General features: G+C 39.1%; 1 protein-coding gene across 2 annotated transcripts; it reads right to left on the bottom strand.

Moving 5' to 3' along the window:
- Nucleotides 1-749: 749 nt before the first annotated feature.
- Nucleotides 750-51,944, bottom strand: LOC104608175 (protein FRIGIDA-ESSENTIAL 1). 2 transcript variants are annotated; one of them, XM_010274075.3, is made up of 7 exons: nucleotides 51,531-51,944; nucleotides 15,372-15,482; nucleotides 14,944-15,247; nucleotides 3,056-3,282; nucleotides 2,313-2,972; nucleotides 1,204-2,228; nucleotides 750-1,108 (listed from the first exon to the last, which is right to left on the bottom strand). In XM_010274075.3, exons 1-7 carry the CDS (start codon nucleotides 51,796-51,798, stop codon nucleotides 1,079-1,081), a joined length of 2,625 nt encoding a protein of 874 aa, XP_010272377.1. In that variant the 5' UTR covers nucleotides 51,799-51,944; the 3' UTR covers nucleotides 750-1,078. The 2 variants fall into 2 exon arrangements, with proteins under 2 accessions (XP_010272377.1, XP_010272379.1); XM_010274077.3 differs by having other exon boundaries at nucleotides 2,313-2,969.
- Between the last annotated feature and the right edge of the window lie 9,004 nt (nucleotides 51,945-60,948).

Here is a 60,948-nt window from a genome sequence, read left to right as displayed (position 1 = left end):
ACCAAAAAAGTGAAGTTTCAAAAGAAGATTGAAGGTGCAGTTTCTCAAATCCACAGATGAAACGGATGATACAAGAACCTTATAATATGGACTAGATTATTTCTATCTGATAAATCCTCTGAATCTTCCAATATGATTTTTCTTTCTTATTTTAATTGTCTGTAATAGACTCTTAGTCAACTTGGATCATCTGCAATAGAATCTTTCATTCAGGGGATCACCAATGAAAATTACAGGAAACAGCATCTAAAAACATGGATTTTATGCAGGACACCGCACATCAAATTATCACTACTTATCAGCTGCATGCATAGAATTATAGTGCATCAAGCACACTCTGCAAAAGCTATGTCTACCCTTCAATACCTGATTTCTGTAAGTTGTATGATGAAAGAAGGGAGAAATGCACATGGTCTCTACAAAGTCTATTTAAAGTCTATTCACATGTAAGAACAATTAACATTATGAGCAGAAGAAAATAACTAAAGAATACAGCACAGTGCATGAGATATCGCATATCTATGAACATGCGGAGAACAAAACAGCAATTATTTTGGTGCATGCATGTCGCTGCAATCCAGAAAATCAACAGGCTTGCATCGTCAGATAATGCAGCAGAAGTTTTATATACAAATTATATACACTCACAAATCTTAAAACTAAAATCACAACAAATCAATATATAGTCCACAGGACCAACTGGAAATAAAAGAATAATAATAACTCATAACAGTACTTGCACATAAGCCTAAAATAAAACATCTTCAAGTCTCCACTGCCTTAACAATAAAATTTTATCTCATGAACATTTAAAAAGGTGGCATTTTTCTGTGCCTCATAAGTCAATGTTTCAACAATAAACAAACATGAAAAATCCTACAATTTTACCTGAAGTGTAATGTGAGAATTTAACAATTTTTTGAGGAGCAATAAACTTCACAAGCAAATCCACAACATAATGTCAGTTTTAGATATGAAATATTGATGGCTAAAAACAGCCTCAAAGAAATTTTAAATGACATCAAGTTAGTGTTAAATGTAGTAACTGTACAAGACTAATCCTTCAGCCACTGGAAGCTCAAGTTTTTCCATACTTTTCCACATAAGCCTGCAAACAAAAGAGAGAATGTCAATGCAGAACACAGGTTGAATATACACAGGGTGAAAGCATTCTCCAACATCATCTCCAATCTAGATGCTCACCTCAACAAGCTTTGTGATTTTAGGACGGGATGATGACAGATATTGGTTAATTGATTCTGTGGTGTTTGGAATTTGATGTGGCTGTAATGTGCTAAGGACCTTATCAACGGCTTTCTTAACAATAGTTTTGTGTGCATCCTTGCTCAGATGACCTCCTCGCCAGGATGGCTTTACCAATTCCTTCACAAAATCCACAAGATCAGTACGGAAAAGCTTAAGTGCTTTTGACTCCTTGTGTGGTCTAGCCTCATCTACTTGGTGTTTGGAATTACGATGGAGATCCACTTCAATTTTCTGTCCCCCATCTGTTCGGAGTTCCTTTTTAAGTTTACTTCCATCTGATTGATGTGTAAAACCACCATCATGAGACATTTTATCAAGATTTGCAACATCTACAGAATGACCAGAGCCAAAGGGCTTCTCTTCTTTGGGCATGGTACTTCTATTATGCTCGTCAGCAACAGCTCCTACATTTTCTTTTGCGGCTATGTGTAAACCTGTTCCATAATTGTATGAATCCTTTTCCAATACACCATGAGTATTATATTCTGGAATATTGGTCCTAATCAAACTGGGATCTCCATTGGTGAGCTGATTTTCCGAACTCTGGGTAGCACTGCCTCGACCAAAATAAGCTGCCTGAAAGGACCTATTTGCTCCACTAGGTGGTTCAATGCTATCAAGGAGGGGATCATATTGGCTTCCAGGGGACGATATACTTGTTTGAGAAAAGTGAAAAGATGGTCGAAAAGGAACGGATGGCTCCCAATCATTTGAACTGAACTGTGATTTATATCCTGAAATAGGTGGATCCCTGGGAACACTATGGAGAAGATTTTCTGCTTCCAATTTCGAGTTGAATGGTGAAGAAGAGCTTCGAGGTAAGGAAGCAGATCTAGAAGGATGATATCCTTTATCACTGTCCAAATGCTTCTGTCCAGCAAGAGGATCAATGCCAAATGTTGAAGAAACATGAGACGATGAGGCTCCCGACCAAGAAAAGGTATGGGATGACGGTGAGATACCTGTAGACAAAGGTGAAGGGATATCAGAATTTGAATACAAAGAACGGAAAATTGATCAAGTATGATCATGCAGCATATACTGACTCTGTTGTTTTAGACCGGCTGCTTCCTCCATATTTCTGTCATAAGCAAAGGGATAACTACTGCTTCTGTAAATGCTTCCACTCGAGAAATATCTATACTCGGGAACTAAGCTACTCCTGGCTAAGGGAGATCCCCTTGCAAGCTCTTCAGTAACCGATGTTTTACCATCTCTGAGGCCACTAAGTGATTTCTGGTTAAATTCTTCTAGGACAGAGGATGTCTGCTGAGTCTCACAATGATTAGGGGCCCAACTCCTACCAGAAGTACCAAATTTAGGAACATCACCTTGAATGAGAATTGAGGTATGCCTGTTATGGTCATCCAGTAAGTAATTCTGTCTTAAATTCCCTCTGCCTTCGTCCTGAAAAGATGGAACGAACTTGGAATCATCTCTAACTAAAGGAAACCGTTGGAGGTCACGTCTAACTACTGATGTTGACCCACTCTCATTGTATGTAAGTCCTGATGATAAATCCCCTCTAGGAAGTGAAGACAACCTATGCTCATCATGAAATTGATGCCCTTGGCCTTCTCCATGCTTCCAATGTAGAACTGTTTCTGAAGGGAAGGTTGATTTCAGAGGATTACTTCCAACTGATGAAGCTGATGGATCAGCAAAAGTGGACAATCTTGATTTACCAAAGCTTTGTCCCAAAGCTGCTACAGCAGAAGTTGCTTATTAGAGACCTGAGACAGAGCTAAACCAATGTAGACAAGCATACTAACAAAAGATCCTAAAATACCTGCATCCACCTGGAGTTCACTTTTCCAATTTGATGTTTGCGGGTCTACCTTGGCCCCCTCACTGGTATTTCCCACACCATCTTTCTTATGGAGAAACCTACATGCACTTCCCTTGATGCACCAGCCTCTAGCAAAAAAATCGCATACAATGGCTGGTCGTTTATTTTGCTCCTCTACTTCAACACCGGGTGATAAACTCCTAGGCCTTGTTAGTGCAATGGGCAAGCTGGAAAACTTGGCAATCGTTAGTAGGCATAGTTGTGAAAACTAAACAGAGATAAAATCCCCAGAGACGGGAGGTCAACTGAATCAGGAATCACCATCATCCTCCAAGCCTTGTCCCAATCAAATCATGGATTTAGGATTATTGTATTTGTTCAATTAAATATAGAAGAATAAAATAACAATAAAAAACTCTGAAAAAATAGATGATTGATTATACAACAAGGATCATAAATATCCATTATCTAATGTTCAGATAATAAAAACTCCACTCTGCAGACCATGAAACAAGTTTGCTTTTCAATCTTTTATCATATCAAATTACAAATAATTGATTCATAAGTCATAGCCCTTAATTTGAAATTTTACATCACTAAATAAAGGAAAACAACCAGACCAGATACAACCATAACCACACTGGGACTATACAAGAACTGTTACCATTAAAATGAAAACAAAAAGTCCTACTAAAAATTCCATTATAATCAATGCTCCTGAAATCCTTATGAACTGACAACCAGCAGCATTGTTTCCCTCTGATATGTCCCAGAGTTTCTTGATCCGTGTGCTTGTTTGGGCTTGCCTCGAGGGGTATGGCACAAAGGCGGCTCATAGAATCAGGAATGTAATATGTTTTACATCACATTAGCTACTTAAGTAATGCAATTGAGGATAAAAAGAGATTGTGGGTTTTACATGCTTGAAAATGTTTTAAATGTTTGATTTTATTTTTAAATTTTCATTTGAATACGCTTTATATGTTATGTTTATGTGTTTTAATTTTAGATAATAGGTTTTTTAAAACATTTATTTTAAATTTTAAGTTTATATTTTTATTAATATTATGTTTAATATTTTTTTTTGCATTTTTTTTTTGGCATTTTTCAAATTTTCCGACAATTTTTATTTATTAGCATTTTTTTTGTATTTTTGCGCCTTACTTCAAGAAGGCACTCACCTTGGGCGCAAATTGGCCCCTGCGCCTCTTTTGTGTCTTGCATTTTTAAAACACTGCCCTCCCCCTAGAAAAAACAAAAAACAGTCAAGGGAAGAAGGCCCCACACCACCCTGTCTGTTTTGCTCAAGCCTCCCAACTGCCAGCCATGCAAGAAAATTCACATAAGAAAGCACCCAGCCATCCAAAATTATCCAACACTGTCCCCTATGCTTGAAATGAGAAAGGACAATGCAGAAATAGATGATTAGAAGACCCCAACTCTGCAGAACATAAAACACACTATTCTTGGGCCAAAGGAAAGCCACTGGAAAGTAACTTGTCATGGGTCAGGCATTTATCCAATGCTGCTGTCCGTACAAATAACTTGATTTTGTCCAATCTCCAATGTCTGAAATCAGATTGTCCCCACCTCCAATTATTCACATTAATTCTTCAAGCTGGAATCCAAATGACCTTGCCACTCGAGATGGAGTAGCAACCTTGACTAGGGCTATTCTGTGCAATCATAAATAAAGATATGTATCTCTACATCAAAATTTGCTGCCCACACAAAGTATCCATCTAGAATTTGGCTCTGCTCCCATCTCCAACCTGGTAACTTACACCTTGGTAAGAGTCAAGAAACACCTCAATGCCTTTCCAAGTCGAGGAACCATAAGAAGTAATGTTACCCCAACTTTCCACCCCATCGATCTCACCCCAAATTTGGCTTTGATCACTCTTTTCAATGATCTGACAAACTCCTCATTAAATCTCCAACATCACTTCCTAGGCAGTGCTTTATTAAACTTTATTAAATTTCTAATACACACTAACCCAGACCTCCAGTCTTCTTGGGTCTGTAGACCTCCCATTCCACTAGAGGGAACTTGAAAACCTATTTCCAACCCCACCAGAGAAAATCCAACATTTTCCTCTCCTACTATCTGACCACATCAGGAGGGATATGAGAATAGAGAAATAAAGTAGGTAGGTAGAGCTACAAGAACCATTTTAATGAGAACCACTCCCTTTTCATAAATACCTTGCTTTCCACAAGGCCAATTTCCTGTGAATACTTTCAAATCATTGGATCTGACATGCTGCTGAAGTTTATACACCTAGCACGAAGAGGAAGCCCCAGGTAAATAGCAGGCAAATGGCCCACACCACAGCCTAGAATTTCTACAAAGACCTCCTCCATATTCTACTCTTGCCCAATCACAATTTGTAGGTTTACCTTCAATCCGAAAACAGCCATAAACTACCATAAAATGCATCCCAAAGCTTCTAGGGTCTCCTTGGAAACTTCACAAAAGCAATATCCTCAACATCATTACCCACTCTAAAGCACCTCAAGTCACCCCCAAGCACAGCTATTTCATCCATCTTAGTCAAAGCTTCAGCAACACAAACAAATGAAAAGGGGGATAAAGGGTCTCCGTACCAAAGAGCCATTGAAACTACTTAAATAAATCGCAACCTCTTGGGAAAAAAAGGATGAGGAATTCTGCTTGGGTTGTCTCTGCTTGCTAGTCACCACTTTCCGTCCAAGAACCAAGTTCATCAAGGGTTTGGAACTGTGAAAATGGCAGAGAAAGGAAGGTTCGTGAGAGTGACTAAGTGGAGGCGAGAAACAGTAGATTTAATTTTTAGAGTTGTTGCATTAAAGATTGCCTTTATGTACCTTTACTTGGAAGAAATCTGATATCAGTTTCTAAGTTGTATAAGGATGGTTATTCTATTTTGATTAGTAATAAGATTACAATTAAATTGAATAACAAATTCCTTACTCACGGAGAAATTAAGAATGGTCTTTATGTTCTCCATCTTTCTCTAGAAACAAATGTGACCAAAACTATATCGAAACACATCCCCAAGAAAAGAACACGAGATACAATTAATCCCACGTGTCTGTGGCATTACCGACCTGATCATATTAATATAGAACGTATCACAAGATTCGTAAAGGGTGGTCCAGATTTTCTCACTGTGAAAGATCTACCAACTTGTGAGCCTTGTCTCTAAGGCAAGATGGCAATAAGGCCATTTATAGGCAAGCCTGAAAGAACTACAGGCACACTTGACCTTATACATACTGATGTATGTGATCCCATGAATGTTAAGACACGGAACCAACACTGTTATTTCATAACTTTTACCGGTGATTATTCTCAGTATGGTTACATGTACCCAATGAGACATAAGTCTGAATCCTTTGAAGAGTTCAAAGAGACTACAATTACCCATATCCTTTTTGGGGCATGCATTGGAGACTATAATTTACGTGTTGAGCCGGGTTCCAACCAAGTCGGTTCCTAAGATTCCTTTCGAGTTATGGATCGACAAAAAACCAAGTGTAAGACAATTGAAAACATGGGATTGTCCAACAAACGTCAAAAAGACAATTGCGGAAAAAATGGAACCCAAAACTAGTTGTTGCCTATTCGTAGGCTACCCTAAGAACTCCCTAAGGTATCTCTTCTATGACTCACGAGAACAAAAAGTGTTTGTTAGTCGAAATGCCTACTTGGAGGAAGACTACATCCTGAACAATCATCATCAGGAACTTGTTCTTGATGAAGAGAACTTAGTAGTAGTGAGAGATAACCCACATATTTCAGATAATAATATCCAGCTTAGAAGATCTACCCAGGTTTCTAGACCTCCAGTACATTACGGCTATGATCAAGAAAGTTACTTGAGGGAAGCTACGAGCAGTGAGGAAGATCTCGTGACTTATACGAAAGTTATGTTGGACATAGACTCGCTGAAGTGGGTAGATACCATGAAAGTCAAGATGGACTCAATGAAATCCAACGAAGTCTGGACTCTCGTAGACCCACCCCTTGAGGTGAAAGCAACCGGTTGCAAATGGATCTACAAGAGGAAGAAGTGCCACGATGGAAAGGTTGAGACCTATAAAGCTCAGTTTGTAGTGAAAGGGTACACTCAGAAAGGAGTTGATTATGAAGAGACCTTCTCGTCTGGCCAGCTGGAACATCTGATTTGACTCAACAGTCAAACAATTTCATTTTAAACAAATGAACCCTGTGTTTATAGAAAGACAGTGGGAGATAAGATTACATTTATAATTTTGTATGTAGACAACATTCTACTCATTGGGAATGATGTAGGAATGTTGACTACAGTGAAGGTATGGCTTTCGCAACAATTCACCATAAAAGATCTTGGAGAAGCCTCTTATATCTTGGGACTTCGACTCTATAGAGATAAATCGAAGAAGATAATTGGATTATCCTAGTCTACTTACATTGACAAGATCGCCAACAGATACAATATGCAAAACTCCAGGAAGGGATTCGTTCCTTTTAGGAATGGAGTCACTCTCTCCAAAGGAATGTCACCAAAGACTCTTGAGGAGATTGAGGACATGAGAGATGTTCCCTATGCCTCAGTTGTAGGGAGCATCATGTATGCTATGTTGTGTACTCAGCTAGACATTGCTCAGGTCGTTAGTGTTGTAAGTAGATATCAATCATACGTAGGACAACAACATTAGACTGTTGTGAAAAACATATTAAATTACCTACAAAGGACTAAAGACTATTGTCTTATCTTTGATGATAGTTCACTACAAATGGTCGGTAATACTGATGCCGACTTCCAACCTGACCCAGATGATAAAGTCTATATCTAGATACTTTGGGACCCTGTGTAGTAAGAAAAATAGTCCACGACCAAGGCCAATCCCATTGTCGTGAGGCTACCTAATAAGTGGTATAGATGAATAAATTCGTCCTGGAATTTGGAATCCTACCATATCATCCATTCCATTGTTGTGTGACAACACTAGATCTATGGGGGATTGTTAATAAAGGGGACATTGAGATTCAAAAGGTAGCATCATCAGAGAATGTTGCAGACCCATTGACTAAGCCACTGACACAAAAAGTATTTGAGAAACGTCGACAGTATGGGACTGAGGCTTGTACCCGATTGGACCTAAGTGCAAGTGGGAGTTGTTAGATTGCCAAGGCTGACACTGATGTGCTACCAAAGAAGTTGGGACAGCTTGTCTCAGTTGCTAGGGTTAGACTCGAAGCACATGTAGTTTGTGTTTGCATGAAGAATTGAATACGAACCATTTTCCAATTATGCCCTAGACTTTGGAGATTGATGTGCAAAACTAAAAAATTACACATAACCCCTAAGCTTGATTATGGTACTACACTAGGTGTTGGATTGGGTTGTCTTTGGTAATGCCAATTAGTGAGATCAGTCAAGAGTCAAAACCTGGGTATATTGGGGCAGTCTGAGAATTCATCTGAGTGGATGATCATAGTGATAGGATCGGCCCCTTTGTCGGACAAAGTGAATGATAGGGCTTACACTCTCTGATGTAAACCTAAACTGGCGTCAGTGGATTTCAACTACGTTTGAAATTTAGCTTCGTAAAATATATTTATATGATATATATTATGTTTTATGAAAAATGTTTGCAAAAGGTTTTAATTCTCATAATCCATCTGAGCAGAGAGTGTGACATTGTACCTTGCAGCCAGGGGAGAGGTCATTCCCTGTCAAGCAGTGTTTGATCATTATGGGCCAAGAAGTTAAGTGTAAGAGACCATTACATGCCTGATTACCTGATGGGCTTTATCTTACTTAAGTCCACTATCCTTAAATCTTCATAGGATGGCTGAATTCAATGATCATTTAAGTGTAAATGTTGAGTCCATAGTGATGTGCTCAGAGGTTCACTGCGTTTAACAGTAAATTCGTCTAAGTCTTTTCATAGAGGCTAGCTTGAACCCATGTGGACTTATGTGAGGTCATTGTGGGGTCCCATGCCATACAAATCAGGCCTAAGTTGGCCATACAACACCTTGGGTCATGAGCCTCTAAAAGAAATGGGCCCATAATTAATAAGATTAAGTAATTTGTCACATAACAACTTAGGGTCAAATATGGGTTTGGAAATGGATATGGAGCACCCATCCTCTTAAGAGGATAAAGCTTATCTCTTATAGAGTCCAGATCCAAATTAGATTTGGATCATCTCCTAATTTGATTAGAAGAGTGCTCCATAAGGAGATAAAAGAAGAAGAGGGTGAACCAAACTAGAAGACCACTCTCTCTTGTTCTCTCTTCTTCTCTTTTGTCTTCCAAGAAACCCTATCACAACCTAGGCTTAGAGGTCAGTTTTCTTCTGATTTTTGCAAGAAAAATTCAGAGGAATTTCAGGCTTACCTTCCCTAGTTCGATCCAAGCAGTTGGGTTGCAGCTTTGCTGAAAACTGTTACTGAATCAGCTTCACCTATACACTGTGCCATCTTCATTGGAGACTGGTTTTAGGACTGATTTGGGTGTGAACTTCCACCTTGGGATCTGCATTTGTGGCATCCTTATCAGGTATAAATCTCCCTCTTTGTTTGGTTTCAAATCTGGTCCAGTTCAATGCAAGACCAATCCTGAAAAATGCAGTTTTTCAAAACATAGGGAATTCAATTCCCAATAGGATTAGGAAATTTTTGAAATTTCGCCTTGCCATTGAGCATGGTTCGGCCATCCATATGATGGACCCTAACCCTTCCAACACTCATTTTGTTTTGCTCCCGTTCTTCATTTCCTTCTTGAATCCAAGAGGTAATCAATAATATTGAGCTACTGGACAATAAAGAGAATGATGAAATCTTTGGAAAAAGAGAGAAGCAGGAGAGAAGGAGACTAAGAAAGGAATTGGAGGATATCTTAATCAAAGAATAGATAAGTTGGAGACAGAAATCTAGGAAAACTTGGATAAAGGAAGGGGGGATAAAAATACAAAATTCTTCCATGTTTTAGCTAATGACAGAAGAAGAAAAATCACATCTCTAAATTAGAGGTTCAAGGTGAGATTGTTTGATCAACAGAATGAAATTGCTAGAGCCCTTGTTAATCATTTCAAGTCGCTCTTTAGAAAACCTCTAGTTGGAAGGCTTTGTGTGGAAGGGTTGGAGTGGCCAAGAGTGGTGGGAGAGCAAAAGAATTGGCTAGATAGAAGGTTTGATTTGGAAGAAATAAAGGAAGCGGTTTTTTCGATGGATAGGCCTAAAGCACCAGGCCCAGATGAATTTACTATGGCCTTCTACCATGACTGCTGGGACATTTTGAAGGAGGACATCCAAAAGGTGTTTGATAAATTTTTTAATAAAGGGGTAACAAATCCAAGTTTAAATTCTACATTCATTGCTTTGATTCTGAAAAAAGCTAGGACAATCCAATTGGAGGAGTTCAGGCCCATTTAGACTGGTCTCACCTAGGGTTGGAGCCCTTTTATGGGAAATAGCTCTGGGAAGAATTAATACTTGTTGGGAAATAGCCCTTTGGTACTTATCCCCGCACTGGTGTACCCTTTGTAAAGCCAATGGTGAGTCCTACTTTCACTTACTAATATCATACCCCTTTGTTTCTTCTATTTAGGAGTGGTTTCTTTCTTTATTTGGTTGTAGGTGGACTCCCCCTTCAAGCACTCAAAGCCTCTTTGTCTATTCTATTGGTAGCTGGATTTGGATCAAAAGGAGGGGAAGAATCCTATGGAGGTGCACTAGGGAAGCGGTTTGTTGGACAATATGGGAGAAAAGGAACCAAAGAATCTTTGTTGAAAAAGAAAGAAGCAGTGAGACTTATAGAGGCGATTATTATGAGGGTGGCCCAGTGGGTAAAAAAGTTAACATATTTGATGACGTTCCCCTAGAGACCATTGTTCATAACTATCATCCAGCCTTCATGGCATCTCCGACGGAAGGCTTTATCAAGCTCAATTTTGACGGGAGCAATACAAGAAACCCGGGGTCATCAGGGATTGGACCGATTTGTTGTGTCTTCAGATCGGAGGAAAGATCGGTAGTAGCTCTTTATTCAGGACCAATTGGATTTGAGGACTCACACAGAGCAGAAATTCTGGCATAGAGGGGGTTGAAAAGGGCTACGGAATTAAATATAAACAGTTTGATCATTGACAGAGATTCACAAGTGGTAATTGGATGGATAGAGAAGACAAATGATGGGCTATGAACATACATTAACGAGCGAAGACAATTCAAGTGGTTAACTCATGGAATGGAAATGCGCATACAGTGGGTTAAAAGGTGTGCCAATTCTTTTGGAGATGCATTGGCCAAATAAAGGGTGGGAAGAAGGCAACTGTTTTGGGCAACATTGTAATTTTCTCTTTGGGGGGAGATATAAGAGAGTTTACCTCCCCCCACTTTTGTATTTAAATCTTTTTTATTAATAAAAATTTTTCTGGTAATGGTAAAAAAAAATCAATCGGACAATCGCAAGATAACACACTGACAAGAAAAGAAAATGAGGGGGAGGTCAAACAAACTTTAATCCAATTCCTTCACCTACCCCCAAAATTCATTTGGTTCAAGATGTAATTTAGGAAATTCCAATTAACACTGTTGTAGGCCTTCCGTATGTCCACCATGCACACCAACCCCCTTGCCCTACTCCTCACTTGAGAATCAATTAGCTCATTAGCTACCAACACCCCATCTAAAATCTGCCTGTCTTCCACTACATGCCCCATTCATCTCACCAGCACTAAAGCAATAATCTCAAACACACTGTCAATAGGACTGTTAGCCTACTAAATTGCATACCATCTAGCTGTTAGTTTAGGCCATGTCAGCTGTTACCCTACTAAACTGCACACCATCTAGCTTCAGTCCACATGATGCCACCTTTCCTTATATAACTCATTGAACTTACCTATAGCTCCTAGAATTTTATTTTTCTCATGAAGCATCTGCCCATCCACCTCCAGCTTCAAAATGGCATTCTCCCTTATCCTTGAGACTTGAGTAGACTATTTTGTGGAAATAAGTAGTGTTCTAATGTCCTTCCTTCAGCCATAGGGCTCTCAATCTCTGTCTCCATTTGATCTCTTATCAATAGCCTAGTATGTCATATAAATTTTTAGCAAGTTCCCTTTCTTACCTCTCCTCTACATTTAGGACACCCCGTCCTCCTTCCTATCCAATAACCTAAATTTGCTGAGACACCATCTTCAAGATTTAAACTCATTTAAATGATCCCTTCTTCCATTCTTTTATTTTTTTTTTCTTCAGCCCTTTCATATTCATTCTCAATACATAGCTAACCAACCCTTTGAAATGTAGAGGGCACCACCACCTCTCTAACAGTCCAAACCTCCATCCACATGTGCTCAAACCTGACAGAGGTGGTTCTAAGGATCTTCCAACATGATGGTCATGTGATCAGACACAGGTCTAGGGAGAGCTTCTTGCCATGTGTCTGAAACTTCCCATCCCACTGGGTGGAGGCAGGAAACCTGTCCAATCTCCCACAGCCCACAAGTTGAGCAAATTGTCTTACTCCCACTGTCCATACTAGAACCCTTGTTTCTCTCATCAATGAAATGAACTGTATTGAAATCTCCCCCATCACCCATGGCCGACCACACCAACTTCTCACTTCATTTAACCACACCCCCCCACCCCCACTATCACCACCACTCACATATCTTCTCTACGCTCATTCTCCTATAGCCCATGCACAGTTGACAGCAGCCATTCAAATCTATCAAAATTACAAAAATGAATACACAGAAGAATTACCCCACGTCTCAACTAACAACAACCACCTACCATGCCAACTGCTGGTAATATAGACCCAATCAAAAGGCCTTGATTCCCAATGCTTCTTGTCCTACCTCCTACCCTCTCCATCTATTTTTTTATCATCAACTACCCTCTCCATCTTTGAATTTTTGAAGACAAGTACAACACAGTAGATTCAGTAATGAAAAGATTTTCTGGGTAGAATATACTCTTGGGTAGCATCACATAGTCACATAGACTTTTCGATCAAAGAAAATACCCTTAATCATCATATTTTGAACAATATATCAAACAGCTCTCTTTTTTATATCAGTAATCCTTTTGTATCTAGTTGATTGAAATGCTTTTTTTGGAATGTACAGAGAATATATGTTCCCTACCCAGTGTCTTATTGTGCAGGGATTTGTATTCAATTGCTTTTCTTATTAATGAAATACTTTACCATTTCTCGAAAAACAAATATCAGTGCTCTGTTGCTCAAGAAAAACCACAATTACTGCCTTCCTACAACCTGAATTTAGACCTTTTAACTTTCCAAGATATCACACTAAAATTGTTAATCCCAATGGACGCAAAGAAGAAGAAAAAACCTACCTCCTAGTCTCCCCCCCCCCCTCTACCATTGCCTGAAGAGCTCCTTAATTGGTTATTCAAACCTCATGTAAGCCTAGAGAGCACAGGATTTGTCAACCATCCTTTCCTTCCCTTCTCTTCCAGTACCTTCTGTTCAATCTCTAATAGAAGAGCCACGGTCTGAGCTTTGGGCTGTGGACATGTTTCTTGATAACTCTCACTTGGAGCTACAAGCCAATACTCTGCCTCCCTCAAAGTGGCATCATCATCAACTAAAATTTGATTATGCATATCCCCATACGCTGGCAACACAGTAAGTGGAAAAATGTCTGCTGCGTCACTTGCCTCCTCCCTCTCACTGTCACCCTCACAACTTCTCTTTTATCCCCCATTCACTTCTTTTGTTATACACATTATTTCTATTTATATAAAATCATCGAATCATGTACTATAATAATATTTTTTTATGAATTATCATGTACTATAATAAATGATTAAAGCATCCGGTATAAATATAACATATGTAATATTATTCTGAATAGTTGGAGATAAATACAAGCAAATAAAGCTTTAAAATAGCTTTATATTGACTAGATTGAGTAGTCATTACTTTGAATAGTCAACCTAGTTTTTGCTTTAGTCATCCCAATAGTCGCAGTTGGATCCGATTGTATCCAGATGCATCCAAATCCAATCCTATTAGCAAAATCTTAAATCCAAAAGTTAATCATTTTTAAGTTATAAATATAGAATAAAACTACATAAAGCAAAAATAGTGAATTTATTGATTATAAATTTTGTATAATTATATAAACACACACATGTATATATATTATCCAAGTATATGTGTGTATGTGTGTGTGTGTATAATACTATATGAAATTTAATCAGATTCAGATCTCAATCAGATCGGATACGATCAAATCTCAACCTTTACAATTATATAAACATATCATCCTAATCGAAAATAATCAAATCGGATGTTAGATCAGATGTCAAACTTTCAGACTCCGTTGAGAGCCCTAAGAAAAATAAGTTCCATTCTAAATCAACATTTACCATGTCAGTAATTTCTGCAAAGTTCACAAGTTGTGAACTACAAATAATAGATGGTTTAATCAAGTTAAACTACAAAGTAAATCAACCCATGCATAATGGTTATTTAACCCACATATTGATGTTAGATTGTTAGTAACCTCAAGAAGGTATTTAAATAGGTTTTAAATAGCCCATAAAAACACCTTGAAAATAAAGGAAAACAAATGGCAAGGCACAGTGTAGGCTCCAATCAATTTGATTTGAACCATATGAATCAGGATAAATGTAAGCTTCAGACAATGACCAATAGTTTCAAAAAACTTGTTCAGTGTAATATTTGAACAGGAACCTTGGGATTTGGAATTCGGGTCATGAATCTTATCATAAATCATAAGGTTTTGAGTTTTGACAACCACATAGGTAGACAGACTGACCAAGAACCAGGATAGGGAGAAAAGAGTTCAGAGCACAAAGGAAATTTAAACAACTTATAAACGTTTATGGTGAAAAAATATCACAACACCTTGATGCCTTCAAATTGAGGTCATGCCCTTCTGGTATGTCCATTTGTTCGGCATCTTCCTTGGAATATACAACATCATTCGCCTCTTTAACACCAAAGCCACTTTCCATCAGGGTCTCAGCAGCTATCTCCTTCCCATTAGCAGACAAGGTTCTGGTGGAAGAACCGTTGGAGTCATTGTCATTTAAATCAGCTTCAATAGCCTTATTAGCCTCAGAAAAATCTTTCTGTACATCAGTACCACCTTTCTTTTCTTCCAGAATTCCAACTTTTTTATCAACAGCAGATTCTGAAAATCCATTATCTTCAGAAGAAAAAATATATTTATCAAATATCAGTGGCTTCAATATCCATTATTTAATATAAAGCCCTTACGTATTCAATGATTGTCTCACTAGAACTAAAGAAATCGAATTCACCACTACTACCTTTTATGTCGTGTATATCTGTTGATAGATTCTGCTTTGAATTTCTTGGAGTGGTGGAACCTGATCTCAAGTCATCATCATTCCCATCAAGCTTGACTTCTTCGGTAGAATCTACATGGATGAAGAGGACATCAGGAAAGGAAGCAAAACAGTCATTTTGTCTGAGACAAATGCCCAAGGACAAATATACTATATAGGATCATTACATTTGGACCAAAAAATCAGTATGGAATGACAATAAAAATAGAATCCTCTAGAATAACAAGAATCAATTAAGTAATATGATGGTTATACTGAGGAAATAGAAAACCCCAATCTGTATTGGAAAATACTATTTGCTATTAACCATTCACATCAAGATTCAGAAACCTCTATAACTTCCAAATTCACGTAAAACACTTCCCAATCTAGCTTTAAATGTTATCAGAACTTAAATCACCATCATCAACATCCATGCCTTATCCCAACTATATGGAGTTGACTACATGAATCCTGTTTCGCCAATCCGTTATATTTAAAGCCATAACAGATCTTAAATACAAAACCAAAAAAAAGTCCCTTTCTATCCCACCAAACCAGATAAAAGAAATACAAAACAAATGAAGAAGACACCTTAAAATCAACTAGCTTAGATAACAACCTAAAATTAATTCAAATCTCACAAAAAAAATTAAACACAAAGAATGAAACATAATGTTTAAGAGAGGGAGAGAAGAAAGGTAAAACCCAGGAAAGGTGTGATTTCAGGCCTTCAAACAGTGGGTGGAGAGGAGGGGACACAGCAATTACCAAAGTCAGCAATCCTAGTAACTACATAGTTACTAATGACAAGTGAACCTAAGCCTCATAGTCCACTTCCTACTCCTTGACACCATTTTTTTGCACTTGAGTCTCCAACTCTCAGATATACAAGAAGTAACCAAAGCCCCAGCAAGAAGGATCGTCAGTTCAGCTTCAATCCATATTCTTACCCATAAACAGCCCCTATTTACACAATTTATTGCCTCCACTGACTATTCATCTGCCACTAGCAGTGTCAAAGGACAGCCATTTGTCCACTATTATAATTCATAAACCCTCTAGTGAAGGGTAAAAGCAGCCTCTAAATTTTCAAGTCAGAGTTCAGTGCTTGACACCTAACCCAAGCTTCACCAGCTTGAAGGTATGACTGCAAACTGTATCTGTTTGTCCAATTCAAATTTCTACAGGAAAAATGTCAGCTTAGGAACGTATGCAGTCCACCCCTCCCAAGACACCAGATAGCTAGGACCAAGATTGGATAATGGCCTTTTTATGCATATATTAAAAAATGATAAAGACCCCTTAGTAAAGGCTGGAGAGTGGGTGGGGAGGAGGTGATGGTAACACATTAACAGTTCACATATGACCTAATATTGTTTTTTTCAAGAATAAAAATAAAAATTTTATTAAATGAAAAGGCTTGGGTACAGACAAACTAACTGGGTATTAAGATTACACCCATCCATCTACAGCACAAAACAAACAACAAAATAAAACACCAACTTTAGATCACAAAACAGAGGTAAATAGTTGAGAGCCACCCCAAGACCAAACAGATTAAAATTCCTCATCATCGAGCATTTCATCTTGTCCATCTCCTTCGACTCCTTCATTCCAAGCCTCCTCTTCTCCCCCAACTGCATTCTTCTTCCCTCTTGCTCTTCTCAAAAACTTCAAAGCTTTCCTAGCGAATTCCTCTCCATCCCAAAAAAACAGCCCTAAACTCTTGCCACTTCAACATCCCTATCAACCAAAACATCAATCTCCACCCTCCCCCTTCTCACCCACCCTGACTGAAGTAGTTGTAATTGACCCCGTTTTGATGACTTGATTACCCCTTTCCTCCTTGTCCCTGTCCTCTGGCCTCAACTCCAAATCTTCTACAGTAGTTGCCGGCCATTGCATTGGAATCCCTTGAGACTCTTGACATTGTTTCCCTTAATCTCTACAGTTTTTAAACTCATATCCTTATCTCTTGAGCTTCATTTCTTGTAGACTTTCTTGAACTTGTTGGTAGGACCAGCACCGACCAGACCATTTTTTAAACATGAAAAAACTTTTGACACATGGACAAGAAAGAACTTGCCCAGCTCTGTTGCTTTCTTCAACGGCTCTGGAACAAAAGCATTTTTCTCCCGGACCTCAAAGTTCCTCTTCCAACCTAAGTCAATTCCAAGTCTCCCAACTAGAACATCAAAGAGAACACGCTCTTCTTAAGACTCTGCCCCCACCATAGTTGTCAAGGCGACACCTAGGCAACTAGGTGGTTTTCCATGGTCGCCTCGCCCAAACACCCTGGATTTTGTATACTAGGTGCCCGCCCAGAGACTTAAGCGGGCACCTACATACATCTAAGAAACTATTTTTTTTAATTTATTATTTTGATATTTTATTAGATGTTTTATTCTTTTAAAAGAAAACTGGTTATTAAGACAACAATACAACTAGTGCCTTTTCTTTTGTTTATGCATAAGGGTTTTTTTGGTTCAATTGGAGAGGGAGGAGAACCAAAGACTTAATGCCCCAGCCCAACTCCATCACACCTCAGCTTCTTCTTCTTCTTCTTCTTCTTCTTCTTCTTCTTCCGCCCCTGACTGTTCTCAGTCGCTATTCTCAGTCCTTTTTTTTTTTTGAAAAAACAGGGAATCCGCCCCTATACTCCTCTCTGCCCCTTCTTCAGCCCCTGACTGTTCTCAGTCGATAATCTCAGTCCCTTTTTCTCAAAAAAATAGGGGCCCATACTCCTCCCTGCCCCTAATCCCCTATACTTCTTCTTCTTCCCCTTTTTCTTCCGCCCCTACTCTTCTCCTCCCTTCCTAGTTCCTTCACTTTTTTTTTTCAGTTAATAGTTAGTGCACATGCTTGCTAGTTAGTCTATAGTTAGTGTACATGCTTGCTGGTTTTTTTTGATAATTCAAAAATGATTTCATTAAACAATAGGAATAAGATTTTACAAGAATCCCTTGGAGAGGCGGTCCCTAGTAGCCACCTGTCTAGCAAGACGATCAGCCAAAGCATTTGCTTCCCTACCCACCCACTGATATCTACTTGTTATGTGCCTTTTAAACATTTAACTTTTTTTATGAGATCCCTATAACTCCAAACAACTGAGTGTGGATTTGACAGCCAGCCCACAATCACCTTAGAATCCCCTTCAATCAATAGGTTCTCCACTCCTAGTTGATTAACAATCTGAATTCCCCATCAAAATTCAGTTTAAAAAAAAACCTTCTGGGGGAGTTACCCAAACTATAGTGGCTTTGGTTTTCCTAACCGAAGTGTGTGCAACTGTGGCCCAATTTCTCCAAATGTCATCGAATGAAAAAGAGCTGAAAGAAGCCAAAGATTTCAACCAATGGATAGTCCTGGTTAAGATATATTCCTTCACTTCTGTGAAGGACCTCTCTTTATCTTGGAAAATTCTAGCATTTCTTTCTTCCCAAATTGTCCATAAGGTGGCTGCTCTGAAACATCTCCACATACTCCTTCCTCTTTTTGTTAGGCAAACAAAGGTAGTTGGTGCGAATAATGATTTTACCTCTGCTGGTTGACTCCACCTACATCCAAACAAAACAAACATCCAATCCCAAAGAGTTGCAGCAAAGGAACAAGAAGCCAGCAAGTGGTAACAGTCCTCACTATGAGAATTGCGCAGTACACACCGGTTTGGGGACAAGCAAATAAAAGGCTTTTTCTTTTGTAAGTTCTCCAAAGTATTGATCTTACCAAGGTACACTTCCCAGCAGAAAACAGCAATTTTGGGGGCACCGGCTTTGTCCAAACTTATTTCACTGGGAAAGGCTCAAAAGAGATGCTCAAACAAAGGGATTTGAAGAAGGATGCACAAGTGAAAGAACCTTTTGGGAAAGGAGTCCACACCCTTTTATCAAGAGAGGAGGGGTCCAAACAAACACTCTCTAGAATGGATAGAAGTTGAGTAACACAAGCAAGCTCCTCCTCCCTTAAGCCCTACGAAAACCAAAGTCCCAGTTCAAGGATAAAGGTAAAGCTGGAGGGGGAAGAAGGACAGAGATAACCTCCTTTTTATACAGGAAAAGGACATACAAAGAAGGAAATAGGTCTTTTAGAGGTTGATTACCTACCCAAGTGTCTTCCCAAAAAAGAACCAAATTTCTAGAGCAAGTAGCATACCTTGCAAATTGAAGGAACTTGGGGAGGATGCCATGTATTGCCTTCCACGGTGTTGTTTGGGTAGCCCAATGAGATACCCCATCATCCCAACCAGAGACAGAACAGCCATGAATACTAAGCACAACCCTATGCCACAAATTTTCTCTTCCTAGAGACCATCTCCATAGCCACTTTCCAAATTCCCTAATCCCAGACCCCCTACCTCTTTACTCTGACAAATTGTCTCCCAATTAACTAAGTGATCCATTTTCTCCTCCCCCGATTCCCAAAGACAATCTCTCATCATTTTTTCTAATTTCCTAGCCTCCCTATGGGGGATCCTAAAAACAGAGAGATACTGGTAAATTGGCAAGCGTAGCCTTAATCAAAGTTACCCTTCTTCCTCCCCTTGTGATATAATTCTTTTTCCAAGCTGCCAACTTTCTTTCAAATTACTCAACAACGGGGTACCAAAATCTGCTTTCCCTAGGATTCCCACCCAAAGGTAACCCAAATAAATCAAGGGTCAAGAGGAAATAGAGTAGTCCAAATAGTTACCAATAAACTCAACTTCATTGTCATCTAGACTGACCCCTACTACACAACTTTTTTCAAAGTTGATCTTTAGATTGGAAGCTCTCTCAAAGTGTAATAATAAATCCTCAAGATTTCCCACTCTTCTTGGCTCGCTTCCCTCACAAAAATTAATAATATCATCTGCAAACTGGATATGAGTTACAGAGACATTATTCCTTCCGATCTTCCAACCACCTATTACCCCCTCCCTATCTGCTTTTGATATTAATCTACTCAACACGTCCACCACCAAAGTAAAAAGAAAAGGAGAAAGAGGATCACCCTATCTCAACCCTTTACAGGATGGAAAGAAATCCTTTACCACTCCATTCACTAGCACAGAGTAATGAACCGAAGTGAGGCAACCAATCATCCATAAGCACCATCTCTCCCCAAACCCACAAGTCCTAAGTATCTCCAAGAGAAAACTCCATTCCACCATATCATTTGCCTTCTCAAGGTCCAACTTGCAAGCAAAGCCTGAGCCCCCTGATTTCCTCATATCCTCTGCACACTCATTTGCTATTAGGATTTGATCGGTTATCTGCCTACCTTGTATGAAGGCTCCTTGAGCTTGACTAATGATAGATGGTAAGACCACTTTGATCCTTAAGGATAGTTATATGAAATTTAGCACACAAAGGAGAAAGAGGAAACCCTTTGCTTGCTAGTTATATGAAATTTATACTCATTTGAATGATTTATAGTGTTAACAGTTAGTGTACATGCTTGCTGGTTAGCACACAAAACCAATAAAATAGCTTAGAAAAGCATAGATAAAGTAAAAACTCTAGAAAACTAACATTATAAAATTCCAACGCCTAAGCGCCTAGGCGCCAAGTCAAGGCTAGGCGAGCTAGGTGCCCTGTGGTCACCTAGCCTCGACTTGGCGCCTTGAAAACTATATCCCCCACCCCCCATTTTCTTCACTTAAGCTCTCTATTTCAGGTTGACTACTTGATTCCAATCTCCTAGCTTCCTCCACTGCTCTACACCTCTTTTGAGATCCTTCCTCTCCTCTTAATCCCTCATCCTCTTCTTTCTCTGCCCCAACCTCCTTTCCTCACATGTTTCCCTCCACTAGGGGTGTCAACGGTATTTGAAAATCCAATTTCGAATTCGAGATTCGACATGATCAAGTTGAATTCGGATATCCTATTCATACCGAATAGTTAAGCAGATTTGAATTCAGATATGGCCTGATTCGATTCAATAAATATCTGAATTCAATCGATAATTTAATTCTTATATATAATATATGAAATATTTAAATCTTTTATATAATTTATATATTTATATGCTTTATATAAATAAAATAATTATTTTATATATTTATAAATTGCCTAAAATAATTAATTGATCGAATCCGAATCGAATCGAATATTCGAATATTTAATCGAATTCGAATTTGAATATTAATTTTCATTATATCTCGGATATCAAATCAAATTCAGATATCGAATTTTCTAATCGGATTCGAATTTGGATATTGTTTGATTCAATTCAAATTCAATCAGTTTACACCCCTACCCTCCACCACACAGAATCCACCGCAAACGACACCACACGATCTTTTAGGGGAGTGTCAGCATTAATTTCCACCACAAAAGAGCCAAAAAGGATAGACCTAAAATCCGATTTGTGGAGGGAAGTTAGAGGAATTCATAAACCTCAAAAATCTGGTTACTCAGTTTGAAAGGGTATTGAATCTGAAAGTGACCTAGGGAAAGAGTTGTCTAGCAAGGATAAATAGGGTATAGAAAGAAGTGATTAGACTAGTTAACATTTGGGTGTTGGTGTCAATGATTGCCCTTCGAGTTATTTGGGTCCAAGGTTCAAAATTTCATTATGTATCAACTTGTATCAGCCAATACGTATTGTATCTATGGGTCATTGGTACACTAAATAAGAATGCTTTGGGGCTTTGACCTATTTCAGGGGATAGATATGCCTAAGACCTACCCCTTGACCTTTTTTTAAATAAAAGTAAAAATATAAACGGTGGGCGCAAGATTCAAAGTACTGATACATCCCTTACGCCTTACCAAGGTGTATCGATAGGCAACCTTGTTTGGGTCTACCATTGGGGGGGACCCAAACTCTAAGAGTTTCCAGTATCCGGTCCTAGAAAGGTTCACAAAGAAGCTTTTTTGAAGAATAAAAAAATTATTAAGAAGAAGAGGTACAATTTAAGAGGTGACAAGTTGGAACCTCAGCAATACAAAACAACTAAGGGGCAAAGAAGACAAACTGCTCATTATTATAGTTCTAAATTTCAAGAACACTCCAAAAAAACTCCCCCAAATCAAATATGCTAATTTGTTCAAATTCAGGGACCACCAAAACCCAATCCGACACATTGCCGAAGGCAACCAAAAGCTCAAAGTTTTTGGACTTGTCTTCGGACAATCTCCTATTCCTTTCATTCAAGATAGCCCAGCATAGAGCAAATGGGATGCAACTCCAAACTATCCTTGCTTTCCTGCTTCCATTGAGCCTTGTACATTAAGAGAACAACTCAGCTGATGTCCTTCGCTGGAAAACACTTAACTCCAAATAGGACAGAATAGAACTTCCATAAAAAAATTTAAAAACCTGCATGAATAGAACAAATGAAAAACAGACTCTTCTTCTGAACAGAAAAGATAACAGTTGAGGGAATTATATTTCACTTGGGGGCCTAATCAATTTTATAAAGTCCACTTTGGCAACCATGCCAGTTTACTTCCTATCAACCTTTTGCGTTCCTGTAAGGATTGCCACTAAATTAGAGAAGATTATGAGAGATTTTCTATGGGAACCTAGTGAAACAAAAAAGGATCAAAGGTGAAGTGTGAAGTGGTTTCTAAGAGTCAGGAGCAAGTAGGGCTAGGGATTGGAAATATGAGATAATGAAATCTAGCACTATTAGGGAAATGGATCTAGTGCTTACCCCTTGAGCAGTATAGGTTGTCGCACAAGGTGATATTAAGCATCCATGCTATGGTGGCAAATGGCTGCGACACTAGCATCACACTCTTCTCTGTGGAAAGCTATTCATGGCATCCTCCCTTCCTTTCCTCCTTTAATCAGGTACGATGCCTGCGCTAGCAATAAAGTGCTCTTCTGGGAATATTTGTGGCATGGGGAAACCCTCTCAACGATAGATTTCCTCCTATATACTCTCGAATAAATCAACATCCATTTCATCAATCCATTGTGAAGAGGACTCTTGGGACCTGAGCCCATAGGAGAGGGCTCAGGGAAGATAAAATGGGGGTTAATGATAAACTTCTTTCTGTTTTGAATATTGTCTTCTTGGACCCGTCTTATCCAGATAGTTGTGTTTGGATGTCTTTCCCTTCTAGCCTTTTCTCATGTGCTACTTTATTCATTGCCCTCCTCTAAGTCCCCAATCAAGCTTTGTCTTTTCCAGCTAAAGAAGTGTTGCATATTCCGGTACCTCCAAAAATCTGAGTTTTTGCTGGGAAACAATTCTTAACGGGATGAACACTTGTGATGTGCTTCAAAGAATAACACTAAATTGGTGCCTCTCTCCTCATCTCTATATGCTTCGCCATACTTATGGTGAGACAATATCACATCTACTAATCCCATGTTCATTTGTTTCACATCTCTCTCTCTCAAGTTGCAGGTCGTCACTTCCTCTTTCTGTGGCAGCTTGGTTTGATGCAAGTTTCTTCAGACAACCGAAGAAGAATGCAAGGGTTATGTGCAAAACCACTAGAGCTGCAATAGTATGAAGGATGTGGAAAGAAAGAAACAATTGATCTTCCAAGGTTTAACAAAGTCTAAGGACTGATTTGAAAGCATTACCATCAAAGAAGCACACTAGGTAAAAACAAGTGTCTGCCCAAGGAATTTCCAGTTCAGGATATAATCAGGAGGTGGAATGAAGTAGCAAATTCATCAACTTTCAAGGATGCTATACAGGAGAATTGGGCCCCATTAATCCTCCAAAGATTAAAGTTAACTCTGATGGGAGTTCATTAGGCAACCCGGGACCATATAGTATTGGAGGAGCTTCTAGAGATGGAGGAATAGTGACTCTTTATTCTGGTACAATAGGGATGGGAGACTCACTTAGAGACGATGTTTTGGCCCACCTCCAAGGCTTGGAATTGGCTAAATAGTTAGGAATCCAACAGATAGAAGTTGACGGATGCCAACAAGGAACCTTAGATGAGTTAGAAGATTAGCCAATGGGACTACTGACATTTTAACTAAGCAAGGGACAAGTAGGGGGGGAGCTCTTTTGGGATGCTTTGTAATTTAGGGAAGAGTACCCTATATTTTGGGTGTTGTTGACTATTGTAACAACTAACAAAATATTAATTGAACATTTCCAACCAAAAAAATTTGGTTTTAACATTGTATATTTACTAAAAGAGTCATATGCTCAAGTCAAATAGAAATTCATTTTAGATCATTTTATTCATGATATAAGTAGAAATCACTAATTGCAGATTTAGTCGAGTTTCTTGTGAATGGAAAGAGGGGGAAGATGAAGATTTCAACAGTAGAGAAGAAAGGAAGAGTAGAAAGTCAACCAGGATTGTAAAATTAACCCTAGCCGCCTACCTCTCATTATATTTATACTTAACTTAAAGGATGAGATATTACAAGGATGCCCTTAGTAGGGCGGCTACTAATATAGCTGAACAGTCACAACTTAAAAAAAAAAAAAAACATAAACAAATGGGCCTAAAGCCCAACAACTTCCTAACTAAATAAAAAACAAACCGGACCAACTCAACACTCCCCCTCAAGTTGGGAGTAAATGTCACACATTCCCAACTTGCGTAGATCATGCTCCAACTTGTTCTTTGCAACACCTTTTGTGAGAACATCAGCGAGCTGCAGATCAGAAGCAATGTATGGAAGACGAACTTCTCTAGAAGTTACCCTTTCTCTGATAAAATGTCTATCCACTTCAATGTGCTTAGTTCGGTCATGCTGGACTGGGTTATGGGCAATGTTAATTGTTGCCTGGTTATCACAGTATAGCATCATAGGTTCTTCTGCCTGTACACCAATTTCTTCTAACAGGGAATGGATCCAGAGAAGTTCTGAAACTCCATTTGTCATGGCCCTGTATTCGGCTTCAGCACTTGATCTTGCCACCATTGTTTGTTTCTTACTCTTCCATGAGACAAGGTTACCCCCAACAAGGGTGCACACTCCTGAAGTTGATCTCCTGTCATCAAGACATCCTGCCCAATCTGCATCTGTATAAGCCTATTGTCCATGATCAGTAAACAATATGCCTCTGCCCGGGTGTCCCTTCAGATAAGCAAGAATCCTGTCATTTACCTCCCAATTTTGGACTCATGGAGAATGCATGTATTGACTTACTACACTTACTGCATAGGAAATGTCCAGTCTTGTCATACACAAGAATAGCAACCGACCCACAAGTCTCTGATATCTCCCAACGTCCTTTACTGGTTCACCTTCTGATGCATTGATTTTATGGTCCTGATCAATAGGGGTGTTGATTGCCTTTGTTCCAAGCTTCCCTGTCTCTTGAAGAAGATCCAAGACATACTTCCTTTGAGAGATAAAAATTCGATGTTTTGATCTTGCAACTTCAATGCCTAAGAAGTATCTCAATTCTCCAAGATCCTTTTAATTTCAAATTCTTTATGTAGGTTCATTTTCAGACCATCAATCTCATTCAGATCATTCCCAGTGACAACAAAATCATCCACATAAACAATTAAGACTGACACCAAAGATCCCCTTCGCTTCACAAACAAGGTGTGATCGGAATGAGTCTGAGTGTATCCAAAAGCAATCAAGGCCTTTCTGAATCTGTCAAACCATGCTCTGGGAGATTGTTTCAAGCCATAAAGTGACTTCTTAAGCCTGCATACCTTTCCCTTTTCAGTATCATTGTAAAACCCAACAGGAAGATCCATATACACTTCTTCTTGCAGATCCCCATTTAGGAAAGCATTCTTCACAACAAGTTGAAACAAGGGCCAAGAGTATGAGGCAGCAAAAGAAAGAAGTATCCAAACAGAGGTCATCTTTGCAACTGGTGCAAAGGTCTCCAAGTAATCAACGTCATAGGTCTGTGTGTACCCTTTTGCAACAAGTCTTGCCTTGTACCTTTCTATACATCCATCTGCCTTATATTTTACTGTGTAAACCCATCTACATCCAACTGTCTCCTTGCCTTCTGGTAGATCCACAATGTCCCATGTCTGATTCTTAATCAAAGTTGCCATCTCTTCCTGCATAGTTGTCTTCCACTCAGGTTTGGAGAGAGCCTCACTAGCACCCTTGGGTATAGACACTGAATCAAGGGAGGAAAGAAAAGCACGGTAGAAAAGAGAAAGTCCACTATAGGATAAGTACTGTGAAATACAATGAGCAATACACTTTCTCTTCCCTTTTCTGAGAGCAATAGGGAGATCAAGGTTATCTGTAACAGTGTTAGGAGGATCAATGGGAACTGAAACAGTAGCGGGACCAAGAGGAATACCTAAATCCATGTCATCCGAATTTGGAGTCTCCAAGGAATCGACAGGAAGTGATGTGAGTTCTGCTATAGTAGGATCAACCTCCTTGTGAAGTCTCTGTCGTAAGTAATGCTGAGAAGCAAAACGCAAAGGATGTGGCAAGGTAGGTGACAAAGGGTGGTGGTCAAGCACAGGAGTAGACACAGGGACTAGAACTGGGAGAAAAATAGACTGCTGACTCACTTCCCCAAAACACTCCCCCTGAGAAGGATTCTTTGAGAAGAAGTACATGAATTCAAAAAAGGTGACATCCATGGTAACATACTGGCTCCCAGAGACTGGATCATAGCAGCAGTACCCTTTTTGATTCTCTGCATATCCAAGGAAGACACATGTCTTTGCCTTGGGATCAAGCTTCAAGCGGTGAGGACCAAGGATATGTGCAAAGCAGACACACCCAAACACCCTGAGAGAAATATGAAACATCTCCCCCTGAGGAAAAAGGAGACTGAATGGGGTGCTGAATCCAAGTATACGAGAGGGCACCCTATTAATCAGATATACTGTTGTGATAACTGCATCACCCCAAAACCGAATTGGAACTGTAGATGTGATCATCACGCTTCTTGCAATCTCAACAATGTGTTTGTTCTGCCTTTCTGCAACACCATTCTATTGTGGACTGTAGGGACAACTGCTCTGATGGACAACACCATATTCTAACAGATATGAGGCAAGGTGTCTTTCAAAATAAATCCTGGCATTGTCGGAAGTGAACACCTTTTTTCTTATTCCAAACTATGTTAGTACCATCTGATGAAATTGCCTCACCAAGGATGGTACTTCATCGCGGGATCTCATCAGGTAAATCCAAGAGTATCGTGAGAAATCATCCACAAATAAGAGAAAATAGCGATAGCCTCCCATAGAAGGAACATGGTAAGGACCCCACACATCCAAATGAATAACATCAAAAGAAGAAGAACATCTTTTATTACTAGGTTTAAATGAATGTCTACAGTGCTTTCCAAGTTGACAACCTTCACACTCCAGACTTGACAAACTAGCAAACTCAAAAAGCTTTGGAAACAAAAAACTCAAAGAAGAAAAAGGTAAATGGCCCAAACAATTATGCCAAAGCATAATTTGACCTACAGACCCCGACTCACTATCCCTACTGACATGATGACTATGATGAGGAGGAAGTACATCCAGGAGGTAGATTCCATTCACTTCACGACCATTCCCAATCGTCCTCTTCTGGATTTCAGCAGTAGAGAAGAAAGGAGAAGAAGAAAAGAGTAGGAAGTCAACCAGGATTGTAAAATTAACCCTAGCCGCCTACCTCTCATTATATTTATACTTAACTTAAAGTAGGGCGGCTACTAATATACCTGAACAATGACAACTTAAAAAAAAAAAAAAAACATAAACTAATGGGCCTAAAGCCCAACAACTTCCTAACTAAATAAAAAACAAACCGGACCAACTCAACAATATATAACATCAAAAATTTTCTACTTCATTTTATTAATAATAATATATAATACTTTGATAAATGTTTAATTTAGTTTATTAAAAATATGCAATATCAATATCATATTCAGGTTCCATCTGAATATGACAAAAAAATCACTTTGAGTTCAAATATCAATGGACAAATTTTAATTCAGGTATATGCAATTAAAGTTTCATTTGTTCACAGTCCTACTTGAGGATTTTAATCAGCAGAGTAAACTCCATTTTTTTTGTCAATAGCAAAAAAAAGACTCCTTGATGTCCTCATTATCCGATTCACAGAAATTTTAGGGACCCTTAGTGGACCATATTATCTTCCTTCTAACAATGGCCATCCTCATTGTCAACACAAGAATCTAGAAGATAATGCAACCAAGTTTACCACACCAAAACCTAAATACCAAATACTGTACCATCTTTTCCCATGATCTAAAACAAACCATACTCTATATAAATCAATATTTTAAAAGCAATAGACACAAGAAAAGAATAAGGGCACTCCAGTGCCCAAGGCAAAAGCCACATTTTTTTAAGAAATTCAAAATAATGGAATACATTATTTTGGTGTCTTTGGCAAGAGAGGAATGCATGGTTCTTCAAAATTCTGGGGAAGGTATTTTCATGGTTGGATGGTCATATGCTGTTTAAGAATTTAGGTTTTCCATCTTTTTTTGCACAGGACAATCCTTTTGTAAACCAGGGTGGGTGGTCAAGGTCAGAGGGGACAGCTTTTTTTTGGCCCCTGATTACATCATCTTTCTGTACTTTTGTTCATATTAATACATCTATATTTTATCTTCTCTCAAAACAAATAATGAAAAACATTAATACATAAAAAAAATAAAAAATTTTAATTTTAAAAGAAATTATATGTTTTAAGACAAATTCAAAACAAAATATGGAAAGCTCTTTTTCTGAGAGAAGGTAAAGTAAAGTTGCATTAATTGTGTTTTCTAAAACTCAGATTACAATTGTATTGCATATGTGCAAAGGTAAAGCTAGAAACCAATGTTTTAAAACGCGGAGGCATGACGCGAAGCATTCCACTACCTAGAGGCGTGAGGGGTAGTTCAGAACGTAAGAGGCGTAAGCTTATGCCTCCTTAAGAGGAGGGGGATGAGGAGGAAGAAGAGGAATAAAAGTCTCATTTTTTTATTTTTTATAAAAATCTTTTATATTAAGAAAACACCTACAAACTGTATTATAGTCATATATATAAAGGGGTTGGTTTTGCAATTTTTGGTCACAATTCATTCTATTTAGGGTTAGAGATAAGAAAATATTTGTATTTTTGTGGCTTTTTAGTGGAAATTTTTGTATCTAAAATCATATCCACAACATCTAGGGTTTCGAGAATTCAAAAGGTCATTGTTTTTTATTTCCCTTAAAAATTTAAACACCATTATTGGTGAATAAACACCAATAAATGGAAACTTAGTAGATCATAGACCATTACAAGGGCCTGGAACACATAAAGAATGCATAAACAGGAAAATGTCGAGGCACAAGGTGTACTAGCATCACGTAGGTTCAAATGAATTGCCTTCATGTGCCTCAGCTATGACCTAAGGTGTGCCTATTAAAACACTAAAATAAACCAGAACAAGTAGTTCAAATTTCTTAAATCATACACATGCTTCTCAACTTCTGATTGAGATATGGCAATGATACAAAGTTGACTTCTTTAGATCAATTTGTAAGGGAGAAGTGAAGTGCAATAGAGAAACAATGGAGAGAAAGAAAGAGATTTTGAGGGAAATTTTGGGAATGGGTCATACACCTGTTCCACTTCCTTTTATTCATAACTTATGTGGATATTACAATAATGGCCCTGATATTGTATATCAATTTTTTTATAGCAACAGAAAAGGAAATTCTATTAAAAGAGAAAAACAGAGTACAACTGACAAAAGTATTAAGACAACACCTAAGAATACAACCACTCAAATAAACTCAAATTTGCACAAAGAGAGAGAATACATCTAAACCCCAAATAGAGCTACACTCCCCCTCAAGTAAATATATGTTAGGCCTCCTCATGACCCATTAATGAGCAGACCCATAGCCAGGGTCACCCAAGGAGATATAGGCCCACTACAGATGCTACCCATGGTGAGGCCCAAATCAAGCATTCACACTCTCTCTCTCTCTCTCTTATCGTCTTGGCAAGCTCCCCTTGAAGGAGCTCCAACGATAGGTAGATTCTAGATTGGTATCAGAACCCTGTCTTCACTAATGACGCTCACTAGATCAACAATGATGGAAGACCAAAGTGACCAAATCAGAGTAGATCTGCATAAGATGGTTAGAGAACTCCAAGAAACTAAGAAATCGTGTTGATGATTGTCACCAGGTATGAGCAACTGGCTCAAAACAGCGGTGGGATAGTGATTGAAGGCTACAGCCAGGAAACCAACAAGAACAGTTCATCTACATGGAGGCAAGCGAAGTTGGAATTCCCTTCATATTCTGGTGAAGATCCCATTCTTTAGATCTTTAAAGCAGAAATATGTTAAAAAGTGTATGCCCTCAACTCCAATCAGATTGATGTGCAGATGCATTTATTGTAAATGAATAAAAGTACATTATTGTTTCATGTTGATATAAGCATGTTTCTGTGAAATTACCCCTTAAACTGGACACTTATGAGACTCGTGTTAGTTTTGAATGTTCTCAGCCGTTGGATAGACTTGGGAAGTTTATCCTAACAAGGTTGACACTGATGTGCTACCAAAGTTGGAGCAACTTGTCTCAACTGCTAGGGTTAGACCCAAAGCACATGCAATGTGTGTTTGGTTGAAACACTAAACCCAGACTATTTTCCAGTTATGCCCAGGACCTTGGAGATTGACGGGCAAAACTAAAAAGTTACACATAACCCCCTAGACTTGATTATGGTATTGCACTAGGTATCGGATTGGGTTGTCTTTGATATGTCAATCAGTGAGATCCACTATGGGTCAAAACCAGGGTATGTTGGGGCAGTCTGAGAATTCACTTAAATAGGTGATCATAGTGATAGGATCGGCCCCTTTGTCGAACAAAGTGAATGATAGGGTTTATACTCTCTCTAATGGAAACCTAAACTGTCGGCAATGAATTTCAACTATATTTGAGATTTGGTTTTGCAAAATATATTTATATGATATATGTATATATTATGTTTTATGAAAAATGTTTGCAAAAGGTTTTAATTCCCAGGATCCATCCGAGCAGAGAGTGTGATACTGCACCTGGCAGCCAAGGGAGAGGTCCTTCCCTGTCGGGCAATGTTTAATCATTATGGACCAAGAGGTTAAGTGTAAGAGACCATTACAGGGTTGATTACCTAATGGGCTTTATCTTACTTAAGTCCATTATCCTTGGGTCTTCATAGGATGGCTGAATTCAATGATCATTTAAGTGTAAATGTTGGGCCCGTTTTGATCCCATAATGATGTGCTCAGGGGTTCACTACGTTTAGCAGTGAATTCGGCTAAGCCTTTTTACAAAGGCTAGGTCGAACCCATGTGGACTTATGTGAGGTCATTGTGGGGTCCCACGCCATACAAATCAGGCCCAAGTTGGCCATGCAACACTCTTGGGTCGTGAACCTTATAGTTGATGGGCTTAAAGCCCATAATTAATATGATTAATTAAGCTGTCACATGACAACTTATGTCATGTGACATGGGGCGAATCTGGGTTTAGAAATGGGTATGGAGCACCCATCCTCTTAAGAGGATAAGGCTTATCTCTTAATAGTCTGGATCCAAATTAAATTTGGATAATCTCCTAATTTGATTAGGAGAAGTGCTCTATAAAGAGAGAAAAGAAGAGAGCGAACTGATCAAGAACTCTCTATTCTGCTCTCTCTTCTTCTTTTGTCTCCAAAGAAACCCTAGTTCGACCACAGCTATTTTGGGACCGATATAAATCAGTTTTCTTTTGATTTTTGCAAGAAAAATTCCGAGGAATTTCGTGCTCACCTCCCCAATTCGATCCAAGCAGTTGGATTGCAGTGTTAAAGAAAACTGCGTTGGTGAATCGGCTTCAGGAGTACACTATGCCATTTTCAGAGGAAGTTGGTTTTAGGACTAATTTGGGCGTGAACTTCCACCTTGGGATCTATGTTTGTGGTATCCATATCTGGTATACATCTCCCTCTTTGGTTTGTTTCAAATCTAGTCCGGTTTAGTGCAAGACCGATCCTGAAAAATGCAGTTTTTCAAAACAAAGGGAATTCGATTCCAAGAGGAGAAATTGCACCAATTAAAATGAGTTGGGAGTAGGCTTGTCACTGATACCTGAAACTCCATGGCCTGATCCAACATACGATCTGATTATCCAGAATTCAGATTATGTGTTTATGTAATCGGATAGGGCTACAAACGGATCGGATTGGATTTGGTAAGGGGTATATCCAATCCGATCCGATAAGAAATCCGAATGATCCAAACCTGATAAGAATTCATCATATTTTCAAAAGTATGATTCGAATTCAAATTCAAATATCTTATCGGATATCCAATTCGATTAGAATTGTAATAAAGAATTTTATGAGATAATATAATTAATACATTATATTATTTATATAATACAATAATATATTATAATATATACTATATAATTATATAAATAATAAATAGAATATACATATAAAATATATAGCATTTCATAACTAACAGACCAGATCGGGTCATGGTAGATCGGATAGGGGTATATCTGAATTCGATTCGTTGGCTGAACGATCAACTTTTCCGATCCAATCTTATTTGTTAGGATCAAGGGAGGCATCTGAATCTGGCTCTTATCAGATCGAACCGGATTAGGTCCAACTTATTTGCAGCCCTATAATCGGATCGGATTTGGATTTGACTCTACCTTATCCGATTAATATCTTAATCGAATTATATCATAATATTCATTGATATTAATATATAAAATCTATATAATTATATTTAAAATTATAAAAAAACTATTTTTATATACTATATTATATATGAATTTATATATAATAAATTCAACATGTTATATTTAAATTAATATATTATATATAAAAGTTGAAAAGTAATTAACTTTTTAATTTTTTTATATTTTAAAAATAAAAGCAGGGTTGGATTAAATCCAATCAGAGTCCGTTAGGATTCATATTCGAATATGAGGTCTTCAAATCCAATTGGATTTCCTCTACTGGTTCAGGTTGTGAAGGACGAAGTAGTAGCAATCAAAACCCTATCAGTCGTTTCATCCCAATCGTGTACAGCCATGTCTAGAAGGAAGGTTAGTGAACCCAAGGAGGAGAATGTGACACTTGGACCAACTGTCCGAGAGGGGGAGAACGTTTTTGGGGCTGCTCACATTGTTGCATCATTTAATGACACATTCATTCATGTAACTAATTTGTTAGGAAGAGAAACCATTGCCCAAACTACTGGAGGCATGAAAGTCAAAGCTGATAGGAATGAGTCTTCATCATATGCAGCCATGCTTGCAGCACAAGATGTTGCACAGTGGTGCAAGGAGCTTGGTATCACCGCTTTGCATATCAATCTTCATGCTACTAGTGGGAACAAGACAAAGACACCTGGTCCTAGTGCCCAATCTGCACTTAGAGACCTTGCTCGGTCTGGGATGAAAATTGGCCGTATTGAGGAGCTTGGTCCTAGTGCCCAATCTGCACTTAGAGCCCACCTGCACTGTACTCACAGAAAGGGTGGCAGAAGAGCAAGGAGGCGGTGAGTTCGCTTTTCACAATACCAAATCAATTGTGGGTGGTGGGTTATTTCAAGAGGATTTTTTTCTAGTTGAACCATTTTTGTAGTTTTTAACATAAAGATAATTTTTGTTATTTACTTTTTGGAGATTGTTAGTTTTTGATAAAAAAAAAAAATTCCAATCAGATTCGGATTTTGTTGGATCCAATCCGTTTACAACCTAGTTGGGAGAGCCATGGGCCTGATACTCAAAACTGCTTCACTAACAAGATTGTTGGGCTATTTGGCCAGGCCAATAATACCAGAAGCCAGGCCAGCATACCCTTCAAACTGTTATCAAGGACCATGATGCAAGCCCATGGAGAAAAGGGCTTGTGTTACAATTGTGAGAAGTTTTGGCCTGGCCCTAAAAGTAAATCCCAACAGGCTTCTCTGCTACAAACAGATAGGCCCTTATTGATCAAAAAAAAAAAGATAGACCTAAAGTTAAAGAGGCCTTAGATCTGAGAATAAATGAATCAACAAAAGGCCAAACTTTGGCCAATACATTCGTCCACCTGAAGTTTCCTTGCAAGCATTAACTGGGCTTGTGTCCCCTCAGACCATAAGAATCATGGACCAGCTAAAGAATCAGGTTTTTCCATTCCAATTGATAGTAGTGGAAGCACACTTAACTTCATAACTAGTGTGCTAGTTCACATGGCCTGACCACACAACCCACACCTCCCTTCACTGTGCATAAGAATCATGGACCAGCTAAAGGATCAGGTTGTTTCCATTCCAATTGATAGTGGAAGCACACCTAACTTCATAACTAGTGCGCTAGTTCACAAGCTTGGCCTGACCACGCAACCCACACCTCCCTTCACTGTGCATATAGCTGACAGAAACCAATTGTCTTGTGACAGCATTTGCAAGGACTTGCTTCTCAAGGTGACACCTCATCAATTCAAAGTACAGTTGTACCCACTTGAATTATATGGGGCTGATTTTGCAATAAGGAGTTCAATGGCTGAGGCAACTAGGGCCAGTAGTATGTGATTAGGCCCGCCTCCCCATGGACTTCATGCTGATATACAAGTTCAAATTTCTAATTGAGAGATGGCACTAATTCAAGAGAAAAATTGAAACAAAGGAGAGAAAGGAGGGGGGGATTTGGGGAATGGGTTATACAGCTATCCCTCTTTCTTTTATGCATAACTTATGCAGATATTACAATAGTGAAATGGCCTTCAAGATTGCAAAGTCCATGCCTCTAAAGAAGGTTGTACACCAAGAGATGAAGGTTTCAAAGACTTTGGGGCTTTTCTTCTTGAATAGAGGAGTTTGATGAAGCCAATTTTAGAAGATTGTCATCTGGGATTGCTCCACCCAGTTGTTGATTCTAAATTTCTTTTTTTTTTATCAATAGCAGAAAAGCTTTCATTAATTAAGAAAAGAATTACAATTAAACACAACAGAGAGAGATAAACTCTCATAACTCTCTCCGAGGAGACTAGGCATCAGCAAAAGAATTAACAAAACTTTTAGCCCACTGAAGCTTAACTTCTATGCCTTGACTTACCCATTTGAACTTTCTTCTTTCATTAATGTAATTCCACCAACCCAACTCCTTTTGCGGCCAACTAATTGCCAGCTTAGACCCTGTTTGGCAACGTTTCCCGCATTCCCGGTGTTCTCACGGAGCAGAAACGCATTTGGCTCAAGAAAAACAAAAAAAAAGAAAAAACAAGGTGTTCTCGCATGAGAACAGCACCCAAAGAACGTGTTCTTTGGGATTGAAAAATCAACACTCCCAAAGAATGCGTTCCCAAAGAAAACACAACTCCCACGACATTAACCCCTACTAGCAAACACGTGTTATCGACTCCCACATGAGAGGAGGGGTATTTTGGGTATTTTGCACTAAATAATAGAAAGAAGCCCTGCCAAACCAAACATTTTCGTTCGATATTGAACTCCTCCAACTTGCCACTGCAAATCTCAAAGGAAGGAGGGATTCCCTTGGCTCCAACTAGACGGCGAGCGAACGATAGAAAGCACCGGCAACATTTCCAGCCAGGAATGCGTCAACAGGTATGTTGTCTCATTACCGTACCTGGTTTTGTATCGTGTGTTCTATTTTAAACTCACCTTTTCTCCGGCCAGATTCACCTGAATTCGTTTTTGCTCCCACCACAAAGATGAGTTTTAAACAATCTAAAACCGATGCGATCTGAAATCATTTTTCTTATATTATTTTGTTAGCATTTGTTATGTTTTATGCCAAATGGGTGTGGTTTCTTCTTTAATCCCATCGATGGTTATATGTTATGCCGAATGGGTGGGGTTTCTTCTCTAATCCCATCATTGTGTTTTGTTATGTCTTTCATTATATGTTGAATATCACAAAAATTGCCCTTTGTTATGTGTTATGAACCTTTGCAAACCTAATGTAAAGAAATAGTTTCATTATCCAAATGCTATTTCTGTTCCTATCGAACAAAAATCCGTTCTCGAAGAACAATTTGCCAAACGTATCTATTACTCCTGAAGAGCAAGAAATAAAATTCTTGTTCTAGAACAGGAATTTCTAAAACAGGAACAGGTGGGAACATTGCCAAACAAGGCCTTAGAGTCCCCTTCAATGATCAATTTTCTGATGTTTAGCTCTTCTGCTTTCCGAACTCCCTACATCACAGCCATGATCATAGCCCTCAAGGTCCCTTGAACCAATGGGGCCTCTCCCCTCCTCATTCCAAAAGACACCCACTATATGCTTGACGGGCCCAAGTTTCTGTCACTACTTCCATCAAAGTTCAGCTTGATAAACCCAGAAGTAGAAGGGGACCAAAACAGCTTGATAACAGTCTTGGATAAAGATGAGTTAGCCACTTCCTTCCATTTCCTAAGTAGGTCATCGATGGGTAAGCCTTCAAACCGGCTCAAAGATTTCACCCAATGAACCACTCTCATGGTAATGGTTTCAATGAGAACCTCTTTACTTCTCTCCTTGTCTGAAAAAACTCTTTGGTTCCTTTCCTCCCAAACCGACCAGTCTGAGATCACAAGTATTGATTCTTTCGAGGATAGCTTCCCAACCAAAACCACTAACCCTAGGAGGAATAGGTTTGTTCAAAAACTCTTGGGTCAAGGCCAAGAAAAAGGAAGCACAAGAGAAGACACTAGAAGAAGCAGAGGACCAAAACCGACCATCAGACACTGAGGGATTCAATAATACCCCATACAAACTATGAAGTTGGAGACACAATTTAATTCAACATCTCTAAGTCCCCACCTAAGCCCCAAATTCCAAGCAAAGCCAGAACTAGAAAGGAGTGTATGTTTCTCAATTTAGAGGAGTTCAATCATTTAGGTTCCTCCTAAATAAAGGCAACCAAACAACTCTACCATTGGCAATTTCACAATTTCCCTTCACTAAACCATTTATGTTCTGGAATAACATATAGAGTTGAAGAAAGCACTACTTCAAAGGTTTATCATCACATTATGCATCGGTCAAGATCCTAACCTTGCTACCTTCACTGACATTGTAATTGATGCCTTTCAAAAATTCTGAATAGATTTTTTTAAACAAAAAAGAAAAAAAAATTAAAGAGGAGAATACGAGAAAGGTGATAAGAAATCACTCTAGAGAAGGGCAAAAATATGAAAAGATCGCCCCCTACAACCACAACCAAGGGAAAACCACCACTACTAGAAACACACAATAACAAACACCAAACAACCACCTCAACTCAAAGCCTTCCATTGAAAAAACAAACAAAAACCCAACACAAAACCAGAGTTACTTCTTAGCTTCAAAAGAACAGCACAATTACGGTTTTCCTTCTTGCCACATTCTTGGGTATCTTCACTACTTTAATAGGCCCCATACAAAAAAGACCCCCTTTCAGCCTAGCAAAGGCTTTTGAGACCTGAATAGGCCGTTGATTTTTTGGACATCTAAAGTGTTTCACAGCATTCAAAACCAGCTTTGAATCCTTCAAACGCTAGCTGCTTCCTCCCTAGGTGTGCAAGTCGGGTACCAGATTTGAAGAGTACATTGCTCCATTTTTCTACTATCTCCCCGACTGGAAACTCACCCCCTCTTCATACCCTCTTTAAAAGCAACCCCTTCAATTTCAAAAAACATCACCCCCTCATGTTGTCCTTATCGCCAAACCTGAAACAACCAATCCCCTTACATACTTTCTCTCTTCCCCTACTTTCTTCTTCCATCTTTCTGAAAGCTTTCCAAGATGTTTGTTTGTGGAAGTTCTCGAATGAAAAAAAAAAAAAAAGAAAATTAACCAGCTCACTCAAAACATGCAAATTCAGTTTCAGTGGTCCAAGAGGAGTGCCAATTCTTTCACAGACTCTTTGGCTAAACAAGGGATGGGAAGAGCTAGTTTCTTTTGGGCTTTGTGTAATTTGATGTTTACTTTTGGGTGGGGTAAGAGATTTTACCCCCCCCCTCCTGTTGTATCTTCTACCATCTCCTTTTATTAATAAAAGTTTCTGTTATTGATCAAAAACAAAATTACTCTCCACCCCCCAAGTACAAAAACAAAATTTTACTCATCTCAACCTCCATTTCAACAACTGTCTTGATGTTAATTAATTTTTCCACTTAGTGGGTTTCATCTAGAAACACCTCTTCTGAGTGATCATCCTCGATCCTATCCTCTTCAATCTCTTCACCACCAACTCCCAACGGCTTAGTTCTGTATTTTTCCTATTGTAAACTTTGATCTTAGTCCCTTTTCCACTACGAACTACTCCAAAAACACCTCCCATTTCCTTGTCCTACCTCTCTTCTCTTTTCCTACAAATAGCACCCCCACTATCCTTCGAGCAACTCGAAAATGCAGCTACTCCCCTATCAACCTCAATCTCCGCTAACACACCCAGATAAATCTTGCGATTGCTCTCCACTTCTAACCTCCCTCCTAAATCTTGCAGCTTGCCCTCCTTAACCTTAGCACCCTCATCCAAACCAACCACAATTACTTCCTGAATAGAAACCTCCCTCTACTATCCACATTGGCACAAACCTTCACTAGGGGAAGAACCGCACAGCCATCACATTCAGCTTCAAAACTCTTAACAAAAGAACCAATCCCTTGACTCTCATTAGCAGAACCCACCCTCCTAGTGAACCCTTGAATCTCACCCAACGATCTACCCAGCTCACAAGCATATTCAAATGAACAGCTGCCCCTAACTTCCCCAACAAAGAAAAAAGAGCATCCACCCCCAACTCTTGGCCACCCCTCAACAAAAGTAGAGGTTTGAATAGCAATACCATCTTTAACAAACAGATAAACTTGGGAATGAAAACCATCTTTAATTGTGTAATGAACAACCCCGTCATCTCCTTTGACTCGTCCAAAATCAACTAAAGAATAGCCCCCAAGACTCGTTCCGGACCAAGATACATTTGACTAACGAATCACTAACACATTGCCCTTTGTATCTCGTGACCATCCAAACTCAATCTAGCCACTCTATAATCTTACCGCCATCTCCAAGCTTACCAATGTGCTTGTTTGCCTCCTTCCCAACACCATAGCCATACTCTGCCTTAACCCCAAGCCTCAAAGATTCCTCATCCAACCCCGCCCTTTCCTTCTTAAAAATATTCAACAATTCAACCAAAGACCTGGACCATTCCACACACCATTCTGAAAATTGGCCAAACCAAAGAAATTAAGAGTTTTAACATTATCAAACCGCTTCGCCAATTTAAAGCTTTTTGCCTTCTTATTACTTACTTCCCTCTCCACATGGCCCTCAATAAAATTATCCGTTTCAAATACCAATTTTATTCCCAAAAATGCCCTTGTCTTCAACCTCTTGTTTCTAACCTTTCAACTTCCTACTCCCCTCCACACCAAACCTCAAATTTGTCTTCTCCAGCCTGACTTTGAATCAACAACTCTCAAGAGATCAAGCCAACTTAGTGGAATGGTGCCATCAACAACCAATCTTAAATTAAACCATTCCCCAACAAAACACAGTGCTAACGATGAAGGGATTAAATGGGTTTCCTCAACTTCAACTAAAATCCTTGCAACAACCAAATTCTTCCAGGACCAAGTATTAGTATTTTTTTGGTAATAAAAAAGAAAAACAAATATTAAAATAAAGAGAGATAAGACACACATATGACAACTAACAAGAAATCACCCCCCAGAAAGATAAACACCCAAGGCCCGATAGAAACAAAGCCCTTTGACCCTAAATTGAATTGTTGAAACAACAGAAATCTCCAAAAACCAAAAAAAACAAAAAAAAAAAACAAAAACAAAAACAAAAACAACCAAATTAACACCCTGATCCCCAACAAGACCCTATCCCTTTAAAAGACCCCACCCCAATAAGGTCCTTGCAATAGCAAGCCCCTCAAGACTCCTCTTCAGACTAGTTTTCAAACAATGGAAAACTCTCCTTGAGGTCCTTAAACAGCTTCCTTGTCATTTCTTCCCCTCCTAACACATAGAGCCCTAAAACCTTGTTTATGTGAACTGCATTTTCCACTACCTTATCCACGCCCAACTTCTCTTCTACCTTTCTAACTCCAATACTCCATCCATCTCCTCTCCCCACTCTTCTTACTCCTCATCAGAATTATTTTCCTCTAAGCTTCCCTCCTTTTCCTCGGTTTTTTTCTCTTCATTTATGTAGTCTTCCCCTAAACCATCTTCTTGTTTCCTTCCCTCAACCTCTCTTTGCACAGGTCTTTCTATTGGCCTGAATGAAAACGTTCGACAACCTCTTTTTCAAGCTCAAACTTAGGGACACTACTTCCAACAGCTCTCTTTTCTTTACATTTGATCTTTGAAACTTTTCTCTTATAAGCCCTCTTGAATTTGCTGCAAGGCCCATCCCCAAAAACGCCTTCCTTCAAACAATGAAAGACTTTTGTAACATAAACTAATTGTTTATTGTTTGGCATCTTGGCATTTCTCGAGCCAGCCTCATGCCTTAAAGATTTAACGTTCACTTCTACCCTATTCTTCTCTCTTTTTCTTCCTAAATCCACTCCTAATTTTCCAATAACAATATGTGTAATAGTGGAGCAATTTGGCAACAACCCTTGTCCCAATAGAACTTTTCCTTCTTTCTCCGTCTTTTGGTCATTCGCAATAGAGAACATAACTAAGTCTTCATTGTTCAGAACCGAAGTTGTTCTTGTCCCAACAATTGAATTGTTGGTTTCCTAGATTTCCTCCCTAATCTCCCATCATCTTCCAGCCAAAGTTGCTCATTTGGCTATGTCCTAATGCTTTAAGCTTCCTTCCGAAACTCCCTTAGAGTAACTCTAGTTGATGCGCCCCAATTTATCTCGGAACAAATGCCAAAAGGTGAACCTTTGATCATGGGCTCAAGAGAGACTAACCCAAGACACTTTGCTTGTTCCTAGTTCTCCTTCGAGAGACTCCTTCACCGCAATACCCACAATGCCCGAAATACCACCCTCTTTGGGACCAGAACTATCTCCTCCTTTAAGCCTAGAGTTTTAGAACACAAGGCGCAAAAAAAGCGCAAGGGCCAATTCACTTGAGGCGTAAGGCGAGGCGAGGCGCATGCCTTTTTAAAGCAAGGCGCAAAATACAAAAAAAAAATGCTAAAAATTCAAAAAATTCAAAAAAAATCAAAAATATAATAAACATAATGTTAATAAAAAATATAAACTTAAATTTTAAATAAATGTTTTAAAAAACCTATTATCTAAAATGAAAATACATAAACATGACATGTAAAGCGTGTTCAAATGAAAATTTAAAAATAAAAGCAAACATATAAAACATTTTCAAGCATGTAAAACTCACAATCTCTTTTTTTCCTCAATTGCATTACTTCAAATAGCTACAGTGATGTAAAACATATTGCATTCTTGATTCTATGAGTCGCCTTTGTACCACACCCCTCGAAGCAATCCCGAACAAGTCCATGTTAGGGTCTTAAATTCTTATTTCTCATATAAAAAAAATAATGATTTTATAACTTTAATTGCCTTTTAAGAAGATATTTTATTGGGATGAATGAATGAACAACATTAGCAAAAAGCACACACCTGGGCCCAACCATTAGGCTCAAAAAAAACAAAAAGCGCAGAATTTTAAAAAGGCACACGCATGGGCTAAGGCGCAAGCCGCACCAGGCGTGCACCTCTTGAAAGGGGTGCACCTAGGACCTAGGCGAGGCACATACCTTAAAATGTGCCTCGCCTGTGCACCTAGACGGGCTTGAGGCATGCCTTTTAAATCACTGTTTAAGCATCGCTGACAAAAGCTTTTTGATTTCTATAGGCCTTCTTCTCAACATCAGAATGTTTCTTTATTTCTTTGTTTTTGATAAGATATAGAAGTAGAGGCCCCTTGAAGAGAAGGCTTTATCAAATTGAACTTTGACGGATGCAGCTTAGCCAATCTGAGTCCCCTAGTATTGGGGGTGTTTAGAAATGCAAATGGTCACCTTTTTGCTTTATTCTTGAGTCCCATTAAAGTAGGGGATGTTGTGGATGTAGAAGTCCTTGTAGTCTTACAAGAAGTGGAGCTTGCTAGAGAATTGGGCTTTGGAAAATTGCTAGTTGAAGGTGACTCTAAACTAGTAATCAAGTGGCTAAAGGAACGAGAGAAAGTGCCTTCGTCCTTTAGGGGTCTTTGCGAAGATTTAAATGGCTAACCACAAGCATTGAAGTAAGGTATCATTGGGAAAGATCAGCCAATGGGGTGGCAAACTGGTGAGCTAAGCAGGGGCAAGGGGTACACAAGAATCAATTATTTTGGGCATAGTTGTAATTTTCTTTTTACTCCTTGAGGCTACACCTTGTGCCTCTTTGGCAGAAGTTTCCACCTTATATCATTCTCCTTTTATTCTTTAATTTCTTTTTTTCCTTCCAGCCAAGTTCCTGTTCAAGGGACTTCTACGTTATGGACTCACTCCTGTAATAGGAATAGAAAAAGGTGATGATAGACCTAAAGTATGGTCCATCAATTCACTATTCACCCTCTCTCTGTTGGGCTTACTTAGAATATCACGTAACCTTGTCACAAGAATGGAATTATCAAGCCCCAAAACAGAATACCCAACACTTGTCACACCCAGCCCATTCTCAAGGCCCAGACTAGGTAAACCTTGTTTCGAGGCTACCAATTCAAACCCAACCGACCCAATGGTTTTCACCCAAGATAAAATATCCCTCACTGGTTCAAGCAACCCTAGCTCGACAGAACTAGATAGGGTCAGCTCCACTTCCAACCTTGGAGCTAAAGAAACCTCCCCCACATCTCCTCGCATCTTTGAAAGAGACTTTTCACATTCCTTGTAGCTTATAGCCTACGGCCAAGGACCGTTGCACGCAACCTCTACAACTCTTCCTATGCAAGGCTCTTGTTCTCCCTCTTTTGTGGCTACTTGCCTAGGTTTCTCCTTTAGAGGAAACTCCTTAGAAAATTTGAATTGGTCCAATCATGTTCTGCCATGCAACCAGTTGTCTTCAACCTCTAGGTCTTCTACTCTTCTGGCTTCCGTCCAAAGATTACTTCAATGGAGGTAGCAAGCCATATTGAGTAAAAGAGGTTATCAGTTTGGACTTTCACCATCCTACATATATCCTCCGGCTTCACACCATTAAGGAGAATAGCTACAGAATGCAAATCGAACATAAAAACTCCCAAGTATTAGTATCAACTTTTCTAAACCTACCACAAGCATTCCACACTGCTCTAAATGAATGGATAACCAAGTGTGAAGAGGTATTTAAAAAACCAATAGCCACACAAGGTATTTAAAAAACCACTTTTCAAAAAAAGTGGTATCTAAAAAACCAATAAACACACAAGACTTCTCACAACCACATTCCTAATGGCTTCAACCAACCAAAAAATGCAATAGTTTTGAGCCTGTTGAAGCACCTCCTCTGCCTCCTTGCTTTTAAAAGTAAAAAAGGAAAAAAAAAAACAGTGTTTAACCTTCTCACCTAACAAAAAGACTTATGCCACCATTTTTTAATAGCTTTCACCACTCCCTTCCAAATAACACATCTATAAAATGTATTCACCATCCTTGATTCCCAACAAAACTGATTCTACCATATGTGGCTTCAATAATCTCCTTAAACAAATAATCCTCCTAGCTGCCAAACTTCCATAACCACTTGGCAAATAAAGACTTATTAACATCCTTTATTCTCTTAATCCCCAAACCTCCACTTTCTTTAGGTGTGCAAACCTTGTTCCATTAACAAGGTGACTCTTCATTTCTTCCTTCCATCCACTCCACAAAAAGTCCCTCATCTTCTTCACAATCAGCCCAGCCACACTATCAAGGATAGAGAACATAGAGAGATAGTAGGTAGAAAGGGAACACAGCACACTTTGATTAGGATAAATTTTCTTCCTTTAGACAAATATTGGGCTCTCCGAGGGTGGCAAGGGATCACCTTGTAATAAATTCCCTTTGCATGCTTTCAACCTTAAAACCATGTAAGGAATTCCCTTCTTTTGGATAATTCTTCTAAAGCTCTATTTTCAATCAAACAAAGAGCTACCGTAGCGCATCTAAATACAAAGGGTGGCAAGGGATCAGGATGCTTGTTGCCTCAACCATCTGAACCTAAAGAAATATCCATTGGTACTCCCATTTATCAAAACAGAAAATAATGAGGCCAAATGCAGATTTTCATCCAACTATTCCATTTAGAGACAAAATCCATCTTCCTCAACACATGGTCCAAGAAAATCCAATTCACATGGTCATACAATTTTTCCATGTCTACTTTGCAAAGAATTCCAGCTTTACCACTCGTTATTCTAGAGTCTATGCATTCATTAGAAATCAAGACTCCAAAAATTTGCCATTTGGAGTCACTTCTTGGAAGCTCTGAATCTAAGTTGGTGCATGCCAATCTCCGCTAAAGCTCTGTTGGAGGAGGGGCATCTACCTGGGTTATCCAAGAAAGGGAAACTCTGGTGGTCTTCCATCCCTTAGGCAGTTCTATAGGTTGTGTGGTCGGAAAGGAACAAAAGGATTTTTGAAAACAAAACTACTATTGTACACAGGACCATTTATACTTTTTTGAGGATGCCCTTTTTTTATGTCCTTCTTTGTACAGCTACTTATTGTACACAGGACCATTTATTAATACAAATATACTTTACCTTTTCTCAAAAAAGGACTCCAAAATTTTCCAACTGCCCACAAAAGCACCTTGGTGTTAGAGATAATGAACTCCATCATTTTCTTCATCCTTTTAGCCAAGACCCTAGAGAGAATTTTGTAAGCATACAAGTAAGGCTGATTGGTCTAAAATCCTTCAATTCCAATAGCTCCATTTTCAGACACCGAGGATATGAAGGTGGCAATGAGACTGTGGGTTGGAGACCCTTTAACATGAAACTCATAAACTAAGACCAAGTCATTCTTGATAAAATGCCAGCATTTCTTAAAGAAGGTCGTAGTAAACCCATCTAGATCAGGCGCCTTATCATCCTCCATAACAAGAATAGCATGGTGAATTTCATCCTCCCTGAAGAACCTTTCCAGCTCTACAACCTGCTCAAAAGATGAACATTTAAACTGCAACCCTTTACGTTTAGGTCATGTAGCCCATTTCTCCTTCAATAAGCCTGAATAGTATTGAACTATGGCCTCCTTAATGTCTTTCTCTTCCTCCACCACCCTACCATCCTCTTTATAGTGTTTTCTCTTCTTCTAGCATCAGCCATCTCGTGAAAATATTTTGTATTATTATTTCCATCCCTCCAGCAAGTTACTTTTGTCTGCTGTCTCCATTTCATTTCTTTTTTTTTTATCATTAAAAGAGAATTCCATTAAAATGAGAAAAGATTATGATTACAGATTATGAGTAGCCTCGGCTACCCCACTAAAACTTAAGAATCCACCTATCACTTTTGGTATTTCATCCTTACAACTGAAACTGAGATCAAAAACAATTATCCCTGTTTGCCCCTTGTTTTGCTAGCTGGTCTGCAAATCCATTTGCTGCTCTTGGAGTCCACTGAAGTAATATCTGCATGTCCTTGGAAAGACTTTTAACCTTCTTGATATCATTTCTAAACAGCCAGGGTGTCTTTTCAGTTTGCTTTAGCCAACTTATCACTACTTTGGAGTCACCTTCCACAACAAGCTTTCTCACCCCCATCTCCTTGGCTTTTTGAATCCCGAAGACCACTGCCTTTAGTTCAGCTGTAGTGGAATCACCTATACCAAAAGGGCCTGAGAACAGCCCCACTACAATCCCCATGTCATTTCTATATAGTCCTCCAATTCCAGATCTTCCTGGGTTGCCAAGGCTGCTTCCATCAAAGTTTAGGTTGAGGAAACCTGATTCAGGGGGCTCCCACTCCTTTAAGGCCTTCTTCTTAACAGCTGAAGAGGAAGCAACTTCTCTCCAGTTCCTGATTAGATCATCCATTGTAAAGCCTGAAAATAATTTCAGAGATATTACACATGATATTACCTTTATCATAATCCTTTCTATTAATTCTTCCTTGCATCTTTTCTTTTCTTCAAAAATTCTCAAGTTTTTTCCTCCCACAGCACCCAGATTACTGCTGCCCTTGTGCATCCCCAAAGTGCTCTCCCTCTTCTTTTTGGCCATCTGAATGTTTAAGAGTCAAACAGACTCTCCAAGTTCATCGGAACACCCCACCTACAACCAAAAAGATCAAAGAACCAATCCCAAATACTGCTAGCAAAAGGACAGGAAACAAGGATATGAAAAGCAGTCTCACCAATCATCTCACACAAACAGCACCAATTCAATGAAAGGCACCAGCCAGGCCGCCTCCTCTGTATCAGATCACATGTGTTGATTGCACCATAATAAACATCCCAACAAAAAAGCACCCACTTTGTGGGGGATAGAGCAACACCATACTTATTTTACAGGGAATGGTACCCCAGGTTGAGCAGGATAAGGCAAAGACTTGAAAAGGGAAGTGCAGCTAAAGACACCAGATGGATAGGGCGGGGGATCGAAATCCTACTATCAAGTTTAGAGTTGTAGAAACACCCCTTCATGCAGCTGAAGTAAAGAAGACAAAGGAGTCCTTGGTTCCACCATATTAGTTTTGAAAAGTCCAAAGCAGAATCCCCATATGAATTTCAAAACGGGACAGCCAAAATGTGTAATACATTCTTTTCAGCAGCTTCACAAAAGTAACTGTAGCCAAACTGGATACCCCTACTTTGAATGTGATCCAACATATACTTTCCAAAGCTACAAACCATGCAAATGCTTCCACCCAAGGTGGAATCGGATTTCCCCGTACACATTTCACCTCTGATCTCTCTACTTGATTCCTTAATAGGGCCAAATAGAAAGATTTAATAGAGAATCTACCATTATTGGATTCCTTCCACCACCTCAAATCCCTCCTATCCACCTGCATCTCAATCGATTGTAATTTTGAAGGCAGTTCGACACACTCCCCAAACTCCCAATCCAAAGGGATCTTCTGAACTTTGGATACTACACCACCCTTCCTTGAATCACTTCAAAATTCTCTGCAATAGAGGTGTTTTTTCTTGCTTAACCTATACAAACGTGGGCAAAGATCACAGAATTTTCCAACCCCGCCCAATCAACTTCCCAGATTGTATGGCCTAATCATTCCCAACCTTGGAGGAAACAAAATCAAGAAAGTCTGACTGGAAATTCATTATTCCTTATCAAACGAATACTCCATAAGAAAACTTCACCTCCAAAGCATCCCAACCAAAGTACCAAACACCACCACCACGTATTTACAAGCCACTAACTTGCATCCCTTTCCACCACTGCATATTTACAGGCTCTCCAACAGAGCTTTCACTAAGTTGGTGCATGCCTGTCTCAGTGAAAGCTCTGTTGGAGGAATGGCACATATCTGGGTTGACCAAGAAAGGGAAAGTTTGCTGGTCCTCCATTCCTTTGGAAATTCTGTGGGCTGTCTGGCTAGAAAGGAACAACAGGATTTTTTAACACAAAACTTCCTCCGAAGCCAAGGTCATCAATATGGATATAGGCCTATAGGGGTTATTAGGAGTTGGTTGTATATACATACTATTTTTAAAGAGGATACTTCTGACTGTGCCTTTTTGAGGATGGCCTTTTTGAGAGGTCCTTCTTGGCAGATTTTTGTACAGCTTCTCATTGTATAAAGGACCTTTTTGCTTTAATACAATTATACTTTACCTTTTCTCAGAAAAACTATTAAGATATATGTTCATATAGAATTTAAATAAATTTGGCAAGACATAAGTCTTCAGAAATGAAGCTTAGCTTCAAAAACTAGATATAATGATATAAGCAAATTATATGGGATGCTCATACCTGTATCTATATCCAGGATTTTAGGAAATGACGGCATACCCCCATTTCCCATATTTGTGTACATGCCCCCATCCAATCTGGGTATCGTAGATGTGTTGATGTCATAGTTATCAAGGCGACGCCTAGGCAGTTTTACAGTGTCGCCTCGCCCAAACACCTATTAGGTGACCGCCCAGAGAATTAGGCAGGCGCCTAGGCAACCAGGCGGGCACCTAAATACAAGGTGGGCGCCTAAATAAATTTAAGAAATTATTTTTTTCATATTTATTATTCTGATATTTTTATTGGCTATTATGTTGTTATAAAATAGAACTGGTTACATGTTAACATTTTATTATTAAGCCAATACTAATAAAATACACTGTTCATTTAATTTTTTTTCTTGCAAGGGTTTTTGCTCAATTGAAGAGGGAGGAGAACCAAAGGCTTCCAGCTCCATCTCCAGCCCAACTTCCAGCTTCAGTTCGTAACCCAACTTCAGTCATTTTTTGCTTTTTTTTTCGAAAAAACAGAGGCTCCGCCCCTATACTCCTCCCTTCGTCTACAGCTCCACTCATTCCACCCCTGACTGTTCTCAATCGCTAGTCTCAGTCCCTTTTAAAAAAAAAAAAAAAACAGAGGCTCCACCCCTATACTCCTCCCTGCCCCTAATCCCCTCTTCTTCTTCTGTTCTCAGTCGATAGTCTCAGTCCCTTTTTTTTCGAAAAAACAGGGGCCTATACCCTGCCCCTAATTCCCTATACTTCTTCTTCTTCCTCTTCTTCTTCCGCCCCTATACTCCTCTCCTCCCTTCCTAGTTCCAGCACTTTTTTTTTCAGTTTTAAAATAGAAACAGCCGAACCACACTCATCTCTTCTTCAATGCCTAGAATAGATAAATTTCAATCAAGGTATGTGTTTGATTTGATTCCTAGTTTTCTACATAATTCCTTTTATTCTTTGTTCATTTATTGTAAATTTACAATGCTTTTTGTTTAATTTATTATTGATCTTTTTTAGTGTGTGTTAAAGGAAAAGTGAGAAAAGAGATAGCACTCAAGAAGGACAATGCTCAAGCTCAACATTCACTTCAAACTCAAATGTATGTCTTTGACTCTTTGTGAATTTAAAAAATATTTTTAGTATTTATTCGTTTAACTTTTTAGTATAGTTGCCTAGTTGGTTTAGACTCCTTTTTATTGAAAATAATATATTTAATGTTGAACATGAAGTCATGAATACATGCTAATTGCTAAATTGATAATATTTTATGTTTTTAGCTTTTTATATGAAATTTATACTCATTTGAATGATTTATAGTGTTAATAGTTAGTGTACATGCTTGCTAGTTAGCACACAAAACCAATAAAATAGCTTAGAAAAGTATAGATAAAGTAAAAACTCAAGAAAACTAACATTTTAAAATTCCAACGCCTAGGCGCCTAGGCACCCTCTGGTCGCCTAGCCTCGCTTTGGTGCCTTGAAAACTATGGTTGATGTATACAAGATTACATGTCAATTTAAAACACAGTCTATTTACAGTTATTATGTACTTATGATCCCCTTGATTTAGACTTCAATTGTTTTAATTGTCTATAAGTATGAAATCCATACTACTGTAAACTTAGATTATTTACAGCTCTTCCACACATGTCTATTCAGATATATTGAATCCTAGGGAAATGAATACCATACAATGCTCTTCAAATTTTAGTATCTTTTTTTTATCAATAACTTTGAAAGAATTTCATTAATTAAAATGCTTTAGGATACAACAAGATGTTGCAAAAGAAATCAGCTTAGTAAGCTGACCCAGGACAGAATTACAAATGTGCCCAAAACATATATGTTCTTTGAACCCCTTGCTTTGCTAAGCTATCTGCCAAACTGTTGGCAGATCTCCTAACCCATCCCACCTGAATTGACATGTTCCTTGACATCCATTTAAATCTTCCGAAACCATTCTTCAACTGCCATGTCACCCCTTCCATTTTCTGCAACCATTTTATCATAGTTTTTGAGTCTCCCTCGATGATCAGTCTATTAATCCCCAACTCTTTAGCCTTCTCAACCCCATATGCTGCAGCTAGAAACTCTGCCCTTACCACATCACCCTCCTCCACAGGACCAGAGTACAGAGCAATAATGAATCCATTTTCATCTCTGATGCCCCCCCCCCAATACCTGAAGGGCCTGGTTACCCACACAACTCCCATCAAAGTTCAGCTTCTTTCAACCATCTGTTGGAGGGGACCAAGTCTCAAAAAACTATCGTCTCGTAGATGATGAAGCAGGAATAAGTCCCCAAACCCTGAAAAAGTCTTCAACCTTAAAAGCTGAAAACAGCTTCAAGCTTTTTACCCAATGTGCCACGCTCAATGTTATTGTTTCAACTAAAGCTTCCTTGCATTTTTCTTTACTTGCAAATATTCTATCATTTTTTTCCTCCCAAATGATCCAAACTATTGCTGCTCTAGTACACCTCCAAAGAATCCTTCCCCTCCTTGTCTTACCACTGATACCATTAAGGTTGAATAAACCTTCCACCCTGTCAGGAGAAGACCATTTGCACTCAAAAAGGGAAGTAAACCAATTCCAAATAAAACTGACAAAAGGGCAAGATATAAGAAGGTGAAAAGCAGTCTCACCACTCAATTTAAACAGGACACACCAGTTAGGGGACAAGCACCAATTTGGTCTTTTCCTTTGAAGTACATCAAAGTTATTAATACAACCATGAAAAACTTCCCAACAAAAAGCACTGATTTTAGGGGGAATAGGAAGGCACCAAATTTCTTTGACTGGAAAATGAAGAGAAGATTGTGTGGCAAACATCGAATGTAGAAAGGATTTACAAGAAAAAAACCCGTCAGAATTAGTAATAGCTCCATTACAATCATACTATGTAGGCCTTTCTCTTCTTTTGTGCTGTCGGAAGCTGCTTCATTATATTTGTGCACCAGAGTAGATCCTCTATGTAGTCTCCCGCTTTTTGATATTCAATATTCACTTTAATCTGCCACTTGATACATTGTTAATATACGATATTTTGAGCAATAAAGCACATCCCACGAGAACCCCGGTAATACGAAAGTGCCCCTTCCTGTAGAACAATCTCATCCACATAGATTGAAATAATCCACCAACACCGGTGGTTCCGTAGTGCTTCACCCCCCCCCCCCCTTTTCTCTTCTTGTCTTCTTCTTCTTCTTCTTTTTTCAGCGTCCCAAAAACAAAGTTTTTGTAAATAATATCCAAGTAAAGTTTCATCCTATTGAAATATCCAGCATCCAGGTAAGGATTTATAACTAATACAAGAAATGCAACAAGACTGAAGCTAGTGGGAATATTAAATTATAAATAGTGGAACAAAGGAAAAATTCAAGAACGGTAAAAGATGGTTAAGAGGCCCAAAATTAATAAGACATTAAGTAATAACTAACCGTTCTTGCCCTGATCAGCTGATATTGGCGAATCTGAGGAATCATCTGCTTTTTCTATTTCATCACCACCACCACCATCATCATCATCATCATCATCATCCTCAACGACTTCTTCTCCGTCGACATCTTCTTCCTCTTCCTCGTCTACTTCTGCAACATCGCTGTCGTCGTCGTTGTTTCCAGCATCGGAACCCGAATCCTTGCCGGACGATTCAGCGGTGGCGGGCATGTCCTCCTCTTCGGAGGATGAGGCGGCGGGTGAGGCCATTACGGGTGAGGTGTACCCTGGCTAGCTATTCGCTCTGGCCCTCTTTTTTCTGTAGAACTGAGCTTTCTCTCGCCCTTCGGGAGGCAGATTCGGAGTAACGGAACGAGAAATTGAGAATTAATGAGACTGCGCCAGTACCACTACCCTGTGGAGCTTGCCCCGCCTACTAGGGTGCAAGTCGGGCCTGGTTGAGGTCAACCCTGACTCAACCCGTATTGTTGAACCCCAGCCCTAAAACTTCGGGTTGGGTTGAAGTTTGGGCTTAGGTTCAAACTTCGAGTTGGGTTCAAGTAGGGCTTAGTTCCCGATTAGGGGTGAGTATCGGTCAGGTCGATTCGCTTATATGGTAAAATTTGGAATCTACGTTATAGGGGTCGGTTTGAACCTACCCTATGAAAGTTGATCCTGGCTCGGTGGTTTCAGGGTCGGTTTTAAGGTCTACTATTGGAATCTGTTCTTTCATTATTTCTCCCCAGTTCAAAAAAAAAAATGTATTCTTTAAAAACTTGGTTGTCGATAAATATAATATATAGTTTAAAACTTATATTATCTTTATTGATTAAATTGAGTATAACTTAATATATAGATTATCATTATATGGTTCAAAATTTATAATTTAAAGTTACACTTTATAAATATTATCTTTTACATTACTTATTGTATACATTGAAATATTAAAATGAAAACAAATGATCAAATAACTTAAATAATTCAATGGTCAAGTGAGACCATGGCCTTTCTAATCATCAGTTCTTTGGTTCAAATCTTCATCTCCCCAAAAGTATTTAGGGGTTTATTTCAATGCAAGTTTTGTTCAAAGGTAGGTTCCATCAAGGACAACCAAGGTCAGTTTAGGTAGGATAAATCTCTAGACCTGGAACCTGTCTGTGTGGGGTCGGTTCCAAAAATTTGGAATTTTTGGAACTAGACCCTACCCTATATCAGATTGGGTAGGGTCGGTTCAAGGCTGGTTCGATATTGGTTCCACTCGATTCTAGGTAAAACCTAATTCAACCTACCCATTTTCTCACCCCTATTCCTACTGCCCTTACAACAAAAGGGCAAATTACAAAGACCCCTTGTACTATGGATCAGTGACAAAGACTCCTTGAATTTTTATCATGCGACAAATACTCCCTAGTAAACATGTTCATGGGTCGGGTTGGGCCGACTTCGGGCTGCTTTTGCCTATGTATCAACATAATACATTTAGGCTTGAGCCCAACCCTCATATAAAGCCTAAAGCCAAAGCTTAACTAGAAATTTGAAAACATAATTTTTTTATTCAATAAAAAGTGTTTTATTTATATTAAAAGTCCTCAAAACTCAAAAATAATAGAAGATCTAACTATTACTTGAAAAGATATAAAAAAGATACAGAAAAAATATTGTATATATTTTTTATAAAATAAAATATGTTTTTTTATTATATAATATATATTATCAAGTCAGGCTCAGGATTTTTTGAGAAAGTCTAAGCTTGGCCCGAAAAAAGACCAAGCCTGATGTTTTAGGCCCGAATCCGAGCTTGTAGGCCTAAAATAGTGTCAAAGGCTCCAAGCCCAACTTAGAAGTTAGAACGGGACAGGCCAGCCCGGTCCATCAGGCTACTCGACCCATGTTCAGGTCTACTCCATAAGAGCCATAACCACGGTCTAGTGACAAAATGCAATAAATTACCAAAATACCCACCTAAACTTTCTTTATTCTATTTTCATTGCCATTTTCTCTTAAACCCTAACCTAATCTAAACTTGTATTCCCTTTCCTAGTCTGTTGCTTACCAATCACCATTTTTTCCTCTCCCTTTTCTTACACCTCTACCCCCTTCCAGTGTCGATCACCACTCACCCTCAACATTCACAACCTGTTAACCACATGAATAGAATAAGACGATCTTGCTAGCACAATAGCAAGATCACCAGTCATGTGGGTTTCTAGGACAAAAACTACCAATTAAAGAGGACTAGACAATTGACACCGTGGTCATCAAAATCTATGGTGATCTGGTCGGTGATGTCTTTTCACTGTTCAAACAAATAAGAAAGGATAGTTTGGGGACTTAAAAAAATTTTAAACAACTGAAAGAAAATTTTGTTCGAATTTAACTGATGGAACGCTAGTGGAGGGGGGTATTTGTCTAACGGCTAAAGTTTAGGGGGTTTCTACTACAAATTAAAATGCAAGGGAATCTTTGTCACTTAACCCCATACAAGGGGTCTTTGTAATTAGTTCCAAGAAGTTCCAACGTGATCCATGTCTATACATCACAAAAAGACGAATCCCATTCTAATGGTACAATTTTTGTATCATGTTGATAATGTGTTGATAAGGTGAACCCCATTAAAGTCTTCAAGTTAAGATGTGTGGACACGTATCATGTTGATAATGTGTTGGTACAATTTTTGTTGTGAGTATACTTTATTTTATTTTGCCAAATGTACTTATTTCCTAGATTTGAAGGGTTCTTATTAAGTCAATATTAGTATTATTTATGTCTAAAATAATATAATTATCATGTTTTAGAAAAATTTGCTAAACTTAATTTTTTTATATGCAACATACATGCATACGTGTGTATACAAAAAAAAAGAAACATATATAAATGCATAATTATGAATACATGCATCAATAGTTATACATAAGTATTTACGTCCATAAATACATATTTATACATATAATTGGATAATATTATAAGGTTGGGATTGGATTCAGGATAACCTGGCCCAAGTTGCAGCCCTACTGCATATGGTCATTTGATACAAATTTTGATTAATGAGAATGTCCTACTAGCAGGGATAAGGTTATCCCTATCCTTGTCTTCACGAAGATCCCCATCCCTAGGAGGATACCCATTCCCTGTAATTTTTTTATGATGTCAATTATTTTATTTTTTGTTTATTATTTTATTTAAAAAGTAAAATAAAATATTTAAAAATTACAATCATATTAAAAAATATTTAACCATATTTTTTAAATCTCGCCCCGTTTCTACCAATAGGAATGAAAATTTCAACATTCTCTTCCCTTTGGAAGAAAAATCAACAACATTCCCCACTCCATTGAGGACAGGTCCTATAAAGATTGAGAAAATGGAGGAAAATTGTCATCCTTAAAGCTATGTTTGTAAAGGTTTTCCTACCTTTTTTTCCTTTCCTTACTTTTTCTTTCAAACCAAATATAACCTAAATGAGCCAATACTAATCAAGTTCGAATACAATTTGTGGTGGTGAAATCACACATGGTTATAGTCATCCCCTAAAACTACGGATCACAGCCTTCTATATGATGAGCTTTGTGGATTGTTATTAAGTTTGGGCGAATTCAACCGGCAAAAAATAGGGTGGGTTGTGTAGTGTATCGATGTTGATGGAGCCTAAAGGGATATGCTCGTCCGACCATTGCGATTGATGGAATACATGAGATACTAACAATTAAGTGAAAAAAAACATAATTGTCATGTTTTAGAAAAAAATTTCAAACTTAAACTTTATGACACGTGACATTCATCCATGCATGAATAGATAAATGGGAAAATAGAAAGACACGGTACCAAAAGAAATGTGACCAATCAAAGCCCACCTATAAATTTTGATGAATTCCATTGATTGGTCAACATGTTTATCATACAAGTTGATTGGCCACTAATTTTTTAGATATCATGTCTTTTCACTATCATAGTCAAACCCTAAGATAAATGCATATTGTTGATATTGGATTAGCCGAGGGCAACAAAGTAAATTCACTCTCGAGCTTCGAAGGAGGGCCGAAGTCCTTAAGGGTCCAGAGAGGATGTGTCAAGGCGAGGTGTATCGTTCCCTCGGATATTGTAGAGGCCGAGGGGTAGTACTGAGAAGGGCGTACGAGGAGACTGAGATACAGTTGCTCACTTGTGCGTACGAGGGGTCTGGAGGAGTTCTTGGAAGTTGCTCTGCAAGGAAGAGAGTGTTAGAGGCCTTGGGGGGAAACCCGAGGCAAGGACTCCAACGGTCAAGTTAGTGTCTGCGCGAGGTAAGTAGTAAGTCTGGAGCCGAGGGGTCCAGACGAGGTCACCAATAGCACTAAGTCCTCAAAGGAGAGGATATGAGAGACCTCAAAAGTTCTGGATCCTTTACCTTGTGGGAGGTGCCTTGCATTTATAGTCGGAACTGCCTCGGAGTGGTTGGGCTCGAATGGCCCAGATGCGAGCCGTACAAGGGTTCGTGAGATGTTCCAACGGAGGACACGCAGTGCCCTGTGATTGGGCCTGTCCGGTTCATACCGAAAGGGTCCGCATGTCCTTATGGCGACCCCTGCTGCCGCCCATCGTCTGACACGCATCAGCCCCGTATTGGGAGAGCCAAATGTGCTTACATCACTTGCCCCCCGCTCCCGAGGCCGAGGCGGGGGCCTGGATAGGGCTTTGACTTCGGTTGAAGGGAGTGCTAACATTGGTAGGTGCCATTGGCTTCATCTCACAAGGTGTGTACCCTGCAGTGGAGTGGCGAAGCTGTTAGGGCCTCAGCTCCAACTGGGAAGTCCATGCAAGTGGGTTTGGAGAAGCCAAGTCCATGCCTCGTGCCCGAGTGGGTTGCTGCATCAGGGCCGCCCTCCGTATGGGGCATGTGTGACAAGTCTTCCATAGGCGGGACGGATGCTCTGAGTGAGCCGGTCTGCGAGTTCGTTGGGTCAAGGGGTTTGAACCGGTGGGTTGCGGCGAGCGGACCCGTCGGTTCAACCAGCATCGTTTTGTCTCCCCGAGGCTGAGTGTCGAGTGTCGTGCCATGGATGGGCAACGAAGGCAGTGTTAGACAATTGTATGCCCTTAGCTCCAATCAGATTGATGTACTTATGACATTTATTGTAAATGAATAAAGTGCATATTTGATTCATGTTTTGTGGTGTGTTTCTGTTTAATACCCTTAAACTGGACACATATGAGACTCGTGTTAGTTTAGAATGTTCACAGCAGTTGGATAAGTCTGAGGAGATTTTTCCTGCTAAGGCTGACACTGGTGTGCTTCCAAGTGTTGGGGTGGCTTGTTTCAGCTACCAGGGTGAGACCCAAAGCACATGCAGTGTAGGTTTACTTGAAACCCTGAATCGGACCAGATTTCCAGTATTGCCCTGGACCTTGGAGATTAGTGGGAAAAACTGGAAAGTTACACCTGACCCCTACACTCGATTATGATACTGCACTAGGTGTCAGATTGGGCTGCTTTTGATATGTCAATCAGTGAGATCCTTAGCAGGGGTCAAAACCTAGGTATGTTGGGACAATCTGAGAATTCATCTGAGTGGGTGATCATAGTGATAGGATCAGCCCCTTCGTCGAACAAAGGTAATGATCGGGGATGCACTCTCTCTGATGGAAACCAAGACTGCCGGCAGTCGATTTCAATCGTTGAGATTTGTTTTGCAAAATATATTTTATATGCGGATATAAAAATATATATATGTTACGGTTTCAAATTGTTTGCAAAAGGTTTTAAATCACAGGATCCATGTGAGTAGAGAGTGCAACATTGTTCCTTCCAACCGAGGGAGAGGTCCTCTCCTGTCAGGTAGTGTAAGATCATTATGGGCTGAGAGGTTAAGTGTAAGACCATTGAGGGTAATACCTGATGGGTTAATCTTGCATCTACCCACAGCCCCTGGCTGTTACAAGGTGGCTTGGCCCAGGAACCACTTAGTATAACTGATGGGCCCATAGAGTCCATGCGATGGGCTCAGGGGGTTCATTGGGCTTTCCAGTGAATTCGGCTAGGCCGAACCTTTGTGGCTGATGTGTAGATCAATGCTTGGGTCCCACACCATACAAGGAAACCCAACTGGGCAGTAGTTTGGAAGGCTAAGTGAAAAAAATACTACTAATGGGCCTAAAGCCCATTTTGAACTGGACTGATTTGATCAGTTAAAAAGGGGCGAATATGAGATTAGATTAGCAGATAGGATAGGAGAAGGCTGATCTAATATGAATACAGATTCAGATCTGGAAACCTCCTAATCAGATTACAAGAAGGCTGATCTAATCTGCAGATAAGATAAGGGTCTATCATTATCACTTAAAGGGAATTCAGATCCAAATATGATTTGGATCAGCAACTCCTAATGGGATTAGGAGCTGATCCCTTTAAGGTTATGAAAGGACAGGGGGCGGTAGCTATAGAAGATCAATCACATTCAAAACAGAAAGAGAACACAGCACCTAGTGAGACTGAGTTGTTTTTCTCCGTGCCGCCTCCTTCCTGCCGCCGCCATTACTGCCAGTTCGATCTCCTCTTTCTGGCAGGAGCGATCAAGATTGGATCTTGATATTAGTCTTTGGAGAAAGGCTGATCTGAAGGTGTACTCACTGCCTCCAGCGAATTCTTGTGAAGGGTTCGGTTCTTTTGGAAGAACACTGCTGATTCTGTTCCATCCTACACTGCGTCATCTTTATTGGGGGCAGTTTTTGGTTCCTACCTTGGGTGTGAACACCTCCATTGGGAGATACTGTTTCTCTGTACAGTTTTGTATGCCCTTACCTTCAATCCGATTTGATGTACTTTTGACATTTAATGAAAATAAATAAAGTACATGTTTGATTCATGTTGTTTGGTATAATTCTGTGTAAGACCCTAAAACTGGACACTTATAGAGACTTGTGTTAGTTTTAAATGTTCACAACCATTGGATAAGTCTGGGGAGATTTATCCTGCCAAGGCTGACACTGGTGTGCCACCAAGTGTTGGGATGGCCTGTCTCGGCCACCAGGGTAAGACCCAAAGCAGTATGGGATTACTTGAATCCTTGAACCGGACCAGATTTCCAGTATTGCCTTGGACCTTGGAGACAGATGGGCAAAACTGGAAAGTTACACCTGACCCCTAGACTCGATTATGACACTTCATTAGGTGTCGGATCAGGCTGTCATTGATATGCCAATCAGTGAGATCTTTAGCGGGGATCAAAACATAGGCATGTTGGGGCAGTCTGAGAATTCATCTGAGTGGGTAATCATAGTGATAGGATCAGCCCCTTTGTCGAACAAAGGTAATGATCGGAATGCACTCTCTCTGAAGGAAACCAAACTGCCGGCAGCTGATTTCAATCGTTGGAATTTTTTTTTGCAAAATTTATATATGACATATATATGTACGGTTTCAAAATGTTTGCAAATGGTTTTAATTCCCAGTATCCATGTGAGTAGAAAATGCGACACAGTTCCTTGCAGCCGAGGGAGAGGTCTTCTCTTGTCGAGCAGTGCTTGATCATTAAGTGCTGAGAGGTTAAGTGTAAGACCATTTATGATAGTACCTGATGGGCTAATTTTGCACCTGCCCACAATCCCTGGGTTTTTATAAGATGGCTTGGCCCAGGGACCACTTAATGTAAGTGTTGGGCCCATAGGGTCCATGTGATGGGCTCAGGGGTTCACTGAGCTCTTTCAGTGAATTCGGCTGGGCCTTGTAATAAAGGCTGGGTTGAACCCATGTGGCTGGTGTGTAGATCAATGCTTGGGTCCCACGCCATACAAAGAAGCCCAACTGGGCAACAGATTGGAAACTAGTTAAGCACTGAATATTTAATGGTCCAAAAGCCCATTTCGAGTTGGGTTGATATGATCATCCATCTATGGGGTGGATCCGAGATTAATGTTAGCAAAAGGATTGGGCCTTTAACTTTATCCACTCTGGGAGACCAAATTCAAATCAAATTTGAATTTGGTAAACTCCTAATAAAATTTGGAGTAAGCTAACTTAATCTGCAGATAGGATTAATATCATCCCCTATCCAAATACTGATTTGGATTGGGATAACTCCTAATTAGGAGGTTTCTTAATCAAGATGAAAAGAGGAGAAATCAGAAAGAAGAGAAATATATCAGATTTTGAACCAAGGGTCGTAAGCAAGAAAGCAATCTGCGAATTAAGATTAGATCTCATTCACACTGCAGAGAGAAGAGAAACAATTCAGCCATCTTCGTCCCAGGAGTTCTCCTCCAATCGCCGTCATTCCTTCTGGCAAGATTTGATCTTTGCAGAAGAAAGAAATCAAGAAATCAATTCTTGACATCAGTCTTGCAGAAAAGACTGAAAAAGATTCGGTGCTCAGACTTTCTAGAGGATTCTTGCGAAGGATCTAGTGTGTAGGACGCACTCTGTTGGTTCTGTTCCACATACAGCTGTGTCATCTTTAACAGGAGCGGATCTTGGTGTCCTCTTTGGGCGTGAACACCAACTTTGGGAGATACTGCTTCTCTGGATTAGGTATAACTCCTCCCTTTTCTTTTTGGTTCAGATCTGGTTCGATTATGGTTCAAGTAGGATCCTTGAAAATTGTATTCTATTTTAGGGAATACGATTCTCAGTTGGAAGAAGGTAGGAAAATTTTTGAAATTCGCCCACCCATTCCGCAACCTTTTTGGCGTCCATTAGATGGATCCTACCATTCTTTCAATGGTATCAGAGCCCTAGGTTCGAATCTTGAACCAAAAGAAAATCAGATTTGAACCTGCGTAGAAGAACAGAAGATGTTCTGTCAAGATTTGTGCAGATTGTTTTCTTTTTTTTTCAAGAAACTGTTTCTTGTTAAGGGCGATTGATCTGAAATTATTTTTTGTTAAATCCAAAATTTATTTAGAACTGTTCTTTATTTGTTTTGATTTAATGGACTGTTCGAACCTAGAGATCGCAATGCAGATTTGGCGCAGATGGTCTGCACTCCCTTTTTCCTTTTTATTCATTTATTTTATTCAATTCGGTCTGTAAATAATTTTTTTTTGTTTTTCTAGACTGAATGTATAGGATTTGATCAAGAATGTAATAAATTAATAGAAATGGGATTTCTGTTTTTTATTTTCTTGATTGAAGAAGAAGGAAGAAGAAGGCGGCGCTGGAGATTTGCAGATGGAGAAATCGCTTTTTGCGATTTGCAGTTTGTGAAACTGCAACCCTAGTGATTAACCTCTATTTTGCAGGTGGTGCGAACAGTCCATAGTTGATTTGTGATTGCTTAAAATCAAGATTATTAATTTCAGATCTTTTATGAATTAATTCTTGAATTGAAAATCAATTTCAGACCATTTCGGACTAGATTGGACCAAAACTGTTTGGACCGAATCTAGGGTTCGAAGGGGACTGTTTTCAGTCCATTCTTCTCACACTTTCTATTCCAAATCTGATGTTCA

The sequence above is a fragment of the Nelumbo nucifera genome, chromosome 1 (genome assembly GCF_055504915.1).
Source record: "Nelumbo nucifera cultivar China Antique chromosome 1, China Antique-T2T, whole genome shotgun sequence".
NCBI lineage: Eukaryota > Viridiplantae > Streptophyta > Magnoliopsida > Proteales > Nelumbonaceae > Nelumbo > Nelumbo nucifera.
This window is presented reverse-complemented; position numbering and strand designations above follow the sequence as displayed.

Coding starts and splice junctions, on each gene's coding strand:
- LOC104608175 (XM_010274075.3), bottom strand. CDS start 51,798: ATGGCCTCACCCGCCGCCTCATCCTCCGAAGAGGAGGACATGCCCGCC. Junction 15,483..51,530: donor AGCTGATCAGGGCAAGAACG/GTTAGTTATTAC, acceptor TCATCCATGTAG/ATTCTACCGAAGAAGTCAAG. Junction 15,248..15,371: donor AGATATACACGACATAAAAG/GTAGTAGTGGTG, acceptor TTTCTTCTGAAG/ATAATGGATTTTCAGAATCT.